Source organism: Lacerta agilis, chromosome 9 (assembly GCF_009819535.1).
Source record: "Lacerta agilis isolate rLacAgi1 chromosome 9, rLacAgi1.pri, whole genome shotgun sequence".
In the NCBI taxonomy this organism is placed as follows: Eukaryota; Metazoa; Chordata; class Lepidosauria; order Squamata; family Lacertidae; genus Lacerta; species Lacerta agilis.
The window spans coordinates 46520155-46588822 of record NC_046320.1 but is presented as its reverse complement, the minus strand read 5'-3'; the positions used below and the strand labels follow the sequence as shown (position 1 = coordinate 46588822).

Below are 68668 nucleotides of genomic sequence, written 5' to 3'. Positions count from 1 at the left end.
TTAAAAGAAGCATGGGGGCCATGCAATTCTTTGACCACAGAAGGTGAGAGACAGAGCTTGATTTATTCACACAGCTCTCAAAATTGGCATCACCGTGTTACCAAAGATTTCAGGAGCTATGAATGCCTTATGGAAATACCAGGAAAATTGTGGTATATTTCAGGATTTCATGGCCTCTGTGACAGCCTTGGGCTCATCACAAATTACAGTATATCTGGCAGGTCATATGCTTGACTTGGTGAAGAGGTACACTTTTTACCTTACTCTCTTGTATAGTGCAAGATCAATGTGTACTATCTCAGCAAAGCGCTCTTGACTCTTGTAAAGTTGACTACAGCGTCTTTAATGGAAGCTTCATTCCAGTGACCTGTCATTGTTTCTTCTTCCATGACTCTGCAGCATTACTAAATAAAAATAAAAATCACTTCTTAGGGTCTTTCATTAGTAAGAACTTGTTCATTGCACAGGGTGATGGTGTAGGAGGCTAATTACTGTTTTCCTTTACATTTAAAAATAAATCCAGACCAGCACCATTTCACAATTTTAAAAAACCAGAAGGAAAACAAAGATTGCGCAACTAAGGGGCACTTTATCAGTGATGATGTGGCCATGTTAGATTAGATTTATTTATTGTCATTGTCCATATATACACAGTATACACAACAACGAAAATCAAACACCCAAAGACCGGATTTACCATACACATTTGCACATATCTCCAACACTCTCATCCTTATTAAAACATAATCTATTAAAACATAACATAATCCAGAGTATAACATAACCTATTAAAAGCATAGCATAACCTAAAAGCCTGTCTCATTCCTACTACTCACTGCTTACTATTTCTTACTACTGACCCTGAGATCATTATTAAGTGCAATCAAAGCTCTTGGATAGAAACTATTCAGAAGGCGTGTGGTTCAAGTTTTCATTATCCTGTATCTTCTGCCCGAAGGCAACAGTTCAAAAAGGTTGTGAGCAGGATGGGTGGAATCTCTCAGGATGTTGTGTGACTTCTTCAAACAGCGAGACGTGAAGATCTCGTCCAGGGTTGGTAGTTGGAGCCCAATAACATTCTGGGCAATTTTAATTATTCTCTGTAAAGCTTTTTTATCCGTTACAGAGCTGCTCCCATACCACGATAGTATACTATAGGTTAAGACACTCTCAATGGTACTGTGATAATAGGACAGGAGTAGGTGCTGAGATAGATTCAATCCCCTGAGCATTCTCAGGAAATACAACCTCCCCTGCACCTTCCTCACAGCCATATTAATATTTACAGTCCATGAGAGGTCCTCGGAGATGTAAATGCCCAGGTATTTAAAACTGCCAACCCTCTCCACCTCCTCGCCATTTATGTGCACTGGTAAAAATACACTTTTCTTTCTCCTAAAGTCAATTATAAGTTCTTTGGTTTTTTTGGTGTTAAGCATAAGATTATTTTCTTTACACCATTGAATTAACCCCTGTACTTCTTTCCTATAAGCAGACTCATCATTCTCACTAATGAGCCCCACCACTGTTGTATCATCCGCAAATTTGATGATTGTGTTGGAATTATACAGTGGGGTGCAATGTTGAGCAAGGAGAAACTAGGGGCAGAAGCCACAAGGAAGAAACTTCTAATTAAAGTCACAGGGAGCCTCTCTGTTAAGTGAAACTATTTTTTAAAAAAAAGAATTTATTGGTTTTTACAAAGCAAAAAACAACACAACACATACACTAACACAGACCAAAACCCAACCCCACAATCAAAACATAATAAAACAAATATAAAACACACCAACAATTCTTCTTCTTGTTTATACAAAAAAAAAAAAAAACTTTTCTAGTTCGAATCTTTACTAGGTGACTTCCCCCGTTTTCCCTCCTTTGGTTCCAATTCTAATTTACTTTAGTAACTTCTCTTCTCAAAAATTAAATCATTCAAAAATGAATACTAATCACTTCTTAGCTTAAATCCAATCTATTCCAAATATAACTTCATATTAATTAATAATATAACTTCATAACATAACAAATTACTTCTTATTTCAAATCATACATCTTCTTTCACTTAAACTGCTGTTAATAAAAAAATTCAAATATCTCTTCTCTAGTTCAAAAACTTAAAATCTTAACACACCGGCTTCAGGGTACCATAATAAATCCTAATTCTATTTAATATATTTCACCCTATCCCTTTTCTAACCATTTTCCTGTGCCTTCTCTGGGTCTCCTCACAAACATTCCTCCATCTTACACCAAAACCCTTTTTCAAAGTGTCCTCTTTCCTTGTATGGCCACAGTTCCAGACAGAGTCTATGATAATCCTTGCAGGGAGCATCAGGGTACACAAATCATCACCTTGCAGCATCTCCGCTTCAAAATTCCATTCGTCTTCTAGTTGTAGATATATGAATCTTTTCCCCATCATTCCTGGACTCTCACCCCAGGAATTGGATATAAACCGTCTCCTAATCCTGGGTCCCTCACCCCAACAGGATTTTTCATATTCTCGGAGTTGCCAGAGCATTGTAGTATGTACTTCAATAATTCCCTTGAGTTCCCTGCCAAGGTTTTGCTCCATTTCAGCAATATTCTGAATAGTCTTTCTTGTGATGTATAAATTGTCATCCTGGGTCAGCAAAGTTAATTTCTGGTTCAGCAATTCTAAGTTCAAAAGAATAGTCCTTTGTTCGTGGGTTAATCCAGAGTCCAAGGCCAACTTGAAAGCGAAACCCAACATGGTAGAAGTGGGTATAAGGTATCAGATTTCAGTGTTTTCCCATCTTAGTCACAGTATTTTTCCATCTCAACCACAGATTTCCGCAGCCATTTTCCCTGGAGTCAGGGCGAAAAGATTACATTCTTTCCACTTTAAGAAGAAATATTTCCACCAACTTGAATCCCTCAAAAGGGATCTAATCAGTCTCACTTGTCAAAATTCGAAACATTATATCCAGCACTGCAACAGCAGCTGTCAGAAACAGTTACTTTCACTCCACACAAAGGGAGATAAACGGGCTTCCTTTTCGTAATAGCTCCCGGAGCGCCAAATGCCGATGATAAATCCAATTTAAACGTACTCACGGCCAACGGGCTTCTTCTTTTTTTCCCTTTGACAGGTAGAACGAACTCGCTCATCGCGAGCGGCGGCCGCCGCTTTGCCGAACCGGTTGGGGCGTACCTCCACAGCCCGGCTCCGTGGTCCCTTCACCCCCGCTCCCCCTTTACAGGGGGAACGAGGGAAGGGTTCGGAGCCATAACGGGCTCGCCGGAGAGCCCAAGCTGCGGGACGCTCTTCCCGCGGCTTATCGGAGCCCCGCTTTGCAGTAGCGGGGCTCCTACCCCCGGCCGGCCTGGGTCGCTTCGCTGCCGAAGCGACCCACGACCGTCCGCGATGGCGTCCTCGCCGGAAGTCCTCTCTGTTAAGTGAAACTAAATGTTATAGAAGGATTTTTGCCATGAGGCACCAGCCTCACTGTGGATGTGTGGTGCAGGTCCTAGGCTAAGCAGGCACCAAACATTTAGAGCATTTGACTTTCCCCGGGATAATCCTGGGAACTGTAGCTTTTAAAAGGTTGCTGGGGAATTATAGCTCTGCGAGGAGTAAGATACAGTTCCCAGGATTATTTTGGGAGAAGGCAGTGTCCTTTGAATGTATGGTGCGAACACAGCTCTAGATCCATTGGTGTGGGGAGCCTTTTGTCTCCCATTTTTATCCTTATATTATGGAGAAAGCTAGAGAGTTCCAGAAAAACATCTACTTCTGCTTCATTGACTACGCAAAAGCATTTGACTGTGTCGACCACAGCAAACTATGGCAAGTTCTTAAAGAAATGGGAGTGCCGGATCACCTCATTTGTCTCCTGAGAAATCTCTATGTGGGACAAGAAGCTACAGTTAGAACTGGATATGGAACAACTGATTGGTTCAAAATTGGGAAAGGAGTACGACAAGGCTGTATATTGTCTCCCTGCTTATTTAACTTATATGCAGAATTCATCATGCGAAAGGCTGGACTGGATGAATCCCAAGCCGGAATTAAGATTGCCGGAAAAAATATCAACAACCTCAGATATGCTGATGATACAACCTTGATGGCAGAAAGTGAGGAGGAATTAAAGAACCCTTTAATGAGGGTGAAAGAGGAGAGCGCAAAATATGGTCTGAAGCTCAACATAAAAAAAACTAAGATCATGGCCACTGGTTCCATCACCTCCTGGTAAATAGAAGGGGAAGAAATGGAGGCAGTGAGAGATTTCACTTTCTTGGGTTCCATGATCACTGCAGATGGTGACAGCAGTCACGAAATTAGAAGACGCCTGCTTCTTGGGAGAAAAGCAATGACAAACCTAGACAGCATCTTAAAAAGCAAAGACATCACCTTGCCGACAAAGGTCCGTATAGTTAAAGCTATGGTTTTCCCAGTAGTAATGTACGGAAGTGAGAGCTGGACCATCAAGAAGGCTGATCGCCGAAGAATTGATGCTTTTGAATTATGGTGCTGGAGGAGACTCATGAGAGTCCCATGGACTGCAAAAAGATCAAACCTATCCATTCTCAAAGAAATCGGCCCTGAGTGCTCACTAGAAGGACAGATCCTGAAGTTGAGGCTCCAGTACTTTGGCCACCTCATGAGAAGAGAAGACTCCCTAGAAAAGACCCTGATGTTGGGAAAGATGGAGGGCACAAGGAGAAGGGGACGACAGAGGATGAGATGGTTGGACAGTGTTCTCGAAGCGACTGGCATGAGTTTGGCCAAACTGCGAGAGGCAGTGAAGGATAGGCGTGCCTGGCATGCTCTGGTCCATGGGGTCACGAAGAGTCGGACACGACTGAACGACTGAACAACAACAACAATGCTTGTTTTCTTCCATTTCCCCTACTACTCTTGATTAAAAGGGGGGGGAGAAAAAATAATAATTCTATTCAACACTTCACATGCTCTAAAACATGCAGTCTTCCAGCTGCTACCAGTAGCCATTTGTTGCCATTCCAGTTGTAGTCCAAAACCTCTGAATGCCACCAGGTAATTATTAAAAGCTCATGTGAGTTCTACCATGCAGAAAACAGTACATGGGGGGGGGGTACCTTTAAAAAGCCACAGTGTACACTGTCAAAACTGATAATTGGCTCTGGGGGAATGGTAAGCTGCAGTGCAGAGGAACGGCCACACCACCTAGCGGCCAAAGAAAAACTACTATGATATTTATGTGCAGGGGGTGTGGTTTTCCACTGTGCCAACCAGAAAAAACCCCAATATTAGACAATGGCATAATGGGTAAACTGAGGAGTGAACAGAGATTTGCACCGTGTGCTGCGGCCAACACGAAACAGGTGAAGACACAGTCAGCCACCAAATTCGAGACAGGTCCAAATTAAATGTCCGTTGACATTCCTACCACAGATTCATCCATATTCACCATACACATGCAACTAGGCACATGAAAGGTTGGCCCATGCAGTCAGGAATCCTGGATGACCAGAGGTCCAAACTATGGAAAGTAAGCCAACAGACATGCAGGCCTCTTTCATGCTAAGGGGGAACATGTGAATGCCAAGCATAGGTGCCAACTCCCTGGGCCCCCAGGTGCCCGAGCACCCACGAAATTCCCCATGAAGGGGCTGGGCACCCACAGATGTCAGTGCCAGGGCCATGCACAGTGCATGGCACCCATGGCCCGAGGCACTCATGGTCACAGGGCCAAGTTGGCACTCCTGGTGCCTGTCAGCAGGCAGGATCTTGCTTCCCCTTCATACATTCAGGATACCAAATGCAGCAATTCAAGTCTCTCTGTCTAGCCCTTGAAACTTTTCCCAAGCCAATTTCCCATAGGCATCTGGGTGAGAAGAGGATGCTGGACTAGATGGGCCATTGGCTCCTACTCGTGTATAGGAAATCCTAACATTGGCCTGATCCAGCAGGCACTTACGTAGACCCTTCACTGGCCCTGCATGACATGCTGAACTCTAATAATGCCTGTTGCCACCTAGATGGAGGCTAGAGAAGGGTGTGTTTGTGTAGAAACTAGGGTAACTTTGACGCTAGCCATTTTCACCCCCGGCATATGGCCAGGAATGCAGCCCTGAGACTGATAAATATTCCCCAGTTCTTCTTCCTCTCTGTCTGACAAGCATAGACATTATTCAAATAATCAGTTTCAAGCAGAGATTTGGAAACCTGTTGAAATCTATTGAATAATTCTCTCCTTCATTACAGCTCAGCAGGAATCTTACATATTTTAGGAGTACCAATGCCCTTTGGTATTACTTGTATCATCATGCCATGCAATGTGTGATGTTAATATGCACACTCAGAAATAAGTTCAAATGCAAAACCAATGACCTGAGCTATGAATTGTTTAAATTCTGCTTATACATCTGACTTTGTATGAAGAGGTGATGCACCAGTGTTTTACAGAGAAATCCTATTCATATCTTCTCAGAAGTAAGCCCCATTGGATTACTCCCAAGTGAATATAGGATTGCAGCCTTAGGGTGTGATTCTGTTATATTTTCTATTCACGTCTGTTCTCCTAGGTACACAATTCACATATTGTAGCCATGACTCAGAATACTTATAGTTTTAGAGTCTATCAGTAGGATAGAAATGAATCTGCATCAGCCACCAGCCCTTGCAATTCATATAAAGAGCACATCATCAAACATAATGGCACAACTAAATGAAATTGTCAAATTAAAAAACAAATAAAATTGTCAAATTAAAAATTATAGTCTCAGAGAGCACCACAGTGGCCCTTATTTTAATGGCAGATGCTAAATATTTTGCTGACTTTGCTGCCACCAGCTTAAACACACTGAGATAATAAAAATTCTCATTAGCACTTCACACAAATCTCGTTGTTGTTGTTTAAGTAACAATACATGAACTGTACTTTCTACCACAAACCACAAGTACTGGTGTGATATGAGTGTGTGTGTGCGCATCTTTTCTTTTGGGGGATGTGCTGTGTTGTTTGCCTTTTGCTTTTCATAACATACAAATATCAGTCTTTGTGATTAAACAGTGAGCAGGCTATATAATAGGTTCAGAACAAATCCCTCTGCATTCAATCAGTCTTTGGTTTCATTATTCTGGTCTCAAGTATACCAAGAAATGTCTATTAAAAAAAAACAAACCTATTTAGGCCTCCCCACAACTGTCACGACTGAATATGTGGACCAATAATATGAAAGAGCTTGCGACATGGATGTTAGCTGCAGCTTGGATTTCAATAGCCCAACAAGGGAAAACATGAAAAATCTACATCTGTCTTTGTCGTATAAGAGGTTATGGACCTTGGCTGTTGTGGGGGAAAATAACATATAAATTATGTGTCTCCAGAAGGATGGATCACTTTTATGTCATCTGATGTTTCTTATGCTTTAGCCTTGGATGCCTGAAATTCACCATCCATGCCAGTTTGGGAAATATGGATGTCTGGATTTATATTGGTTTGTTACTATTTCTTCCTCTTATTATCTACTGTTTGTTTGTTTGTTTGTTTGTTTGTTTGTTTGCTTGCTTGCTTGCTTGCTTGCTTGCTTGCTTTGTATACGGTATGCTATGGCACCTTTGGGTTGTTACTAATGGTCATGAAGCTGCAATAGTATGATGCTATTGTAACATCATAATATTGCACACAGTGTACAACCTATTGTAACAGTGTGGCATAATGATTAGAGTGTTGGACCTGGGAGACCAGGGTTCATATCCCCATTCAGCCATGAAGCTCACTGGGTGACCTTGAGCCAGTCACCATCTCTTAGCCTAAACCTCCCGCACAGGGTTGTTGTGAGGATGAAATGGGAAGGAGGAGAACCATGTACACCACCTTGAGATCCTTGGAAGACCAAAAAGGTAAAAGGACCCCTGACCATTAGGTCCAGTCGTGTCTGACTCTGGGGTTGCGGCACTCATCTCGCGTTACTGGCCGAGGGAGCCGGCGTACAGCTTCCAGGTCATGTGGCCAGCATGACTAAGCTGCTTCTGGTGAAACAGAGCAGCACACGGAAATGCCGTTTACCTTCCCACCAGAGCGGTACCTATTTATCTACTTGCACTTTGACGTGCTTTCAAACTGCTAGGTGGGCAGGAGCAGGGACCGAGCAATGGAAGCTTACCCCGTCGCGGGGATTCGAACCACCAACCTTCTGATCAGCAAGCCCTAGGCTCTGTGGTTTAACCCACAGCGCCACCCGCATCCCTTGGAAGACAAAGTTGGTATGTAATTGAAATTTTTACATATTTGACTCAGGCATGATGTGTTTTTTTACTGTCACTTATTTCAATTACATGGAAGACAAAGGTGGTATGTAATTGAAATAAGTGACAGTTAAAAAAACAAAACAAATCACGCCTGAGTCAAATATGTAAAAAGGCAAGCCATAATTAAAAAAAATTCCTGAATCACTTGCTGATTACAACTGTGATATCTTGCTTTAACTCACCCTTTTCTCCAGAAATACAGCTGTCTGGAATCGGCTGCTTGTTATACCTGCACCACCAGCAATGTTGTGCACTTCAAAGCCCTGCTTCCTCTTTCTCCAGAGGCTTATCGCATTGCCCGGGAGCACTGGCTTCCCTGGAGAGTCTCTGTGTGCTATAATCACACGACTGGGATATCATTGGAGAACAGGCGCTGCTCTGACTGCAGGCAGTATCAGGCAAGTCCCTTGCGCACCCAGCTCACATGATTGCACACCTCCCGGTTAGCCGCACACCATAGCAGACATTTGCTTTATTAAAGAGATAACAATTAGGAACAGCTCTAGGCTTGCTTACACTGACTGAACCGAACTGGTTGGAGGGGCGGGGTCGGTGGTGGACACATTCACAAACATAAATCCCAGCCATTCAGTCATAGGAAAAGTGACGGTTACAGTCAATCTCCTTTAAACACTTCACAACCAACAAACCATCATCTTGTGTGGGGGGAAGTCTTATCTGATTGATGGCTTAACCACACACCTGTTTGCCCCACAGCTTTCCCCTGGGAAAACCCATAGTTTAGTACTAAATTGGAACAAACGGAAATCAGGTTTTCCTACGGATTGTTGTTTGTTCCAATTTAGTGCTTTCCCCAGGGAAAGTGGTAGGGCAAAGGCAAAACTGCTTGGACTCATGCCTACAAAGCACGGGACAAGCAGAAAACTGCTCAGACCCAAGCTTTCTAGCAATGGGAAAAGCAGAAGTGTGGACAAGCCCTGAGATGCAAATAAGAAAAAAAAAATCCTCTTTTCATTTGCTTTTCTGTTTGGACCACCCAAACTCTTGGGCTAGGGTATTATTTAGAAGGGGGTATTGTTGGGCAGGGGCTGATGCTGTTATTTATATTAAATTTTGCATCTTTATTTTAGATCTTATTGTGATTTACACAAAAAGTATTTGTTTTTAGTTTGTTTTTAGTTTGCTTTCCCCCTGGTTGTGGGACTTAGGAAAAAGTCCCGCAACCAGGGACCTGCAGCTGTCTGAGAACAAATTGAAGGGTTTCTGCCATGTGTATGTGCATAAACACCCAAAAGGAAACTTCTGGTACAGTAGCTACATGGGTCTGTTGCACAAACGAAAATTACCTGTATGGTTATTTGAGAAAAATGCCACAAGCACAGATTTTTGTGTCTCCTTTGAGTAGACCTGGATGGGTTTGGGAATTGTAATCTGAGGTAGCCATGATGAATAATCATTCTGGATTAGCTAATCAGGAATGCATTTGTTCTGGGTCCAGCCATCATCTCTGTCTCCACCTATCACCATCACAAGGACCCTGACAGATTACCTCAGAGGGAATGCAACCCTTGACCAAATAAAGCTTGGCCATCCCTATATGCACATGAATCTCACATATGCAAATCCTCCTCTCCATTCTTTTTTCCTTCCTCCTCACTCAAATTTAATATTCACTAATCATGTTAAGATTCTTTTTCATTCTTTTCAACCGTGATTGTCAACCAGTGGGGATTGTTGATTGGGCACAGTAATCGAAAGAGGGGTGAATTCATAAATATGAAGTCTTTTTTCTTCTTTTTTGTCTTTTCTAACTGAAGTCTTGAAAACATTAAATTCCATTAAAATGTTATTGATATTAAATGGACTGCAATAAGTACAGGTTGGTAAGAATGTTTCTGCTTTGTAGAATTATTTTAGATATCAAAGACAATTCTAGGAATCCTAGTCTAATATATGTAGAGGAAATTCTTCAGACTATCCTCAAACAAATAGTAGATTAGATAAGGCTTCAGACTAGTGGCATATTCATAAGATTTTGTTCTCATTTCATTACACAAAATAAAATTTCAGCTAAGAGGGTATTCATAAGGGATCATCATTAGCCACACAGTTTGAGAAAATTCATAATCTATTGATACAAAAACCAGCTTGCTCCTGGTGGATTTTTCCCAACAGTGGTTAAATAATAAAGGCTTTTGGATTTACCCTTCCATATAACTTCTGGATTCACTGAAACATTCAAAATCTTGTGGTTGTAAACAGAAATAATGTTTTGTTCCACAAGGCAGGTCAGGTTGGTGATTTCAAGCTTTTAAATTAAGGATAATTTTTGGTGCTGCCCTTTTAAAGACATACCGGTATGTAGTAGTGATTGACTGCATCCATTCAGAATCCAGAACAATCTTCTTCTTCTTCTTCTTCTTCTTCTTCTTCTTCTTCTTCTTCTTCCTTGAATTTATATACCACCCTATAGTGAAGTCCATAACTGTTTCTGGTGTCTTGCTATATATAGCAGTACACTCAACAAGACACATACCAGTAGATGGAAAAGATAATCTGAAAATTACCGTATATCATACGGTATGTATCATATGGTAATTTTCAGATTATCTTTTCCATCTACTGGTATGTGTCTTGTTGAGTGTACTGCTATATATAGCAAGTCACCACAAACAGTAATGAACTTCAGTGGGCGTGGGTGGGTGTTTATGCAGAGAGAGAGAGAGAGAGAGAGAGAGAGAGAGAGAGAGAGAGAGAGAGAGAGAGAGAAATGAAAGCATCAATCCACACTTCAGGCATCTGGGTATAGGGGGTGGTATATAGATTCAAGGAAGAAGAAGAAGAAGAAGAAGAAGAAGAAGAAGAAGAAGAAGAAGAAGAAGAAGAAGAAGAAGAAGAGGAAGAAGATTGTTCTGCATCCTGATAGGATGCTGTCAATCACTACTACACTGACAAGCAAAAGAGAAATGTTAAATTCTTACAGAAAAACATTTCAGCTTCAGTGCCTTCATCAGTTGCTCTGATAAAAATGATGCTGTTTCCAAGGTGACAGTTGTAGAGCTTGGAGGATGGAATTCCAAAGGTGCTCATTTGCTGAAGCTAAGTGATGCTGGTACCTCTTTCCATATGAACCCACCCAGACCCTGAGATCATCTTCTGAGGCCCATCTTTGTGTGTCTCCTTCACAATAAGTCCGGAGGGTGGCAGCATAAGAAGGGGCCTTTTCTGTAGTGGCTCCCCATCTATGGAAGGCTCTCCCCAGGGAGGTTCGCCCAGCGCCTTCATTATGTACCATTAGGAGCCAGGCAAAAAAGTTCCTCTTTAACCAGGCCTTTGGTTGATTGGCATCCTATGCCCTTTTAAGATGTGTTGCGGGGGGAGGGGGGTGTTGGGTTGTTTTTGTTTTTGTATTGGTTATGCATTTTGTGGTTTTATATTCTGATTTTATCCTGTGAACCAACCTAAGACCTGCAGGTATAGGGAGGTATACAAATTAAATATAATTAATTAATTAATTAATTAATTATAACTATCCTCCAGGTTGAGGTCATGCAGTGTTAATGTGTTTGGCATGCACATCCAGGCATTCTCTCTTTTGGTTAACACTTGTTGGGTCTGTTGGTATCTCTGTAGCAATTATTTATAAGTCTCCAGATTAAATATGTTTTACATGTCCTGGTGCACAAATATATGAATATAATACGTTTGTGTTTCTTCAGACATATCCAGGACTTGTAAGAGAGCTTTTTAAAAAAAGGTTTTTAAAACAACATTTATATCTCAATGCAGAGTCTTATGAAAGAGAAATGGTGGGAGAGTGAAACTTTTCATTCCTAAAAGTACCCTCAAGGAAGCTGAGCAGGAAGCAGTGTGTATTTGTTTCCCTTGCGACAAATGCCAACCGGGTGGCCCGCTAGTTGCGTGTCGAGGTCCCCAAACTACTCCTCAAATAAATTCACACCACAGACATAATTTTTGGTTTTGGTTTTTTGGCATAATTTTGGCCACAACTTTATTGACTTACAAGAGACGTGAGTGGTTGCTTAGGCATTGGTTCAGACTATCTGTCCCTAAGGACAGAACTGACATTTGTCAGTAAGGGGAAAACCTTCTGGGTAGAGAAAGTAGAGAAAGTGAGTGGGAATCACCTCTCCCCTCTTCCCACAGGCTCCCAGGGGCTCTTGCGTGGCCCTGGCCCCCGACCGGGGGTTACTGACAAAAGCATATCGAGCCCCTGGGTTCCTTTAACGGAAATCCCCACACCATGATGAACTTGGAGGGGCAAACAAGTCAGCAGTCCCCTCCACCAACCATCATCAATGTGAAGGGGCAAACCAAGTCAACAGTCCCCTTCGCCAACCCAGCAAGATAAGAACCAATGCCTAACCGCCAACCTTACAAGTTGTGACTATTTGCTACGCAGTAGGCGAAAACCAGGTGGCACCAGCCAATCAGCCAAATGGAAAAAATTCCTACCAGGCCCCTGCCTCAAAAGCAGACAACCCCATGACAGGCATAGCAAGGTCAACACAGAGGCCTAAAATTAGGGAGGGAAGGGAGGGTGATCTGAAGCTCACAGTCAAAGAGGTGGAACACTCTGAGAGCTAACCTTTTATAACAAGCTGCGCTGTCCACCACAAAATGGCAACATATAAATCTCCCCAACAACACCCCAGGTCCAATCATAACAGTGGCCATCCAAACTAACCCGCCCAGCAACTAGGGAGTAGTTTGCAGGCCCCCACCACAACACGTGCTCTCCATGAAGGAGAACCCACTCTACAGGCAAATGCTTGGCAAAACTAAGTCCGGAGTCACAAGTGCCCACTATATAACCAAAGCGCACACTGAGTTGTTTGTGAATAGCAACACCTAAGAACCAAGCTCAGATTACATTTACACACAGAACAGCATAGGGCAACTTGGTATTGTGAAAACAATTTCCCACTATAACACCATGTTGCATCACTCTGGGGCATTGTGAGAAACTTAAACAGTGGGCCTAATCCAGGCCACCGGGTGCTGCTATGGAGCTCTGCTGCCCAGCACAGCTTCCAGGTCAGTCCGCCACCGTTAACTAAAGCATGAAGGGCCTCAGCTAATGGCACTTTGCCCAAAGGCTCTTCAAAGCTGGAGTCAGTACTGAGGAAAAAGTAGCATCCAAAGCAGGCAGTCTTTTCTGATATTCTTCCAGTTTTCCAATCCCCCCTCTCTCTTTCTCTCTGCTCTAACTCAATATCCCTTTCTCTCCAAGTGCATTTTACATACAAATGTTTAGCTAACCTCTGTGTAACAATTACCAGGTAGAGCTTTCTTTCTGCATTGCCTCTAAAAGGCACACACAGACCCTGGTGAGTGTTTCATCCCTTATTGGGGTTTCTTTCTTTTCTTTTCCTTTTTTTGTCTTAGTACCTTTGCTTACTTCTCTTTTTGTAATTACCAAATCTTTCCCCAAAGAATAACAAGCAAGCAGAATGCCAAGGTAATAAAGGTGCACTTGCTGTTCTTTTATGACTGCCTGCCTTCTCATTACTAGTGAGAGAGCTATGACTTCTGGTGCAAAACATTGTGAATTTAAGGATTATTATTTTTAAGTTAGTAGATCATCTTTGCCAACTTCGTGTCCTCCAGATATTTTGGACGGCAACTCACATCAGTCTCAGCCATTGTGGACTGTTGGCAAAAGCTGTACGTGATAATGCGTAAACTTCCATGCATTATGCTGTTAAAGCTGGCCAACCGCCTCCTTCCGCCAGGGAAATTGTTTCCTAATAGCACACAATGGATTTCCTGGAACCTAATTGTGAGGAGATGGTCCCCCTGAGATCTGTAGATCTTCTGTGGGCATTTTAAGTGAAATAGCAAAATGCGGGTAAAGTGATAGAGAAGATGGGTGATTTCTGTGCCTGTAGAAATAGCAATTTGCAGTTTTCAATTTGGTCAAGTGGAGGGAGAGTGAAAGAGAGATGGCTGAAATATATATGCCTCCCAGGCAGGGCTGTCTTTAGCAGATGCAGCGCTGGGGTACAAATATCCACCCAGCTCCACCAAATTACCATGGATTGGTGGGGGGGGCGAAGCTGAGCACTGCCAGCCATTGGGAGGGGGCAACTCTCCCCCATGCTGCTGCAGGAGAGCGATCCCCACAGAGGCTTGGGAGGGAAGCTGCATGCCCGCCAGCCATATGGTTGGTGGGGCGTAGCTGGCAGGCGTGCCCCTGAGAGGCCGGCGCCCTGGCACGACGCACCACTAAGTCCTAAGGAAAAGACGGCTATGCTGCCTGCGATGGCCCAAGATACATTGCTGTCCGGGGTCACCCACTTGCTGCTGCCTCTCCATCATCCCCCAACATCCCCTAATCATGCAGCAGTGATTAATGCCACTCAGTGCTCCTCCACAGTTCTGACAATGCAGACTTCTCACCACCTCTCCCCTGAGCTGGATCCAGTTCTTGCCCTCCTCTGCTCCTCTGTTTCCAGTACATGACAGCAGAGATGCAGGGTGTCTCTCTCAGGGGACAAGTTGCATAGCAACTTGGCATACTTTCTTTATTAGGTATATTTTTATATCTGCCTTTCTAGTTACAACTTGAACAAGTTGCCAACTGCCTGTTTCCCCAAGGGATGGAGGCTGGTTTTTTTGGTTGGTTGGTTTTAATTGCAAATTCATTAAAGAAAAAAAACTTGAAACGAAAAGAAAAATCACGAGAATGTCAGCTCACACTAAGAACACATTTAAACGTCAATCCACCCATCTTAGTTGACACATAGATGCCATCCAAATATCCAAATTTGTATTCAAGAAAAGGTGGTGTTTATAGAAATTATGCTCAAGTGTAACAAGGATGATAAATTCATCAAGCCCAGTATTGTCTAATATGACTATTAGTGATTTTTCCTGCTAGGAATAGTAGGAAATGAAATAAGGAAGTGAGACCAAAACTTTTTTATGTACGCTACGACTAGGGCGAGACTCTTGCTGGCACAGGTCTGGAAACAAAAGACAATACCAACGGTGCAGCAATGGCAACAAAAAATTACGGAATATATGGAAATTGCAAGAATGACAATGAGAGTCAGACAACAGGGAGATGAAACATTTAGAAATGAATGGGGAAGGTTTATAGAATATCTAGACAAGGTGTGTAAATCGTAAAAGAATGACATTGATCTCATAGGGTGAAAGAACAGTTACGACAGAATGAATAAAATTAAGATGACAGATAATATTTTTGTTAAAATGTTAGAGAAAAATGAATTTAAAATGTGTTGAAATGAATTAATTGTGTGGAATATAAGAATGATGTAAGGAAGACATAATATGGAAGAAGGGAAGTCGGCTAGTTTGAATTTTTTTTGTGTTATGTTATATTTATGTTTGTGTTATGTTATGTTATATTCATGCTTGCGTTTTATTTAAAATCAATAAAAATTATCTGGGGGGGGGGAAATATGACTATTAGTGATTTCATAAGGTATTTTGTCTTCTTCTTCTTTCCATTATGATGTCAGGTGGCAACTTCAAAGGGGCTCACTGTAACTGCTGATCCATCAAGCTGATCGGTGTTGGCAATCTGCTTTCAAAGCAGCTCACTGCAACTACCAGTCAACAGCTGCATTAAGGAGTTCCCTATTGAGGAGTTCCTAGTGGGGAACTTCCTAGTGCAGCTGATCCTAGCTGGGCTCAGTGTCAGCACAGCATGCAAGCCTCACTTGCGAAGGAGCAATCAGGAACTTGCTTTAAGCTCCCCGTTGTTCCTTTGGAGCCACATCCTCACCTGCCCCATGCCTGATGACATCAGGTGTGGTGTAGATGGGCATGGTTTGAGGAATATGGACTTGTGGGCGAAACTGGGACAAATGTTGGGTCTAATTAGGCTCCTTCGCTGACTTACATCTGAGAAGGGCTGGCATGTATTGAAAGCACAAGATGGCAAGATCCAGAACAAGTGGTATTAGTGAAAATAATGGGATCAGGGAGGAACAAAACCACCCTATTTTGTTACTTAAATTGAAATGGAATTGAGTTATTATGGCCATAGCCTTGTGATCGCTTACTAGGAAGTAGCTTCTGTTGCACTCAGTGAGACTTACTTCCACGTAACCATGGATAGAATCAAGCTTTGTGGCTCAATGAAATCTCATTTCAAATAACATTTATTATACCACCCAGAGCATACGCTATGCATTCAGTATGTTTCAGATTATTGCATTCTTTTGAAATTGAAAAGGCAGGTGCAAAACACCATAAGCCAAGAAAAGGAAACCCAGTAAAGAAGTGTTTATATTACGGTATATAATAAGAACCTACATCATGTGTAATTTGGGGGGACTCATTATAGCTTAATTGCAATTGCAATATGCTACAAATCATATTTATTTTCGTCTGTAACACTTTTATGGGGAGAAGAATTTACTGCATTACTGTATCTCAGAAACCAGCAACAAACTTCAGCCATGAATTTTTTAAAAATGTGTATTTATGCCAGAAGCATAAAGTGTTTAGCAAAGCAGATATTCTCGCTGTATTCTCTTAGCACAAAAGAGACCAAAAAGGTAATCTCTTCTGGGTCTAACTAGACATGACTTTAACAATGTGATTCAAAAACACCCTTAGACTGGCCACATCTCATTGTTTACAAAAGTAGCTGTAAGGAGCCCTTACAGGAGAGTATGAAACAAGACAAGTGATGGGGTTGTGACTGTTAGGAGCAGGTGCTCCTGCCAATGCTGACTGTATTGCCCCCTCCTTAAAATTATCAACCATGTTCTTCCATCATGGAACCCAAGGTGGCATGTGTGCGGTCACCGTTCCTGGAACAGAACATAATGCAATCTGCTTTAACTTCAGCAAAGTGTGACACTTGTATGCTTGCTACAGAGTTTAAAGTGGGCAGAGAGGGGGTTGAATTATCATCCACCCTCATAATAAGGGAAACATGCTGAATAGTTCACAGACACAGCTGAATTTATACAATGAATAGCCTGCTTTGTGCTTTCCTCCTCCACAAAGGAGCTGCTCAAAGTGACTTGTGGATAAAAAGCAAAAAAAAAGAAAAAAAAGAAATAATAATCCAACTATTAAAAATGCAAAGGATTAAATTAAAAGCAGTAGCAGTGTTTCAGAATTATGCATTGCCCCACTTCCACTCTCTATTGCAAGAGAGAAAAGAGTGGCTCCCCTGGAGCAAGTTTCTGTATGCTCTGGGGTTGCACTAATGTTACATGTTTGAGAGGAAATTATTTAATGTTGAATATTACTTAACATTTAATATCTTGTTTCAAAATGCTCTTGATCTTGGCCTGTTAGCCATCAGTTTAGAGGCCAGCTATCAATCAACAGGCCTGGTTGAAAAGAGCTATTCGTGTGTGTGTGTGTGTGTGTGTGTGTGTGAGTTGTGGGTTTGGAAAACCCAAATTTTAACTTGGGTTCCCAAATTTCTTTGTATTGTATCACTTTGAAAGGGCATTGTTAACAAACCATGATGTGTGTCCTTAATTCACAGTATTTATTTATTTAAATGCTGCATTTGAATTTTGGGCAGCATCCTTCTTGATTTTTTTGTGCAGATGAGGAACTGAGAACTAGTAGCCAACTTCAGCATCATTTCCCTAACACCATTTGTGCCAACTGCTGCATGACTGATGAGTTCCTCTCCCTTAAGTTGTGCAGGTCTGATCTTAATGCTTCCATAATGACTGGGCCATTCGGGATTGATCATGCTGAAAGAACAGGAACAGGAAAGGACAGGAATATAAATTTAAGGTCTAGTGTGGAAGTAAATAAGATCTTAGCTAAAGCTTAATGTTCTCTCCTTTGCAAATGAAACTCCCTCTGGGGATAATGATGCATTTCTGTGATAGGGGTTAGAGACTACACATTCTGGAAACTGTAACTCTGTGAGGTGTAAACTACAGTGCCCATAGTTATTTGAAAGAAAGAAAGCGTTTTGAATGGGCTTTAAAGGTATTGTGCATACACAGTCTTATACCTTATACACAGCTGACTAATATAAACATTAAATACAGAGTAATATTACACCTAACTCCTAATGCTCAGCTCTAGTTAGAGAATTTGTGCCTGATAAGCACAACCTTGCTGCTTAACACATACAGTGGTACCTCGAGTTACAAACGCCTCAGGTTACAAACACTTCAGGTTACAAACTCCGCTAACCTGGAAGAGTTACCTCAAGTTGAGAACTTTGCCCCAGGATGAGAATGGAAATTGTGTGCCGGAGGCACAGTGGCAGCAAGAGGCCCCATTAGTGAAAGCACGCCTCTAGTTAAGAACAGTTTCAGGTTAAGAACGGACCTCCAGAATGAATTATGTTTGTAACTAGAGGTACCACTGTAGTTTGGTGTGGTGGTCTGAATGTTTTAAATAATACTGCAGTGATTCTTTTGACATAAGCACTCTGCAGTTCTTTTCTGGTACTTTCTTCTCTAAATTAACTGTTGCTCAACGAGGGCATAGAATCTTCCCCATACTTCCATGAGATAATTGCAAATAGGAGTGTGATCAGGACTTCTTTGACCACTGTACTAAAAGTCCACTTACCCCCTTTTAGGGATGTGGCAGCTTCTCAGGATGGCCAGTGCCTCTCCTGCTGCCGCCAGCAATGCAGGGCTGAGCATGGGGAGCTGATCCCAGGCAGAGCGCGAGCTTTGGCTCCTGCACCCATCTTGAAATCCTGCTCCGGGTCAGCCTACTGAGTTGGCCAATGGCAGGCTGGTGCGGAGGGTTGGGCTCCCTGCGGGCAGGCGTGAGGGCACAGTCAGGCTTCCCTCAAGTCCACTCCCGGGGGATTTAAAAGCAGCCTGTGCCAGCCCCCCACACCCAGCTCTTCTTTGTTGGATCAACCCACCCACCCACTCTGGTAGTTTTGCATTTACTTATTGAGTTGACCTTGCTATGGCTGGTGGTGGTCGCCATGTTAGCAGGGCCAGGTAGGAATTTGCCTTTCAGGCGAATTGGCTATGACCTGGAGGTTTCGCCTACCTTGTCACAAACTTTGGCAGTTTAGACATTGGGTCACTGTAGGCTTGATTGGACGGGGGTGTTGTACCTTCCTCTTCCCCTTTCCCTCCAGAAATAGGGTAACCCGTTAAAGGGATCCGTGACGGAGTTGCTTCTGTCCATTTGCCCAGATGAGGGATTCGGGGATCCCCCTATTTGATATAAGTCTTAGGAATCCCCGCTGCCGGGTTGACCCCTGATGTTATTTCCAGTAGGCAGCCTAGAAATTGAAATGCTTACCCAATGCCTATGCCAAACCACCTCATCTGTAGTCAATGAAGTTGTGGCTTGATCTGATCCCATTCAACTGTGTGGTCTCTTTTATTGGTAGCTCACTTGAGCGGAAGAGGGGGGGGGAGTGCGTGGCCTGGGCCTGCAAGTGTTTGGAAGTAGCAATACTACATAATGAGCCAGCATGCTACTCATGCAAGACACTTTTAAGCACGGAAGCCCAAAAGCAAGTTATTTAATCTCCTTTAAGTATCATGCATTTAGGAAAACAACAGTCTCTGCGTTTTAATGAACCCTGATAAGACCAATTTGCAAATAGATGAGTTGATTTAATTGCCTATTAGCTACCTTATAGCTGCCCTCCATGGGACCATAATGTACCATATTTAATTGAACAAACTAACATGTTTTGGGAGCATAATACACAAGGTTCCTCCAACTATCTCAGCTGTTGAACAATTGGCAGGAAAAACTTATTTGAAGGCAGTGAAGTCTGGTTCTTTTTAAAACCAGGCTTGAACAACAATACTGTACACTCATCCACACCTGATAATAAGTTGTGCTAGCTCCCCATTTTGACTGAAGTGATGTATATATCTAGGAAGACTAAATAATGCCAGCCTCTATTCTTTGCTCCTGGAAAGTGTTGGTGAAAGAGAAGTAAGCTCTGTTTGTGTGTGTAAGTGTAATTCCCAGATGCCAAGATACAGGTGTGGGGCAAGTAGTCCCATCTTTTAATACATTTATTTTTATAATTACAGTTCTATATATTTCTGTTGTATTTGTGCTTTATGTGCACAATGGTTTCCCAAGTGTCTTTAAAAAAACAACCCCAATACCTCTTTGTTGATACGGCAACCCAAACTCACATTTCACATTAATTATCCTTTCATGAATGGCAAAACTGGTCAGTGTTTTTCCCCTCATTCAGGGTCTGATAACCTTCTGGTGGGTTTTCTTTGCTCATTTCATTTCACTTATTTCAAATCACCTGCGGTGTGCTGCCAATGAGCTTTTCTAGCCAGGTTGCATTATGGCTTGCAAGAGAATACTTAAAGGATGTAGACTATTGAATTGTGATCTGTGTATCATCTTGAATATGTGAGTAATCTTTACTGGAGGTCTACAAGGGGTGAAAGCACTACACACTGAGATACAAAAGCTGCTGAGATACAAAAGATGAGTTCAGTCCCATGACATAGCAACCTGAAATGAGTTGAAGGACTGGGCACTCCCTTGAGAACAGTACAGTTATCTTCATCCGCTAGTTCTGAAACATTATGTGCTTAAGGAAAGACAAATTCAAGTGAATTGATTTTGTAACTTGATAATAGAGCACTGCCCACAGTACAGCAACACAGGTGAAACCTTCTCCACAGACCATGCTCTTCACTTACATTTTCACCCGAGTCCCTCTGTATCCAAAAGCTGGTAGCAAGCAAATAGCAGCACTAAAAATTCAACATGCCTTCATAGAACAGGACTGCTGCCTTTATCTTTTAAAGGTTTAATTGTAAGTAAGAGTTAGCAGTCTACTCTTAAGCCAGCCAAGCCTTCACCTAATCCTGTTGACTAGGACTGGCTAAAATAAGTTCTATGATACTATGAATTGCCTCTCTTAGGCTGCAACTGTTTACAGACTTACAATTTAGGAGTATGTTGAACTCATTGAGACTTACCTCTGAGGAGATGGCTACTTTCTTTTCCAACAGTTTTGAGAATCACCAAGTCATGGGACAATGAGAAGCTGCCTTATATTGAGTGAGACTTCCACAGCCCTATCAGAGACACCTGGGATTGAACCTGGGGCCTTCTGCATGTACATAGCACAGATTATCTAACACTGAGATATAATCCTCCCCTGAAGTCTTGTGTATTGAGGAGGCAAATGAGTAGAACGGGCTCCATGATTTTTTATGTACTTGAGCATGGAATCCTAAGTGCCTCCCTAACTTGAAAAAGTTGGGGCATGCAAGCATATGTGTATACATGTATACGTATACACAAACACACACACACACACACACACACACACACACACCCATATATGATGAACTGCAACTTCTTGTTGCCAGTCTCCATTAATACTAAATAACCTTGTAAATAATCTTTTAAAACTAGAACATGACAAGTCTGCTGCACTTAAGAAATCAACATTATTACTGTCATGCTGATAAAAGACACATCCAGGTTTTTAAAAATGCATTACAGTCTTCAAAGCTGACAGAAAGTGCCAACATAAAATATGTACAGTAATGGTCTGTGCTGTTCACATCAGTTTAGAATTCAGCCATCGAGAAAGTTCACAGGAGTGTCAGATCACTATCTCCACTTGCAGAGCAACATGGAGCAGAGGAAAAGATCCATGGTGGAACAAGCACCAGTATTTCCCCACTCTGTTTTTGTTTTTTTCTTGCTTTGACACAAATGGGTAGGAGAGAAAAATGCTAGCTGCTGGGCTGCTTTAGTTTTTTGGCCTTTTTGGGTGGGGAAACATTTTGGATCCTATTGATCCAATGTCTTTCCTGAGACACCTTGGAACACCCAGCTTTCAGACCAACAAAGCACAGCTTATAGTACCACAACAGTGATACATACTGTCAGGCGTGGAGAATCCTTTCCTCTCCCAGTAGCATCAAAGGCAAGAAGAACAAGCAAGTTTGTATTTATGGTTTTTATTCAATCATCTGGTTGCAAGCCAAAGAATCCATGTCTCCATGCAAAGGAGACGTTGCCTACTCTGGGTCCCTCCTCTTCCATCCCCAACAACATCCTGAGTACCTACAGGAAGTCCCAGGAGTCACACTCCTCTGCATTCTCTGTTCTTGAATGAGGAGGGATTGGTGTGACCTTGGAGAAGGAGGATCTCCCCGACTCTCCAGGGAGGTCTCTGCTGGCTACTCTCTCACTCTCCCCCCCCCTCCTCCTCCTCCACTATCTCGTAACAAGGCATTTCTTCCTTCAGCTGTAATTCAGCCCTGTCTCCTCCTCCTCTTGAAACTGCTGGAGACAAGGGGAGTGAAGCTTCCCACTCCCCCTCCTCTTCCGAAAGGAGCCAAGCAGACTGAGGGGAGACTTCCCAGCCCTCCTGTTCAGTCCAGTCCCTGACATATACCTACTTCCACAAAAACTATAATGAATGTATGGAGAAAGTGCTTATATAGATTTAATCCACCACAATCTTCATTAATTGAAGGTTGTTGAAAAGCAATTATAGAACCATTCAAACATGACAATCAATATGTATCTGGGAAAAGCTACTTCTTCTTAGCAACTGGTACAAACAAAGACATATCATCTCCAATGAACAGGCCTGAAAAGCAACAAATCAAGCGTGTTTATCATTATTTTAATTCTTTCAACTCAAATAAATAGTGGAATAATGACAGACAAAATATACCACATCTTATGAATCCTTTTGAGAAACTTCTATTAAAATATGAAAAAGTACAGCTGTCACAAAAATATATTCAATATTATATCAGTAGAAAAAAGAGAAAGCACATCCATAATGGGAATGGGATATGTACATAAGAAGACTTTGCTGGATCAATTCAATGGCCCATCTCTCAAAATTGAATCTTACAGAATGGGACTTGCATATGAAAATCCATCATGATTAGTAAGTACAAATCTTAAATAAATAAATAAAAATTCCAAGTTATATTTCAATGTTCCAACCATCCAGAGATCAATGATACTTTTGAGGCACTGCAATATTTTGTTATATTACTTACTCCCAACCCACCTTGACTTGTTTTCTGGTACAAATTCTCATTAGCTGTCCTACTTGGTTTATCAGACCATAACAATGTCATAATTGTTTTCTGTAATTGATTAAGCTTCATTATTTCTAATCCCAATGGCAGTGTGGAAAATAAGCATAATACTTTTGGAAATATCACCATGGAGAATGCTACTATTTTTCAAACCTTACACAGAAGGCTCACCTCAAACCTTCCTTCTTTGGCAAAACCTGGCTCTGAAAATCTGCTACATAATCCATAGGAAAGGATGGTATGGAATCCTATCTCTGAGGTTCTCAAGAGGCAGAAGAAGCATTACTCTCAGCCACAGATTCTGCAATTACTGTGACTCTATGCATGATTGCTCAGAAATTTAGCCACACTGTTTTAATGGAACTTACTCTCTAGTAAGTGTGCATTGTATTGAAGCCTAAAATGGGGGTGGGATTTTCTTTGGCATTTCATCGCTTGGGCAGGACAAAGTTTTGATCACTCTTGTCTTACTACTGAACACACACAACAGATGAAGTAGAAACACAGTTTGAGAAAGATTCAGAAAAGTGTAATTATTGCTAGGATTTAAATTTTGGTAGACAGAAGGATTTTCTTCTTGCATCTGCAGTGTTTCACAGAAACGGCACTAAAAATTGCTTTATTGACATTTCATTCATGTCAGCTATTAAGTTCTTTAAAAAAAAAAAAATGACGGAAACTTCCCACCAGCACTGCTTCTGAACATTCATTCATTGTTCTGTCATATCCTTCCTGGTGTCAAACTATGAATGAAGCTGTGTAGATGTGGCAGTTTAAAGTGAATTTGATACATTCTCTGTGTGCTCCCCCCCCCACGTTCACTGCCCTGCATTGTCTACCAAAAATGACAGCCCACACTTTCCCCCCATTTTAAAATTGATGTTCCATTTATTTTGAACTAGCTGACCAAGCGCATGTTGCTGTGGCTTATTGTGTAAAAGTTCTTGACGTGTCGTTTCACATTGATCTGGTGTTTCCTCGGTACGCATTTGAGTCATTCTTTGTCTTTGTTGTTCATTTCGTGATGAACGTTGTTCCTGAGTTTGTTTTGTAATTACACGTTGTGTTGCTTTTATTGCGCAAGTACAACGACCTATGCTTCAGATATTAAAGGAGATTGATGAAGCTGAGAAAGGAGAAGGAAAGAAAAAAAAGACATGAAAAAATGGCAAAGAGGGTGATATATTTTTCTTTCATAAAATCACATTTTTACCTATGAAAGGTGTGGTATCTGTACAATGTAAGTAATTCAAGATGGCGCCCAGCACTCTCTCTCAGGCTTCCTTGCCGCTGGCATCTTATCTCCTTGCAGACCATCTCCCTCCGACTCGGCCCTGGTCCCACTCGTCCCCTCAGCCCCGCACCTTAGACCTACTCCCCGCGCACCTCACCCCGCCCCGCCACTTCTTCCCTTCCTGGAAGGTGAGCTGCGGCCGCCTAGGCCCACTCATACAGGACGGAGGCCGGGGCCACGGGCTACTTGCGGCCTTCTCGGGGGCTGTACGTCGGTGGGCATCAAAGCCTGGTCCCGCGCGGGGTAAGGGGCTAGTTGGGGCCTGTCCCGTGGTGCTTACTTGGCAGGGCGGCGGCCTGTGTGCGGCCTTTATGCGCATAGCTGGACCAATCTCGGTGGTAGAGCCATAGTGGCGGGGTGGTCTTCTTGGGGCCTCCACGTCGGCATGTGTTGAAGCCTGGTCCCACATGGGGTAAGGGCGTAGCTGGGGCCTCTCTCGTGTGGAACCACTCAAGCTCCCCGGGCCGCGCTGCACCGCCATCAGCACATGAAAGGCGGCACTTCTGCCACCTGAGCCGCCTGCTCTTCACGCCAGGAGCCAGGCCAGGCCAACCAGGCGAAGGAGGAGAAGGAACTGGGCGAAGTGGAAGGGCACTGGGTCTTTGGCAGTCCTTCCTGCTGCAGTGGCCGCGCCTGCCACTGCCGCCTCCTCCGTTCAAGCTCCATGGTAAAATTGCGCTCGGGGTGGGCCCAGACTTGCTCAACTCGGCGCCGGGGAGCAGAGGGGTGGTGACATAGGAGGAGGGGTGGCAGAAGTGGGTGGGGTGTGGAGGTAAAATGAGATGTGTGGTCTTTGACATCCACTGGAGGGTGCTATATTTTTTGCACAAAATCACGTTTTTACCCTGTGAAAGGCGTGCCATCTGTACAATGTAAAAAACAGAAAGACAGTCATGGGATATAATAACCAAGGAATAAAGTATGAAATACCCAGCCGTGACAATCCCTGAAACGAGAGATGTAGTAAAGATATAACCCAAAATTAGTTAAGTTTGGGTTATATCTTTACTACATCTCCATCTCGTTTCAGAGATTGTCACGGCTGAGTATTTCATACTTTTTTCCTTGATCTGTACAATGTAAGCACGTACAAACACTCCCATATGGCCATGGAACGTTTTGTCCAAATTTCAAGAGAATCAGTCAAGCGGTTATGGAGAAGATTGATCGGTCACAAACATCCACTTTTAACATTTTTATATATATAGATGCAGCTATCTTGCCGAAGAGCATTTCTGCGAAAATTGAGCTGTTTGAAAAATAAAATTACTGAGAATGTGCCTTCAGCAACAATAGGGCAGGCTGCATCCTTTCATGTGGGCTGATGGAAATACGATGGAAGCAGGAGGTGTGGTAATAAATGGTACCCAGTAAATGCCAAAATACTTGTAAAAAACAACAAAAAAACTACTGACACCATGTGCTTCAGTACATCCGTAGTCTGGTAACAAGCAATTGAATTATCTATGAATCAGGAAAATTTGGATCTTATGGAGGCTGGGGGAATGCAGGCTGCTGGTTGGATGAGGAAGACTTTATGTTGATGCTGGGAAAGAGATCATGAGTCACAAGCAGCTACAAATCCAAATTGAACTCCAGTGTTGCTGAGCACTTAGTAAAATCCAATTTTGTATCTGCGCTCTGCTTTTCTTCAAACTTTTGAATTTCTCCTTTCCAGAAAAAGAGGAACTGATCCAAGTTCAAAGCAAGATGGCTGCCCCCCCTTTTTGCCTTGCCCCATAAGTGCTTCATTTCTCTCCAAACCACAAACTCCTCCCCCCTCCATGTCACAGAAGGAAAAGGAAACAGTTGGCTTAGGGGAAACACTAAAGGAGGGTTCCTGATAAGGGGAGGCAAGAGAGGGAGATGAAGCAGGGGCTTGAAGCTGGTTGTCAGATATAGAAATACTGACACACAATGCCAGCCAGGCAAAAGAAGGAATGAACCGAGAACTGCATTGCTTTTTTATGCTGAAAGCAGAACGTTCACAGTGTGTATATTTTCTTAATTAAGTATTCTTGTGAAAAGCTGTAAAATGTGTGCATTAAAATAATTTAACCCAGGTGGTTGTCAGGGGCTGGGCAGAGGAGGAGGAGAAGTGGTGGAGACCTCCTCCCCATCCTGAACCTTCCAGGGAGGAGGAACAGGAAGACAGTATCGATTTACAACAGTGGTTTGCGAGAGGTCACAGCTCAGAGGAAAATGAGGGGGAAAGTTGGAAAATAATGGGAGAGGAGGAGCAGGCAAAGTCGGAGCAGCAGCTGGCTGACACGTTGGCACTAGAAAGCATTCTAGACCCAACATCTCCCAGAACCCAGTGAGCCTTAAAAGTAGGAGAGCAAAGAGCTCAAAGACAGAGGGCACTTTACGGCACCCATAGAGGAGGTGGTGGTGATGATGATGATGATGATGATGATGATGATGATGATGAATGAGGACGTGGGAGAGACGGGGGATGGAGATTCACTTGGGTCAACACCATTATCCAAGAGGCTGGGTTCTATAGCCTCTCCCTGTAAAGACTGAAATAAAAAAAGGATTGTAAGAAACTTTCCCTTGTTTTTATACTTTCCTGGGCATACAGCCAGGAGCTGCTGACAGCACCTTGACAGTGGTTGCCTGAAGAATGGCTGCAACTGTGGCAAGGAGGAGAGTCCAAGCAAAGGAGCTAGTGGATTTCCACCACCACCACCTCCTCCACCTCCTCCTTTCCCTTTCTGCTGTATGGGATGCCCATGTGCATGTGCAAGAAAGAGAGGCAATACACATGCTAGAGGGCAGACATTATTATTAGTCATTCACTCAGAAATACAAGACCCTGGTGGAGGGTAGGGCAGGAGGCACTGAGAGGAGGGACAGGTAAAGGTAAAGGGACCCCTGACCATTTGGTCCAGTCACGGACGACGCTGGGGTTGTGGCGCTCATCTCGCTCTATGGGCTGAGGGAGCCGGCATACAGCTTCCGGGTTATATGGCCATCATCACTAAGCCGCTTCTGGCGAACCAGAGAAGTGCACGGAAACGCCATTTACCTTCCCACCAGAGAGGTAGCTATTTATCTACTTGCACTTTGACATGCTTTCGAACTGCTAGGTTGGCAGGAGCAGGGACCGAGCAACGGGAGCTAACCCCGTCACAGGGATTTGAACTGCTGACCTTCTGATTGGCAAGCCCTAGGCTCTGTGGTTTAACCCACAGCACCACCCGCGGGAGAGGAGGGACAACCTCCCCCCAAACACACACCCTGATACATCCCATCAATATAACGTCTTTAAAAAAGGGTGAGTGGACATTTGCGAGTCAATCACACCCACAAAATAACAGATCCGAGGGAGTTCTTTGCAAGGCAATGTCTTTGCGTGTGCACAGCCTGACTTTCAGTACATTGATTCGAATGTTCGCTGAGCTTTTTGCTTGTTTTCATAAAGGCATATCAGCCTTTCCGAAGAAGAGCTTTGTTGTGCCTGCAGTTGGTGCATCAAACTGGCATCTAAGTTTGCGTACAATCAGAAAACTCCCCCCTTTTTTGAATTTCAATGCAGCTGGCAGCACTTCTGCGAAGAAAGATGACTGCTTCATCCTGCCCCAGGATCCTGCCCTGGTATGCCCTTTCTTGGACAGAAATGAAAAGCACATCTGTTGAAAACAAGAGAACCTGCATTGATTATGCAGTTCATTTTGCAACTCCATGTGTTTATTATGCAATAAACTCAGAGGTTCTTTGATGCAGCTTCACTCATTCTAAAATAAAAGAAGAATTGAAAAAGCAAAAGGTTTGAGTAATAGAATCCCACCTGGGGTTCTAGGAAAATTTTGGCTTCAGGGCAGTGGGAGGGAGTTTTGGTTAGTTCAACTTTCAGACCAATGACAGGGGATTATGTACTTTACTATTAGGAAGGGGAAAATAAAATACTTTAATGAATAAGCAGTAATTGAAGCAGTTCACCACATACCTTGAGAAAAACTGAAACAATTGTTACTTTACAGCCTGATAAATAACTCACCATCACCATCTTGTGGACATAGCAAAGCAGGTGATTTATCTGCTAATATGAATCACTTTAATGCACAAACATTCTATACAGAATAAATTTTCTAACATATGAAGTGAACCCTATTCTATGTTTTGACTATGATTATGTTTCTTGCTTAACTCGCCTGAGAGATATGGGGTGCTTAAGCCTCTGGAATGGCGTCTCCTGTACAAAAAGTCACATTTATCACTCTCTGCCCTTTCTGCCTCTGTCCCCTCACCTGCCACTTGCATGTGGCCCCTGGAACACTGGACATGAAGGCGTGCAGCCATTGGGCTGAAAAATGACTCCCCTGGGCTTATGGTGTTCCCTTCCCTGGTATCAGTACAGATAAGGAGTGGGCTCTACATCTTTTCAATAACAAACAGGGAAAGAGACAAAGAGAGCTGCCTTCACCATTGCAGGAGCTAAGCAGGTTTTGATGCACCACCCCAGCTATTGCCATTGACTGTGGCTTGCCTGTGATGTCACAATTTTTTTTTTTTGCCAAATCATTTTTATTAAACTTTTCAATACAACAGCCAATCAAAATCACATTGAAACATTCCAAATTACATTCCAAATTATTTATACAATTATCAATAAAAAAGAAAAATTCCAATTCTGCCAAATTATTATTTAATTTTTTGGGTTTCCATGCTTCAAACGCAGGAGGTGTCATCAGCTATTTTCCATTGTTTTTATTCCCTTGCCTGTGATGTCACAAATGGCACATGGCAGATGAGTGGATCTATACAGGTGGGCCATGGGGAAAGCCAAGGCAAAAGTCTTTATCCTTCCCAAAGAGGACAACAGCTGTGGCATTCATCACTGGGTGGTCTCTTTCCACACAGAGGAGAATTAGGAGACAGAAGGAGGTGATCATCTTGTGGTGGGCTGTTGTGGAATGATGAGAAGGCAGGTTTGCTTGCTGAGTGGAATTGCAGTTTGAACGTGGCTGATATCCATGGTGAGCAACTGGCTGGTGTCTGCCGATGGACCTGATGGAAACTGGCAGATGTTGGTGGGTGGAAGCAGGGGGAGTTCACATTTGGATGCTGGCAAATGCTGCAAGGCTGGAGCAGGCTGGTATTTGTGAATGTAAGCTGGTTAAAATTCCCTTTTGGGAGCCCATTGACGGAAGCTGTGTGGATATTTGTGGACTGAAGCTGGGGCTTGTTTGTGCCTGAATGGAGAGTGGCTGATTATTGAACATGTCTGTGTGATATGCCAACTCTATTATCCCTGGTAGGCACCCCCTCATAAGCGATGGATGCCTTTCACCATCACGAGAGTTGCAGTGTCACTGCTGACACACCACCAAACTTAATATGATTACAGGCAACCGACTAGCCAGGCATGGCCAAACTTGGCCCTGCAGCTGTTTTGGGACTACAACTCCCATCATCCCAGTGGTCAGGGATGATGGGAATTGTAGTCCCAAAACAGCTGCAGGGCCAAGTTTGGCCATGCCTGGACTAGACTATGCTGGATATTAGATTACCATATGTGAGGTCCCTGCAAACTGGTGGTGGGCAAATATTGCCCCCATCTTCAAAAAGTGGGTGGGAAGGTGGGGGAATAGCACAGGTAATTAAACAGTCAGTCTTTGAGCTCTTAGGAAAGGATACTGTGATTACTAGAGGGCAGCCAAGAAGATCAGGGGTCTGGAAACCAAGTTTTATGAAGAATGATTGGTTATGTTTTGCCTGGGAAAGAGGAGTCTGAGAAGAGATGGGATAGCCATCTTCAAACATCTAAAAGAGTTGTCACATGGAAGATGGAGCAAGCTTGTTTTCTCCTGCTCTGGAATGTAGTACTCAGACCAATGGCTTCAAGTTACAAGAAACTAGATTTCTAGAACATTCTAGAAATGGAGAATCAACAAAATCAATTAAAAGAGGAGTAGGAAAAGGAGAGAACAGGGCAGATAAATAGCCAAAGCTGGGCAGCGGGGGGGGGGGGGATATGGGAGAAACACACTCTGAGAATATTGTCTATAAGAATAAAATAAAATTACTACAAGTTAGTAAGGAGATGGCACTTAACACCAATAAGATTAAATCAAATAAACAAGGAATATTCGGAGTTATGTTGGAGGGATGCCAGGAAACCGGGACTTATGTTCACATGTGGTTGGGGTGTAAATGTGTACAAACATTTTGGCAAAGGGTGTTTAAGAAGATAACAAAAGTCATGGGGTTAAAGTTGACTGAAAGTCCAGAGGTAGCATTGCTATCAATTTATGATGGAGTGGAAGGTTCACAGGCTATGAAGGACTTGCTCACAAATTTATTGACAGCTGCACAAATTATTATAGCTAGGAAGTGGAAGGGGCAAGGTGAATATAAAATGGAAGAGTAGGATGAAGAGGTGTGGGATATAGCTATGAATGATAAATTAACATGTGTCATTAAGGTAAGAAGGGGAATATGCAGGAGAAATGATTATGAGGAGATATGGAAGGTGTTTGTAGAATTTGTACTGTTAAAAAGGAAAGGGGTCAAACCATTGCAAGAGGTGTTGAAATTTTGGGAGGCTGGGTAGTTATAATGGAATGGTCTCGGGGGTGGGGTGCATATATTATATTATTATTATTATTTTGTTTAAAATAATAAATAATAAGAATACAGTAAAAAAAATTAAAAAGAAAAAGAACATTCTGACAGTAAGAGCAGTTTGACCGTGGAATGGACTCTGGCAGGTGGTGGGCTCTCCTTTCTTGGAGGTTTCTAAGCAAAGGTTGGATGGCCATCTGTCATGGATGTTTTAGTTGAGATTCCTCCATGGCTGGGGGTTGGATTAGATGAGCTTTGGGGTCACTTCCAACTCTAAGATTCTATGATTCTATGTTATTCACCACTCAGAAAAGAGGAACACTGTCAGGCCTAAAAATATATTGGTGATAATTAACTATGGCAGGGTGCTAAATCGCTCAACCTTCCTGTGCCTCCTTGAAGCAATGCAAGACTTTGTTCCCTTTCCTCCAGGTTTTGGAAAAAATATGCTCAAACACACAGTCATGTGTGTGTTATGTAACACCCACAATTCAAATAAATTTATAAATTACACACACACACACAAGCTTTCTAGGTCAGCTGTTATAATCTTGTTGCAAAGCAAGGATTCTTGGATATGTGAAACTTTTCAGAATTTATCCAACCTTAACTTGACTTTCATTTTTCCAGTTGAAAGCATTCTGTCTTTGTCTTCATTTTCAGAGTCAGTGAAAATGAATTGTGTTATTTTGAAAACAAAGGGCTTCCGTGACAAACACCACCTCGGTATATAACAGTCTTGTAAACAAGACAGAAGTCAGCCCAGGGACTGAAACTGCTGAAGAATGTTGAAATTTGGCAGAGAATAGCTCTCATCAGCCAGGGATTTTGAACATTCAAATGAGAGCTGATTTTGAGAGGATAAAATTACAGTCTTTTTAAAATAGTCTACACTTAGGACATAAGAGCACACCATTTACAACTCTGAGAGCCTTTTAGGTTTCATGAATGGGTGAACTTGCAATTCAGTTCTAAATGTTTGTACTAAAACATCTGCCAGCCAAAGCAGCAAAACGTCGTGTTTTGCGGCATTGCCATGGCGTGTATATCGGGCAATATGCACCAAGTGTGGAGAAACACCCAGTCTTATCCTTGGAGCTCACCCTGGAAAACAACAGTAGAGACAAATGCAGTGGGACAAGCCAAGATCCCGTCCCCAACGGTGTGATTCTGCATTGCATCTGACAATGCAGATTCTGCATTGTTCTATGGGTTAACTAGATTACTTCCATGCTCCCATCCAGCTCTACGATTCTGTAATTCCACTATATTTACCAAGATCATTGGAGTTTGCTCCCAGCTAAATAGGTATAAGATTTATGTCTATGCTTTTTACTTTATTTATTTGTACTTGATTCAGGCATCAGTTTCCCTCATAAGATTAGAATCACATGAAGGATAGTGGCAATATACATGCTAGCCAGCACTGCCTCCTTTGTTGCATCACTGGGCCCATTTCCATTGTGTTAGATGGCCGACGTTTGTAGAGGAATTGTGCCAGAAACCTAAGCAGCACAGCAGACTTCCTGACTCCAAGGTGTTGAGAGCAATAGGGATGGAAACTATGACAGTGACATGACAGAGGGCAGGGGTGGAGCTAGTGCAGTAATCCCACACTCCTGCATGTAATTCTGAGAATTCATGTGAATAGGGCTACCGTCTTCCTGACTCAGCAAGATCCGCCTGTAGTAGATTCCCTTTTGTAAACCAAATGCAGAAACTCATCCATATTGTGATGAGCCTCTGGAGGTGACTCATCCAATGCAATTTCCACCCTAATTGCATCATGTGTGTAGGGATGCATTCCTGGCTATTTTGAGGTTTAGACAGGAATATTCAGCACCTTCAGAAAGCAGATATTGATCCTGACTCTGTACCCTATTCCCAGTGCTTTTTTTTCTTAAAAAATGTTTAGGGGTACTCTCATCCCTTCTGAGGCTCAGGAAACACAGTGACAGGAAATGAGACCACCATAGGGGGTAGCAACGGAACTGACAATTCACCATGCTAGTCAATGGAACTGACGATTCACCGTGTTAGAGAAGAAACTTAAAAATAAATAAATAAATAGTTTCTTCTCCCATTAGATTCACAAAATGTTTAGGGGTATGCATACCCCTGCATACCCCCAGGGGAAAAAAAGCACTGCCTATTCTTATTCCTTCATGATATTCCTTCATGGGTGCATTGGACAGCCGATTTGAGGAAGAAGTCTTCAGGAAGGGGTGGATTTGCAACTATTGAAGTTCATCTTTTGCAATATATATCACAAGTTGAGAGCCTGAGTGAGCAGGCTTTTGAGCACCAGGTGTAGGAACAGAAGCAATTCTTATTGACACCGGGAATTAATTTATGGATCAGCTGTGCAAACACTAGGATTCATTAGCAGAGATTAGTACCATTAGCACATATGTCACCAGTCTGCCATCCAGCTTCCATTACTTTCCTCTTCCCTTACTAAAGTAATACCTTAATAAATATAAGCCACTTCCTTTTAGGTGATGTGCTCATTGTGTGCTGTGTGATCCTTCTGTACAGTTCAGGAAAAGCGACTCATGCCATTAGGAGATCTACTGCTTATGAGTTGAACAGAAGGAAAAATTATTTCAATCGTGACATACCGGTAACTCTGGCACTGTTTTTACTACAGGTGCTTGTATATATCCATATCTTAGTCGACATCACTAATGAAAGGTTTCAGCAATAGCTAAATGCTTTAAAACAAAACAACACTATTTTTCAGCTATAATGGAACTGTAGTGCACAAATTGCTAGGCAAAGTTTTATTGATACATGTCAGCGGAATTTGGGAGCAAACAGTTGCACAGAGTACCTGGGTAGTGTTACAGTTCAAGTGCTGAAACTGGGAAACCAAGATTGAATTCCCCACTCCGCCGTGAAGCTCACTGGATTATCTTGGGCCAATCAGTGCTTCTTAGCCTAACCTAAAATAGGAACCACAAAACCTACTCTGAGCTTCTTGGGAAGGAAAAGTGGGGTATAAATGTAATAATAAATAAAATATAGCATATATTCAGAACAGAGTTCACTAATTATGCACATTACTATGGATCATATTGTTTATTCATGTTAGTGCACAGAATCCTGTTGGGTTGGGGTTTAAAAAAAAATTAACACAGATACTGTAATGAGTTCTGCAAATAATAGTTGTGTTAATCAGAGCAGTAATAAAGCTGGCAGAAGCTAGATGGCACCAGAACCATAAGTAAACCACACCTGAATTCAGCCTGTACTGTTTGGACCATTAGCATAGTAAGGATGTTCTGTGTCCAAAACTAGCTTGTTAGGAAAGGCCTCCCCCCCCCCTTCTTTTTTTAAGCTACTGCCACCACCAGAATCTTAGGATATTTTTGGCGCAAGGCACAAATGAGGAAGAACTGCTTTTGGTCCTCCCCCTTTTTTCCCTTTTTCTTTTTGTCCGAGTTGAGATTCTAGATTTGATTTGCTCATCTGGGTGCAGAGCAGTTTTCCCACAAGCAATCTTAAAAAGTAGATGCAACCAAGCAATCTTGAAAAGTAGATGCAAATGGATAAGAGGTTTGTCGGAACAATTCGTCAGAAGGAAAGAGGGAATAAAAAAGGAGGTAAGAATATGAAAATCTAAGGTTATTTTTAGCTGTTTTTATGGTATGTTTGTAAGGATGTAAAAAGGAGTTTCAAGTTTATTATTGTTTCAATATGAGAGGACCCCATTTTGTATTGCCTTTTTGTTGTTGTTGTTGAAGTATGGTTTAGCAGGAGTTGCTGGGGTTTTTAGCTGTTGTTGATATTGCTGTTTTGTATCTTTATTTTTAGAACTTGCATGGAAATTACTATATTGTGTAATAGCTACCACTGATTCAATGCCATTAGCTTCCTTCTTGAAGAGTCTCTGTAAACCAGTGTGCAAGAAATGGTGAATAAACAACTTCTATAAAGAAAAAGATTGAGTTGAAGCATGTTGATAGCCTTAATACACAACAGCACAAGAAACGGGTCATTGGCTATTCTGATATACAGTATACAAACTGGGGAAGAATGCACTTTTTTCTAAAATTGAATCTGATTTGTAAAAGACATCCCCAACTCTTTGTAAAACCGAAACCTATTCAAAGCTATTTTAAAATACTGCAACAAATTCTTTTTAACTTATTGCAGTAATACCTATAAAAGCACATTTACTCCATGTCTGAAATTCATTGTTTACACTGCACTGTATACAGTACACTGAAGTACTAGAATGATTTAAGAAAAGATCAGGAAAGCAGCCCTGAATAATGGCAACTCAAAGTCAGGCCAGCACACATACCTGGCTCTGCAGCAAATCCATACCAGCAGGTCATGTGGAATGGGCTGGTGCTTGTCAGGGACAACTCATCTCCAGGGGGACATGGGTGGCACTGTGGTCTAAACCACTGAGCCTCTTGGGCTTGCCAATCGGAAGGTCAGCAGTTCGAATCCCCGCAATGGGGTGAGCTCCCGTTGCTCTGTCCCAGCTCCTGCCATCCTAGCAGTTCGAAAGCACACCAGTGCAAGTAGATAAATAGGTACTGCTGCAGCAGGAAGGTAAATGGCATTTCCATGTGCTTGGTTTCCGTCACAGAGTCCCTTTGAGCCAGAAGCGGTTTAGTCATGCTGGCCACATGAGCTGCAAAGCTGTCTGTGGACAAACACCGGCTCCCTCAGCCTGAAAGTGAGATGAGCACCGCAACCCCAGTCACCTTTGACTGAAAGTAACCATCCAGGGGTCCTTTACTTTTTCTTTACTCATCTCTATCCTTCTGATACCTTGTGTGCTCAACATGACAAGGGCCATTGAACCCATTAGCTTTACCTTTAAAAAAGAAGAAAGGCAAAAGTTGCCAAATGAATGGCCAGTTTAATATCTTTGTTTTTGTTTTTACTGTAATTTTATGTTGTGAACTGCCCTGAGATCTATGGGTATAGGGTGATAAACAGATTTAATAAATGGTAATATGTGAGATATTCTGTCAGCCGGGTAAAGTAATGTTATTGGTCAATTTACAGAGTACAATCACAATCCACAGCCTGATTGGGTCCCGCCGGAAAGTTTGAATATTATTGGTTCCCGCTAAAATGTATCTTTCCCCTCTGTCCCAATGTGTCTATAAATAGAGCTTTCCCTACCCCCTATTCCCCAGTCTTGTCTTATCCCTTATAATAAAGAGCTGTTCACTAAGAAGTGTTGCTGGACTTATTGCTACCAGAACCCACGACACAACATACTGGCGACGAAGGTGGGATTGAATTAGGCCGTCTGAGGGTTGTCGACCCTAGCGACCTGATTCTGGCGACAAGACTCCCTGTGACTGACAGTACAGATCAGTCCACTAAGATGGTAGCGTCACGGTTCATGGAACCATTTCATCCCGGAGCAACTGAGGCGTGGGATGCTTACCTCGAGCGTTTTGAATTCAGCGTGGCTGCAAAAGGGGTCACTGACGAGGAAAAGAAGAAGGCGTTGTTCCTGAGTTGCTGCGGGGCAGAGACCTTTGAGTTGGCTCGGGCAATTCTGGCCCCCACAACACTGCGGGAGGCGTCGTTCGCGAGTATTACGGAACACCTCTCGAAGCACCTTAATCCTACAGCGTCGAAGATGACATGGCGCATCGAATTCCATAAGAGACAACAACGACCTGGAGAGACGGTAGCAGTTTTTCTCACCGAATTAAGGAAGCTGGCGAGATACTGCAAGTTCGCCAACTTGGAAGAGGCCCTGCTGGATCGGTTTGTGTGCGGTCTTCGCAGCAGCAAGGGCCGCAGGCGGATTGCAGCAAAACAAGACATGGATCTCACGACAGCGCTCCGAGAGGCCATTGCGACAGAAAGCGCTGAGAGAGAGAGGAGCAAAACCCGGGCCAGCGAGCCGAAAAGAGAGCTGGAGAGTCAACCCACACCGTGGACGACCAGGATGTCAGCCCCAACCAAAGCCCGGTGCGGAGAATAGAGATGGTGCGACAGGAGAGCACAGCAAATAAAGTTCATCGGGGGGTATGCCCTGGCTGCGGCAGATCACATGAGAAAAGAAAGTGCCGGTTCCGAGAAGCAACGTGTCATGCTTGTGGAAAAACGGGGCACATAGCAAGGGTCTGCAAGTCGAGTGGCACGTCGGGGTCCGCGAAACCAAGAGGTCAGAGGACATCCACAGCGACGCACCAACTCGACGATTGCAACTACCTCACGCAAATCGAGGGCAAAACTGTGCCATTTCCAGCCCAAGAAACCAGCTGTGCGGGTCCTAATCGAAGGGAAGCCGTGTAACATGGAGGTGGATTCCGGATCCGGATTCTCCATAGTCTCGGAGGACACGGCCAGATCGTTATTCCCTAGAGGTAAGCTTCCGAGATTGGAGCCCTTCCCAGCTACTCTACAATCCTAGCTTTCCCTACCCCCTATTCCCCAGTTTTGTCTTATCCCTTATAATAAAGAGCTGTTCACTAAGAAGTGTTGCTGGACTTATTGCTACCAGAACCCACGACACAACAACAAGGCCCTGTTCAAATGGGTCCACTCAGTCTCTGTCTGTCTGTCACACACAAACACACAAGCTAATGAGAACCAGGGGGGGGGGATTTGAGTGATGCAGTATAGCAGTGGAAGGCAGAAGGGATGATGAGAGTTCAGTAACCCCTGGATTGTGACACCATCCATAGCACCCCTGGGAAAGGTTTTGGGTTGCCAATTGCACTGAGTGCCAAGGTACATAACCTCTCGTTCTGAGAGTGTGTTTTATGCTCTGACTGTTCTGCAGTGAAATCCCTTTCTCCTTAGGCCCCACAAGATTCTGGCTGTGGGCCTGGGTCATGAGAGAGTCTTCCCATGAGTCATCTCAATGTGCAAGCTGTTCTTTAAAAACTTAAGATTTTTATGCTTTTTAGAAGAACTTTGGCCTCTCAGAAGCATGTTTCTGTCATGATGGAAGCAGCCCAAATGCCAGCCATTACGGAATCCACACTCGGCTAATTGCCATAACTAGGGTTGGAGCAGGGGAAATAACCTATGTATGCCATTGTGTGTAGACTGCAAATTCACTGAAGGACCAAAAGAAAAGGATGTGGTATATGGCAGAGAATTAAGTATCCTGAAAATCTCTTTTTTAAAAAAAGGAACCATGAGAGGTGTGAAGATAAGCTAAAATGTCTGAGGGTATTGTCTGGTGAAATTATAGGCATCAGAAGGGTTGGTGATGAAGATTTCTAGTGGTTGGAGGTGGAACTTTTTTTAAAAAAAAAGTTTGATTATTACTTTTTTGGGTTAACTTTGTGTTAAATATGTATTCTGCAGTTGACCTCCTTTGCAATGTTTTATTTTGAAATCTTTTAAGATAATATTTTAGTTTTCTGTTAATTATGTTGCTTTGACTGTACTTTCTTCATGTTGTTTAACTGGTGTTCTATTGATGTTTTAATATGCTGTAAACTGCTTTGAGATTTTTCTTAAAAATATAAAGCAGTATAGAAATGAAACAAATAATAATAATAATAATAATAATAATAATAATAATAATAATAATAATAATTTCAGCAATCCACATAGCTCTTCTCTCATACCCATAGAATAGGAGAACTGGAACAAATTCTAGAAAAATGAGATATTCTGGGGAAGAATTGCTTAATAAATAAAACCACAAGTATTCAGAAAGCTCATAGTTTGTGGGTACATTTTATTTGTCCTCCATATATCATTTAGTAAGGTTTTTCTTCCTTTTAATAGCACCAAATCATTACAATACATGAAGATCATGCATAGGTCACAATTTCAAAGCAGTTACTGGAAGCTTTCTGCAAATTAGTGCAAATGCAAAAAATATAGTTCAGGTTAAAAAGTAATTTGGTTTTAGTTCTTGGAATGTCTTTTACTTCTTCTTCTTCTTCTTTTTTGCAAAATAATAACAAAAGGCACCAGATTCCTGGCTTCCAACATGGTTTTCAAAACAAGGGAGACACATTTACACAAGAGGCACTTTGCATTAAATTATTTTACACAAAAGAGGCTGAATCCAGACTATGTTAGTTGCATTAAGTCCCCATTGAGTTAAACGGGACTTAAGTCACGACTAGCTTGTCACATTGATCTCAACGTGCAACTAGCATAGCCTGATCCCAGCCCCATGACTTTCAACTGGCCGGCTTAATCTTTTTAAGAGCAGCCTGTATGTTAACATTGTATAAAACTAATATAAAATACTATCAATGAAAAACAGGCAGTTCCCTAGAAAGGAGTGGCAATACTATGAATGTGATCCGATAGGGATTTCAACAGTAAGTGTTACTATATCATCATACTAATGATATGCACATCGTGTTTGACAGCAAGGATATCTATGAGAAACGCAAAAAAAAGGCTGCAGCTCTAAATGCCAATGGAAAGCTTAGCCATACAAAGCGGGAAGGAGGCACAAGGCAGGAGTTAAGATTCTGGCTTTCATATCGCCGTCAGTTAGTCATCTTCACCACCACAGAGCAGCAAAAGGCCTTTTCTATAATCACCAGATGTATCTTTCTACAAATCAAAAGACAGGGATCAAATGGCAATGAGTCAGTAATGATTCAGGGAAAAATTCTTGACAAATGACAGCTTTTGTACCGCAGGAAATCCATTTGTATGACTATCCACTACGGAATGGTAAGCAAAAGTTCTCCAGAAAGCTATTTATTTTGTGCAACATATATTAAAAAAAAATATGCAAAAGGAAAACGGGGGAACATCTATTTGCTTTCCTATGGCAGACCAAAAAGTCATAACTCTAAACATTACAAGGAGGATTTAAACAACTTTGATATCCTTTAGCGAATGCAGGCAAAAGGGAAGGCCCTATGTACACATAAATTAAACCAGAACACTTGTATTTAAGCCAATTAAGGGTGCAATCATATGGTTGCGAGGAGGGAATGCCAGCGGGCATACAGATGTCCCTGTTCGTGGGTGAAGAGGAAGACTTGACTCCATATACCCCTTCCCTGCCGCTGCAGAAACCTCCACCACCCTTGCCTTACTGATTTTTGCCTTGCATTACAGATGCTGGCATACTGACACCAGTAGAAGCAAGGGAGGATGCAGCAGATACATTGCAGCAAAGGAGCCATAGGTTTCGTAGTCCCCTGACACTCTCCCCACACCCATAATGTGGGGTGGGGACATAAATACACCAACATCAGGACTGGTGTATCTTCCCTTCCATCAGCAACAATGGGGGGAAATCCTTTAAAAGGGAGAGAAAGCCTGGAAATAAAAGGGAAACACTACTCTGTCTTCACTTCCATCCAGCCACCAGAAATCCAGCAAGGAATTGGAAAAACTAGTTTGCCTGCCTTTAGTTCTCCCTCCTGACATGGGACTGGGAGGTTGCTCAGGAATGGGAGCCCACATAAGCAAGCTGCCTACATGCCTCATGATGGTAGGTTTCACATGTGTTGGAAAGTGGACTTTTTTCTATTTGCAAAATTGTCACAGTTGTACAGCTAAAATACAAACACGCAGCATTCCATTTTAAAAAGAAAAGAGCAGCATCAGTCAGTATTTCCCATTCAAAAAGAGAATGAAATATACTAGTTTTACAAAGCAAGTCCTACCTGAATTGCATGGTACAAAGATTTTGCAAAATTTCTTCTGAACGCCTGTCTGATGTCCAGCAGATCAATTTCACTCCTTGAAACTACGATCCTGATCAGGGTATCATCATCAGTGCCAGCCCCCTGGTAAAATCAAAAAGGAACCAGTTTTAAACAACCCATTAAGAAATTAATCTACTTTCAGGTACCATTCATTTCAGTTGGAGAGAACCATGCACATGCTTAATTTTTCCCACAGAAGTCAGTGACAATAAAGGGCTTAAACTTTTGGCACTAAGCAAATAGCTGCATCTGAGAATGTTACACAGAATTCATATACAATAGAGATATTTGAAGAATGTATATAATACCTTGAGGATTAATAGTCCTCCTTTTTGCCATTGAAGTTAGGAGATTTTATCACAATTGCATGAAATAGAATCCTGAATTACTGCACTATAGTAATGTGGTGAGCTCTCTATAGAGCACCCAGTGCTCAGCATAAAAAAGTCAACATTTTACCACCCTCATTTCGTTTCAAACTGGAAACTTGTCCTTCTTTAAAGAGAAAGACAGAAAGAAAGGTAAAATAAGTACTCACTTTCACTGCATAAAACAGTGATTCAGCAAGATATGCAGGAACACTTCGGACACTTTTCACTGAAAGGGTAAAAAACAATCCAGTTCAGTTTGAAAACAGTGAAAAATAACTTTGTCTGAATGGCATGGTGCTTCTCACAGAAAAGGCACCTTCCAGTATTTCCATAACAGGGCGTAACAGTGAGCTATGCCGCAATTCTGTGTACATCTAGCTGGGAATAAAGCCCTCTGGGCACAATGGGATTCACTTCTGAGTAGATGTGCAGATTTGCCCTGCTATCTCCTTGTGCCGTTGTGGGGTCTAGAATTCAGAGCCCCGTGTTAAATACAAAATAAAAAGCAAGCAAGCATCATGTCTGAATCAGATTACCAATACACCATTTTGTTTCTTTGATCAGCACATTGTGCTGCTTTCCTCCCAACAGCTTGCTTGCAGTTCTCATAAATAGTGCATTGCAACTAGGACTGCTCATTACCAACTGCCAGCAGGAGCTTCTCTAGTGGACCAGAAGTTTCACGGTCGATTGTCTCTTCAATTTGGAAGCCAGAGATAGTCATATATTTGTCAAAGACTGAAAGACACAAAAGGAATACATAGCAATTATGTGTATTTTACATATTGCTTCCTTTCTGCTTTTCTAAACAAACATAACAAAGCCTACACCCATCCAAACACAATCAACATTTGGGCAGAAGAGTTGAAGGAAGCAGGATAGTAATGAATTCAAGTGTTCAGGAAAGTAACATGGACCATTCTACTTAAGACTGAAAGTGAGGAGTGCATTATCCTCACAATCTGCTAGCATGTCAAGGAGAAATGTTCTAAACCAGGTCAAGTTCACCCTGGATCAGAGCCAGGGCACCCCACACAGAAAACCAAGACCCGGTTTTTATTCAAGCTTCATTCCCACCACTTGCACCCCCAGTAGGATGATTACAATCCTTTAAAAAGAGAGCCCAAAATGTTACAGTTCTCCTCACCCTTTCTTAAGTGAGCCACACTGCGAGTTCCCAGGATGGTGATGAACTTTTCTTCATCGGTTCCCCATTTCAGCTCACCAGCTCTAAAGAGCTCCTGTTAAAATCAGAAGAAGAAAATGAATTTAAGGTTTTCTCTCCCAAAAGCAAATGTGAATACTTTACCATATTGTGAATAAAACCACCGGGGGGGGGAGGTTTAGCCACAAAGCCCTTAAATGTCTGAGGGGCAGCTTAGGCTTGGGACTTAGGACCAAAGAACCTACCGGTAACTGCACTCTATTTAGGCACAGAAGTTTTGAACTATCCCTTATAGAACTACATTTGCCACATTCATTCTTTTGGAATGATACCTTATCTCAGTGATAGATCCAGGTTTGAGGAGTCCCTTGGACAAGATGCCTCAATGCCCCCTTTCACCCTTTCCTCACTCTTAGTTTCATTACTTTTATATTTGTCACCCTGGGCTCCTTCAGGAGGAACGATGGGATCTAAATTGAAATAAGAACAATAACAACAATAATAGTGTGCTTCATAATGAAATTGCCTCCTCTTTTAATAAATGGCTTTGGGCTTTTTTAAGGTATACAATCAATCTATTTTTAAGTACAATCATTCCAAGGACTTCTATTTGTGAAAGGGGGTAAATTATGGTCAGTCATATGTTATCCATTTGACACCCTTTCTTGAAATATGAATGATTCATACATTAAAATGTCAGTGGCTTCCCATGTGATCTAGCAAGAGACCATAAATGATGCTTAAAGGGAATAACTGTTTTGCATACTGCAAAGTAGAAGTGCTTGCACTTGCTTAATGCTTCGCCATCACATTATTCAAGTGATACTGGGTTTGTGTCATGGCAAAAGCAGACTTGTGTCAATCTTACTACTCAAACAACCAACAGTCCCAAAAGGCAATGTCAATATATTATTTTGGAGAACTTCATTAAATGCTCCATTTACTATGGCTTTTCCACAATCCTTTTGCATGCTCTATAGAACAGGGGTCAGCAACCTTTTTCAGCCGTGGGCCAGTCCACCGTCCCTCAGACCATGTGATGGGCCAGACTATATTTTTTGGGGGAGGGTGCCCCACAAATAACCCAGAGGTGCATTTTAAATAAAAGGACACATTCTACTCATGTAAAAACATGCTGATTCCCGGACTGTCTGTGGGCTGGATTGAGAAGGCGATTGGGCCACATCCGGCCCACAGAACATAGGAAGCAGCCATATATAACTGGTAAGGCCACTGGTTCATCTGGCTCAGCACTGTCAACACTGACTGGCAGCAGCTCTCAAGAGTTTCGGGCAAGTGTGTTTCTGGAGATGCAAGGAAATGAACTTTTGCCATGCAAACCAGGTGCTTAACCAGCTATGGCCCTCCACTTGTCTACCAGGTTGTCTATCCTAGCCATAGGCCTAGACCATGGAAGGTCACCATGCCCCATTTTGTAGCTGGCAAACCATAGTGCAACACTAGGGTGGAGGTGTGTGCTCACTCTCTCATTTAAGAGGAGTACTTCTTGCAAAGACACACTGTAGCACTAGTGTGGTTTCCAAGGTAGAAATGCAGTAGTGGGATATCACTGGCCGAGTACAAGCAGTACTTGTAAAAAAGCAACACCACACTGCATTTTTAAAAATACTCTCAAGGGAGGTTGAAATACTGCTGAATTTTAATTTTAATTTTTTAAGAAAGGTACTAGAATGAAGGATACTTTGGGAACCATGAAAACCTACTCTAGGAGGAACCCCCTCTTGGCAAGGAAAATCATTTAAAATGGCGAGCGATAACATTTGATTAAGTTGTTCTGTGATGAAGCATCTAAGATTACTATAATTAACTACCCAGCCAGTCTGCTCTAAAATACAGTGTGACCTAAGTGATGACTTTGTTGCTACCACTCCTTTTTCCTGTTTGTAAACCAACACAGAGCTTGCACACACACACAAGCAGAACCATGGAAAATGTTGTTCATCTGCTTCCCAAAAAGAATCCCATCAAAGTAATTTTACATGAATGGTTTTAGCACTCACTCCACCCGCTTATGAGTCACCCCTAAGATCTGAATTAACACATATACTATGACACACAAGTGGGACTTGCAGCATGTTGCAAAATGGAACACCCTCGTTCAGGATTCTCTTCCCTCTTGCTTTTCTATTTCGAATCATGGGACAGTCAGCCTTCTACAGCCATTGAACATCCTCAGTTCTTGTTGGGGTGTTGGTGGGTCCCATCTCCTTCCCACTTAATTTTTTTTAATGTTAAGAGTAGTGCTGTTGGGTTGGTAGACACGCTGGAGCAGATTTTGGGGTGTGTGCAGGGCGAGGAGAAGAGACAAAAGTCCAGTTGCACCTGTGGACCCTACTGGTGCAGCACTGGATACAACCCTATGACTCTGTTGCACATCAGAATGAAGCATGGCCAATCTCTTGACACAGTAGAGCTGTGCAGCAGCATAGATTAGTGCCAGGCTGAGCATGTTCCTACTGAATGGCGCAAGGTCAGATGGGATGCTACAAAATGCTCCCTCTAACATGCCAGTCAAGACTGAGCCAAACAATTTCCAGAGAGAACCACCAGCCTAGATTTGAAGAGTTTGGGGGCCTCATCAAAAGAGGAAGGTGAACCTACACCCCCTTCTTTCTTATTGTTTGGGAATGGGGAGACCTATTAAAGTTCTTGAGCCTCTATTGGGCTGCTGGCGGTTTTCCCAGAATAGAAAGAAAATGATGGCCGCCACACCCAAAAAAGTGAGGTTCAATCTTCCTTTGTTGCAGCTATTTCTTTCCCTAAAGGCACCTCAGAATGGATCATTCTGGGGGAGGGGGGACAAAATGGTGGCTGCAAGCTTAATAGAGGCTCAATAAGTTGTATCAACACACCCCAGGAATTCTTACTTGCAAAAATATTCAAAATGTCTCTGCCTTTTACAGGCTGAGAACAGGGCTCTGAAATGCAGGGGCCCTTTGGGACCAGTTCCAAACAGTGCTTCCTTTATTTGCCAAGTTTGTACAATGCAGTAACTGCAGAATGTAAGATGAAAACAAGGGAAATAAAAATAATGGGAAGGCCTTTATTCTCAATGCACGCACTACTGAATGGGCTGCAGATCTACATTTCCATGCTGGAATTGCACCCTCAAAGTGAACTTCTTTTAGGGTGCTTTTTCAAAAACACTTGGGGAAAAGGACAAATAGAGAGTCTTACCTGAGCATCTTTCTCAACCAGCCCCTCATTCACTTGGCTGCCGGGGTCTCTATTGGCCTAAATGGGATAAAAGGGGAAAGAATAGAATGGGTTCGTGAATATAATGAAAGAGCTGAAAATACTTGGGTATAAAAATTCTGCACTGTCGAAAAAGGTTTTGATATGGCAAAGAGAAACACAAGAAGCTGCCTTATACTGAGTCAGACCAATGGTTCAATCTAGCTCAGTATTGTCTACATTGACTGGTAGCAGCTCTCCAGAGTTTCAGACAGGAAGTTTCTCCAAGTTCTATCTGGAGAAGGCGGGAATTGAACCTGGGACCTTATGCGTGCAAGATAGATGCTCTACCGTTGAGCTATGGTCCTTCCCAAATAGTTTTTTGCAGCCACTTCAGCCTTCATTGGTAGGCACTGTGCATGGGCTACACATGCCCTATGTGATTCACTGTCTCCAGTATGCAGATAGACAGGGCCATGCTGTGCATGGGTGCCATGTTGCATTTGAGCTGTGGATACTGAACAAACAGTTTCCTGAGGGGAAATCTGTTGGAAAGTATCCTTACTGTCAATGTTATTGAGAGGATGGCACATTTGGATGAGAAATGCCCATCTTGCAATAGTAACCTTTTCTAAAAGGTAAAGGTAAAGGAGCTCTAACAGTTAAGCCCAGTCGCGAACAACTCTGGGGTTGCGGCATTCACTTCGCTCTATAGGCCGAGGGAGCCGACATTTGTCCGCAGACTGTTTTTTCTGGGTCATGTGGCCAGCATGACTAAGCCGCTTCTGGTGAAACCAGAGCAGCGCACAGAAACGCCGTTTCTTCCCACTGGAGTGGTACCTATTTATCTACTTGCACTTTGACATGCTTTCTAACTGCTAAATTGGCAGGAGTTGGGACCGAGCAATGGAAGCTCACCCCATCAGGGGATTCGAACCGCCAACCTTACGATCTGCAAGCCCACCTGCATCCCAACCTTTTCTACAGTACTACTAAAATTGGCGTAGGGGTTCCAAGGAGCAGATACAAAGGAGGAAAGGGAGGGGGGAAGTCACTTTTAAAAAAATGGAAAGAGGAAAGGGTGAAGATGGTCTACGAAATTGGGACAGGACCCCAGAACTTACAACATTCATGCTCTATGATTCATGTTTTCCTTCCACCCACTTTGCTCGTATCAGTTGGGCAAATTGCGTGCTTCTATGGCAAACAGGCTTTTAGGTGAAAATGTCTGAACTATACCCTTAAAGAAGCAAGGACCCATGTATAAACAGGCTTGGGGAGATGAATCCTACCCCCACAAAACGTATACTGGAGCAATAATGCAGAGACTCCATTTTAAATAAAGCAGCCCTTGTCTTGAATTTTCTGCTTAAGCCATCTACTGTAGGTGCTTACCTGAAGAAGAACTACCAACATCCTCTGATAAAAACCAGAAGTGTCTGAAGTTACATGATCTTCTAAGTCAGCTTCATATTCTGCAAAAAAGGGGAACACATCCATCAATGTAAAAAATGTGAGCTACTTTATGCCATACATATGTATAATGTTGTGTGTGTGTGTGTGTGTGTGTGTATGTATGTATGTATGTGTGTGTATGTATGTATGTATGTATGTGTGTGTATGTATGTATGTGTATGTGTGTATATATATATATATATATATATATATATATATATACTAGAATTGCAAGTCCCGCAAGTACGTTTTTTATGAATGAAAATATACATTACATGCATTATGTTGCTTGCAAAAATATGTGTATCTGCACTAAATTGCATCAGGGCCTTCTTTTTTAAAAGAAGTTGCACTGATGTGAAATGTCGTGAACTGAAGACTGGAAAAACGAGAAACTTAAACAGACATTGACACATGGGTCACTTGCACGCATTCAGCTATTCATGCACAGCTGCCCCTGCCCCACAACCACACTGAACAAGTGGATGTGGCAGGGGCAAGTCCATTGAGGCAGGCATTGGTCTCCTTCGTCTTTGTGCAAGAGATCTATGTGAAGGTAAGGTGTGAACAGGGCTTCTGATATTCTTCAGTTTCCCACCCCTGAGATCAGACATTTATACTACAAGTCACACAGCTACCCAAAGCTACCCATCTGCAGATTCCTTCTCTATAGTAGAGTTACCAGAAAGCCTATCTGAAAAGAGAAACTGCAGCACAAAAATAACAGTGTGAATTGGTTGCCTTACTCTATTATGCTTTGTATCTTTTTCTCCTCCTAAAAAAAACCTATTCCATCCAATTGCCTGTATTGCCTGTATTAAAAACAATGCGAAAGGGCGGTGTTAATAGCACTTTGAACCAGGAAATAAATCAATGGTTCAGAATGAGCCTTTTCAAATCACTAAGTGGTACCGAATTCCCTCTTTCACATGTTGTTAGAATCCTGTTCGTTGACTGAATTAAATTCTATAGAAAATGTCAAAGGAAGAAATTCAATTATGTAGTGCAAAGTACAAGAACATGCACCCGAAACAAGGCATATGAAGCTTTTACAAGCCTTATCTCTCCAAGTAATGAAGTTGCATTCTGTATATTTTCCACTTCCCTTATTCTATTATTTCATGCACAGACAAAAGCACCTGCAAGTACAATAGTGTTTCAAAACACAGAAAAAGCACTGCTTTTACCTTCCTGATAAACTTGTTTTATATTCCGGATTTCGGCTGGTGTTCTGGATGCAAGAATTTCAGTAAGGACTTTTTCATCGGTTCCTGCCCCCTGTAATTAATGGATTTGGTTGATGAAATGATGTAAGTTATTTTTGTTCAATATGCACCTCTATCTTAATCTCATGGGGGTGCTCATTTTCTACAGAATTTTCTTTTTAAAAAACAAAACAAAAACCACACCTCAAACATTTAATTACTTAAAATGCATTTGAAAGAAATTCAGAATGCTCAAGACTACAAAGTTCTGCTTCCTGAATGCCACGTCAACAAGGGTACATGAAGACCCAGAAATAGAATTTGCACTGACTCACACAGGAAATGTGGCAGAGTTAAAAGCTGAAGTAAGGATTCCTACAACACGGTCCTTTTAATAAAACTAAAAGAAAATCCCAATGGGCCTGCCCAGCGGATGGTTTCAGTCTCACCCAAGAACAGAATGACCACCATCTCTTATCAGTAGTACTGCCAGATGACAAATGTCCAGCTGTGGAACGGAGACAATGAGGTCATGGTATTTCTCTGCATGTTTGCAGGAAAGTGTGTTCTTGAATCTGCCTCCTATTTCCTCCAATATAACCGTTCTCCACCAGCAAAGTTTATAACAGAAGCAAAGAAGAGGAGCTAAGAGCCATTAGTGATTACTTTCATAACAGCTGTTGTTGCCTAATAAATACAAAGAGCAAATAAGCATGCCTGCTAATGGGAGCAAGATTGCTTTTTTAAAGTTTCATTATAAATGAATGTAATTATTCAGCATTCAAAAAAGAAATGACCCACTTTGGGGGTTAAACCAAGAGAGGAGAACATCCAGCTCACAGATCAGATGTGGCTTGCAGCCAGATTTCCTCCAGCACTCCGGTCCCCTCCTGATCACCAGTTGTTACAAACTTTTATTATTATTTTTTTAAAAATGAAAGTCTAGGAAGAAAACAGAAGGCGAAACTTCAGCTTAGTTCATAACTCCATTCCAATTCTTAACAAGAATGAAATATATGCCTCTTGTTTCCTGGGAAAATTGGTGGGTGGAGAGGAGCTGGTGGGATCTCCTTCCCCGAGACCACATTATTTCACTGCAATTCCTGTCTGCACCGGGGGGTGGGGGTGGGGGGCAGCAAGCTGGAGTCTGAATCAGGAGAAGGGGGCAGTGGTCAATGGGAATCTGTGCCAGTCAGAAGGCAAGAGGCAGAGGCAGGAAAAGCTTCAGAGCTGGAGGGTGGAGCATAGGATGGGTAGGAAGAAGAGGCATAAGAGGCAGGTCAGGCAAGTGAAAGGCCAGGTGTTTCCCTACCCTGTCATGCACCACTTGTGGGGATGATTAAAGAGGCAGGAGAGGATATATTATTTAATAATATCCTTCCAAACTTGCGCTAGAAAGTTCCATATTCTAACAGAGTTCCGAACACCCCCTTTTTTAGATTACGTGGTGATCAGCTTGTTGCTGACTCATCTGAGTCTTACTATTAAAGATTCCTTCCTGGTAAAATCCCTTGCCTTTTCCTCTTAAAAGAATAAACACAAGAATCTGATTAACATTATTATAAAAATAGTTTACTCACAGATTCACTCTAGTTCACAGACATATCCCTGAAGGCAGGCTTAGGTTACTTAACAACTAGAACTATTCCATATAGAAGCTAGTCCCAAGTGACTGCGGCTAAGTAGTCACTTCTCCAAACACATAGCAACATCCAAAATGGAGAACACACACACTGATCAGAACATGGATGCTGTGTGCTCCTCCATGCTAGTACAACAGACCACACCCTCTTCAAGTCTCATGTCTACTGAAGGAATGTTGTACTTGACTGCCGTTTTACATCCCACACCACTGTCCCCCAGAACCAGGAGAAAATAGAAAAGGGAGGAACGGAGGAAGCTTCCACGCAGATGCAGTCTCTGGCTACATGCATGAAACCCATCAGGGGAAGGTACATAAACCGGTGGAACAGAGGTGGTCCCCTGTTGCTGCAACCGCTCCATAGAATGCAGACCTGGGAATAGCTGCCTAGCCGTTAGATTGGTATTGCGTAGATATCCGGAGCTGTAGAAGTGACTGTGTGTGTTATCTTTGACAATAAATACTTAACTATTAGCCGTGTGCATTCCTTTGGCTAGGAAGTGACCTTGACAGTGCCCAGGACTCTAAATAGTTCTAGAGTTGCATTGCTAATGCATTTACTTAATTGCCACTTTGTACAGATGTATCTTTCTTCTAATATCTATGGTCACATTACAACTCTACAAGATTGTACTTTGAAAGCCAATATTTTAAACCACCTGATCACTACAAGCCCAGATTTGCTCTACAAACATCTGGCTTAATTTATGGATGATAAACCATTTTGATTCACTTCTCTCCCCTCTTTTCAGAGCTTACTACTCATCATGTATTTGCAACACTTGTGAACAAAGTAATTCTTTATTGTGAACACATAGGAATGCTTCAATCAAGGGCCAATTCATGCCATCTGTTCGATGAGTTGAGATGTCAGTTACACTAATTTGTGTAGAAGTTGCCATGTAGCAAAGAGGTCATGTATTTGCTTTCCACCACTGTCAGTATAAAATCTGCATTTTATTTTTATTTACTTCCTATATTTTGCGACTGCCAACAATGTAAAGTGGCCTATAATAAAAATGTAAACCACAAAATATACAAACCACAGACAGTGGAGGAAAGTGTAACAAGGCCTCTTCTGCAACATGCAGACAGGTTCATGAGTGAAATGACCCTTTGGAAATCTAGGTAAACCACTGCTTTTCAGCCAGCCAGGCTCCAAACATGTGCTTGTCACCATTTATAGGTGCCCTGCAGAGGTGTGGACTCCAGTGTGGGTTCTAGTACCCAAAATGTCATTCCAGGCAGGAGGGAGAAACAGAAGAGTTGTAGGATGGGTGGTCATGGAGAATTATCAATGACTGCTTTCATCAGGCATCCAAAAAAAAAAAAAATCCCACAAAGGTCTACTCATTCTACATAATATAACCAAGCTGGCTTGAGTAACAAGTCTTTTAATCATTAACCATTCCATCCCTGTTCTTCCTTCTGTCAGCTTAATGATTATTAGTTTCATCTCTTAAAATTAACATGAGATCATAGGCCTTTCATTTACTCAGCCACCCCAGTAAGTTAACTTTCCCGTTGCCTTCCCGCCTCAAATTCCTAGCTGGGAAAGCAAAATCAATATTTGGCTAGAATACTCTGCTCAGAGTGGATAAGCAACTGGAAACAGTTTACATAGTTGAATAACTGTACTAGTAAGTAACTGTATCTTGGCGGGCTTGTCCCTGCTAAATATTCTTGGATCTAACCAGACATTTCCACATAATATCTAGAGATGATTTTGTGCTTGAATTTGAAAGGTGCTTACGAAAGGTGCTGAGAGAAATTGCCAATTGTGAGCAGTTTTACGGAACAGTTCTCTGTCTTACATGGAAAGGGCAACAAAAATGACAAGGGGCCTGCCTTATGAGGAAAACCTACAACTAGGGGATTTTTAGAGTAGAAAGAGGGACAGCAAAGGAGGAGACATGATAAGAGGCGTACAGAATTATGCATGGTGTGAAGAAAGTGAGGAAGTTTTATCCCCTCTCACTGTTCGAGAACCTGACGCCATCCAATGAAATTGATGAGAAGGTAATTCAGGGCAGACAACATGTAATTGTGGAATTTGGCATTGTGAGATATAGCAGTGGCCAATTGCTATTAAATCACAAAGAATCGCCAGGCTCAGAGAAAGGATGCCTCTTAACACCTCTTGGTGGAAGCAACATGGGAGCAAGTTGTTGTCTTCGTGTCCCATTAATGGGCTTTGCATAGGAACCTGGTTGGCTACTTTGTGAAACAAAATGCAGTGTTCATCAGGCAGAGCTCTTGTGAACTTTCCTTGCTGGTGCCCCCATCCCTAAGAATAGCATTGTAAATAATGTATTTAACCACAAACTAGAACCGTTAATGGCCATTAAAAACTTCCACTGGAAGCAGAACAGTCTTCAATGGGGTTCACTCATAAATTTAACATAGAAGGCCACCATGAAAGGAAAGACACCTTGCGATTGTGAAATTCGAGCATTCAGCATGCATGGCTTTTTTGCACACACTCTTATGGACCAGACATTGTTTGCTCTTCTTCCACAAGACAAAAAGGACCATTGAAAACTCAAGTGGTTGAGATGTTTCTGGAATTACTCAGGTGGATCAGAAAATAAACGAGATCATTAAAATGAAAACAATCACCATAAATAATCAAGCAGAACGATCATCATCATAATGATAGGAAGACATAATGATAGGAGATACATTCCTAAAGAAAAAGAAAAAGTCATCAATATTTTCATTTTGTGCCACTCATTTTACCTTAATGGCATGCTTCAGTGCATGGGCGTCAAAAAGCCGTGCAGGTCTCATCAGAGCAACCATCAGTCTCTCAAATTTGCCTGTAAGCTCCGATTTTAAGTCATCAACCAGGTCCTAATTGACAGAATGAAGAATGCCTAATTAATAAGAAATGCCTAACTAATGAGAAATGCAGTTTAAAATTAACCTGTCAGTCATAAAAAGTGGAACATATCAAGTACAAAAGAAACATAGTCACCCCACCCCCCCTACCTCCCCGTCCCACCCACTTCTTCCCCCCCTTCCCCGCTTTCTTTTCTAATGTCTCACCAACACAGACGTATAAAAATGTTATATGGAAAATTCAAGAGAGACATTGTACTACCTTTGAAAATCTTTAATAAAAAGTATTTTTAAAAAATAAAATAAAAAGTGGAACATCACTAGGACGAATGAAAAGTTCATGAATGGTGTATACTGTATCTTTCTGTGTATAAGACGCCCCCGTGTATAAGACATCCCCTATTTTGAGGGACTCAAATTAAGAAAATTGGGGGGAGATTGCCCCCATGTATAGACTATCCCCCCTTTTTAACTATTTTTTAGTTTAAAAAAACCTAGTATTATACACAGAAAGTACGGTATTTATTTGGGATCGGATGCATGGAGTAATATAAAATTTGCAACCAGTAGACCTGAAGTATTATTCATCACTAAATCCATATTATACAGACAAGTGCACACAAATCAACTCCCAACCCAAAGTAGCCTCCTTACCCTGCCAAACAACGTTTTTAAATTCCACTGCAATTTCCTGGCGTTGAGCGTTGCTTCTGCTCGTTAGAATCTTCACAATTGACTCTTCATCCGTTCCTTAAATTATGCAAATTAAAAACAGAGTGATTGATTGCAATGATGAACATAAATATTTTGTACATGAAGGTCAAGCATTGAAAATAGACTACAGTGCACATGAATATTCACTTTCTAGAATTCTGTGGTGCCGGAAGAAAGTTACTGTATAAACATATCTCTCTACTTCACCATACAATCTCCAATCCAAACATATTTTAACATGCATTATTGGTATGGCATGGCTATACCAGATATCTGCCCGTGAAAGTGCCTGTTCTATGAGGGAGATTTCTATGAACTCCAATTACCTTTTTCAAGCACAGCTTGCAACTAATTAGTTCTCCAACCTCCTGCTTCATCACCATTAAAAGAAAAGGGGAAACTGTCTCTCCCAAGGTAACCCCAGCCAATCAAGAACCCACTATGGTTAGGCAACCAATTAGATTTAGTGATACAACAACATTGCATCCAAATGAGAGCAGGAAGTATCACCTAATTCTGATCAGGCTTCCCAATGATGCCAAAAGCCAATCAAATTTGTCTACGCTATGACACCAGGAAGCCAATCAATGCTTCCAGCTCACTTTAATAAATCAGTGATGCCCTATTTTAGAAAAACATAATTAACATTCCTGAGAAATGTAACTATTTTAGAAACAGGGTTTCCTTCCACTGTTCAGAAAAATTATATACAGTATGGATAAATAGTTACTTTACTGGAACACATTGTTAATGATTGCTTTTCTAAGTACGGTATGTCATATCCTCCTTATGCAACATCAGTGAATGACTGCCATGGCAAGGGAAAAGCAGGAATCCGAACATGTGATTAACTCTGATAATGGTCCACCAAGTCTGTAAAACAATTAATGCCTTACCCAAGCCTTCATTGCCTTTCGAAGGACCTCAGCATCAGCTCTGGCATCAAAGCCAGGAAAATCCATCACGGTCCCTTTTGTATACTAGAAAGAACACACCATTACATTAAGGCATTGAGGTTTGGCAATATTATGGTAACTCCAAAAGCAGGAGGAAATCCTACTTGTCTAACACTAACATTAACACAATATCTAAAATACATGAACCATAAGAATCCAACAAGTATTTAAATACAAAACTTTCCAACACAAAAATAAAATAAAATCCTCCAGTCAGATAATTAAGGGGGACACAAAGCTAGGTAAAAAATCTGCACTTCCCAAACATCTAACCAAGCCAAAGAAGGCATCCAAATATAGAGAGGCAAATAAAACGTTGTGTGCGTTTTTATAACAAACAAAGTTTCATGAAAGCTCATCATTTTCTTGAAGAGAATTCATATGCCCCTAATTTAAGGGGCAGCCAACATGGTGCCCTCCACAGATGTGTTGGACTCAAACTCCCAGCAGCCCAGCCACAATGGCCAACAGTCTAGGATTATAGGCGTTCTAGTCTATCAACATCTGGAGGACACCAAAATGGCGTGCTAGGTGTTCCAGTCTTCATAAAACCAGACTCTTATACACCCTTCTCCTTTAGGGACCTGGGCAACTTGAAATGGTGGACTTACGGATGGTTGAGAGTGATGGGTAGCTAATCAATAGGAGATACACAGCTTTTAAATTTATTTACAAGGTGAAAATCCAGTTCATCACCTCCTGACGAAATCTGCAGGTTTCTGTGCATGGATTTGCCTGAGAAGAGAAGACTCAGTGTCACATGATGTTGGGACACCAGAATACATGTCAACTCCATTCCAAATAATGTGAATGGGTTCCTTACTGATCTCTTGTGTCAGAACTGACAATAAAGATAAATGGACAACTTTAGAAGTTACAAGGATAACCCAGACCACCACCTCATGAAATTCCTTTAAAATGCAGAGTAAACAGGAAGGGGCAAACAAAGATTTGTGGTACACCAATGTGCTTGCTTGCAAATGGTCACCACATAAATAAGAACTCCCTCATGCCTTCACAACCTCAGAAAGTCACCTGAATCTATTCTAGATGTCACCCTGTGGTAATAAAACAGTTGTGTGAAGGACCATTTCATTTTCTGTCTATTCCTTCCTCCTAATAACCCTCAGTTTTATAGTCTACACTACTGGCATTGTAACGATATGTGCAAGTTTCACAATATGGCAGTAAGTATCTTCTTATCCTTACTTGTTGGGTTATATTAAGCTAGCATTGTTCTCTTACTCCAGCAAGGAAACTCAACTCTTTATTCATCAGTTTCAATTAATCTGCTCTATTGTTAGAAAACTGGCAAAAGGGATCTAGCTCAGAGGGCAACCATAAGTCAAAGGCAAAGACAGAGGACAAAACAGAATTGGCATGTGAACAGCAGCTGTAATTTATCTGGCAGCAGTGTGTGTGTTATTCTAAGCCAAAGCTGAATCATTATATCCCAATGGGATAGCTGCCATGCTACACTACATTAAAAAAAAAGATCTAGGCGAAGTAAATGCAACAGGCAACATAACAACATGTCAAAATAAGACATTTATTCAATTTATTCTGAACTAGAAAACTCAAAAGACCCCAAAAGGCTAGTACACACTAATTTTTCTGCCCCTAAATTCAGAATGATTATCTCCACACCCGCTGGCATACCCCTGCCCAAACTTATAATCAATACAAATAATACTATTGTTCAGACTTCTACGTTTCTGCTCATGTGGCAGGGGTGCCAGTGTCCTCTAGCAAATGACTAGCCAGGGGTCAGCAAACTTACCGTGCCTCGGGCCAGCGTCTCTAGCACCGATCGTGCGGTGGACCAGAGGGTGGGGGGCACGCACCCATACGCATGTGCACATGCTATTTCCGGCGCACTTCCAGGATGAGGTCACCGGAAGTAGCTTGTGTGCATGTGCACGGGCCTCCTCTGACCCGGATGTGCACCGGAAATAACACTTGCGCATGTGCACAAGCTATTTCCGGTGCTCCTCTGACCCAGAAGAGGCAGGTAAGAGCGGGCGGCGGCAACAGGTGACGGGGGTCGTCGCGGGCAGGATAAATGAGTCCCTCGGACCGTATCCGCCCGTGGCCCTTAGTTTGGAGAAGTCTTGACTAGGCCCACCACCACCATTTGAAGTGGAAGATTTAAGACAGGATTGTTCCAGCAGTTGTGTGGTGACTCTGCTCCCTCCCAGCTCCAAGGCTGGAAGGCCAAGGTTGTTTGACTGCTTGGGGGGGAGCTGTCCAGCAGCACCCCTGCCTTCCAACTGTTTTAACAGCCCCTTTCCCTGCAGGAAAGACAACCAAGCCCTTCTTGGACACCTGGAAGCAAGACACCAAAGCATCTTCCTTACAAAGGGCCAAGCTTACAAGCTCCTTGCCTGCCTGTCTGAAACAACTGGCTAATAAGGCGTTTCCTTAGCAAAGAGAAATTTGGACCGCCATTTTTGTATCAAGGCCAATAACTGCAGGCCCCTGTTGTTATTATTACAAACTGCTTACAAATGATTCTTAGCTTTAAAATATGAATCAATAAATAAATTTGGGTTTAAAGGAACATTTGGTTAAGAAGACTGCTGCTGCATGTACAGGTATACTGTCTATTGAAATCAGTTTAGAATAACCTTTTGATTAAACTATGAACTGGGTGGAGGAAGGTTTTAAAAAAATGATCTGAAAGTGTCTCAAGACTGGGAGATCAGCAAGGATTATTTTTCTTGGCATTAAATACATATGAGGGGGAACCATACTGCAGCCAAATTAAAGAGGCACTTGCTTTTTTTCAGTATGGCTGAACTAATCCCCAGTTCAGCTAAGTTTTCTGGGCCTGTCTGTTGTTTGTGTTAGGATTACAACACTTACACTACTGAGTATTCAGTGTGAGAGGCTGCTTGCAATGCCGTTTGCAGTTAGGAAGAAAGAGTTACACAGAGTTGGCACAATGTTCATTTCTAGATCTTATCATAACATGTGGGCAAATCCAGCAGAATGCTTATGATGGAGAGAAATAACACAGAAGGGTTGGGGAGGAGCATGCATATACTGAAGATTCAATCCTGTATGCAGAGTTTTGCAACGAGCTCCGTTCACACAAGCAATCCTAGTTAAACAGCTCAGATGATTGGAAGCCCTCATCTTGCAAGTATATGCATGTTTAACCACTGTAAAGCTCGCATTCCAAGTAAAGACAGTGACATTCATTGTGAAGGTAACTTACTAGGATTTTGCTGCGGCAGAACCCAGGTGGAAAACTACCAGCCTGCCCATTATTTCATTATCCAGGACAGCTGCCAGTATTGAACTATGTAAACAACGCTATCAGGGTGGTAGTGGGGAGACTACAGTCTGCAAACATACGTGTGCTCTGAAAACAGGAGAGTTAGCAGGAGGTGAATGGGAGAGAAGACAAGCTAAGCAGTGATGCAAGGGAAAGATCAGCCAAGGTATGTTTGAACAGCTTCCCAAGGCCTGTGGGCTGCTTTAGTTGTTTAAAAGAATAGGAGTTATGGAAACCTGCCAGTTTGAGTGGAAGTTCAACGGAGGAAAGACTGTTTAACTCTTCCCTCTCCTGACATTTCTCCACTAAAAATATCCTTTATAAATGAGGAAACTTTGTAATTCTCTCCCACTCTGTGGGGAGAAAAATCAACAGAGGGATTTTGAGTAGACAACAACAGATGGGAAAGGGTTGAGCAGTCTCTCCTTCCACCACTCCTTCATACCAGATTGCAACTACTTCTCATTTTTTAAAAACATTGCAAGGCCGTCTGTTGCCTAACCATCCACTTTTGGTCCTTAGCTACATCATTGATTCCTAACCCTTACTTCTAAGAACATCACCCTTGCCTATTCATTTGTTTGCTACACCACTATTAAAATCCAATTCATGTCCTCCTTTGATAACTGATCCAAGAGAGCAAATATATTCTTCTTGGGTACCTCAAACCAGCAGGTTGTTGCGGAATCGCACCATCTGTTTTCAGATAGCGGAAAAGAGACAACATGACCCACACTGGATTCGAAGGACTTTCTTCTTCGCTGTTCCTTTTTGCAATTCTATGCTTGCACATCATAGCAAAGCTCCATGCTTTTGTGAAACTGACTTGGAGAGGGGTCTCTTCCTGGCTCTCTTCCATTAGAACACTGGTGGGTGGGTGAGCGGCCAATTTATTTTTGCCAATTTGTGCCATTGCACCTGCACCCTCAACCCATTTATTATTGCTAATTTTATTGGCAGAAGCTAGCACTGAGTATTTAAAAGTCTGTACAGTGGTACCTTGGGTTACGTACGCTTTGGGTTGCGTACTTTTCAGGTTACGAACTCCGCTAACCCGGAAGCACAACCTGACGTGCGTGCAATTTGCGCATGTGCAGAGCGTTTTTCGGTTTTTTTCGGGTTTTCGGGTTTTTTCGGTCTGCGCATGCGCAGAATGAATTGTTTGGGTTACGTCCTTTTCGGGTTACGTACTGTCCCATACCATTCTTCTTCTCCGCCCCACTTCCCACTGGCAACAAAATGCTTCAAAAACCTTAAAAATGCTGCTGGACCAGAAATAGCAGCAGGATGGGAAATGACCAAGCACATCCTGGACAGCAACAAACCTATAATACTTCAAGTCTGCCCTGCTCTGAAAATCTTTTTATGTATATATAAGTAAAGGTAAAGGACCCCTGGATGGTTAAGTCCAGTCAAAGGCGACTATGGGGTTGTGGCACTCATCTCGCTTTTAGGCCGAGGGAGTTGGTGTTTGTCCACAGACAGCTTTTCCGGGTCATGTGGCCAGCATGACTGAACTGCTTCTAGTGCAATGGAACACCATGATGGAAACCAGAGCACACGGAAATGCCGTTTACCTTCCCATCGCAGTGGTACCTATATATATACTAGCACTGGTGTGCTTTTGAACTGCTAGGATGGCAGGAGCTGGGGCAGAGAAACAGGAGCTCACCCCGTCACAGGGATTCAAACAGCCGACCTTCACACCGGCAAGCCCAAGAGACTCAGTGGTTTATGGTTTAGACTACAGCGTGCCCCGCACTAACAGGAAAACACTTCTGAGTGTGCTCACAATATGAATGAGCCTGCTTTGTCTCTCCAGGGATGTGTGCTCTAGGGGCCATTTCCTACAGGATACATACATTTAAGTGTAACATACATGCAGATCATGTCTGTTATGAAAGACAGATGAATGAATCCATCATTTTTCTTTTTATAAAGGAGTATGAGCACCAACCAGAAAAGAACCATACCCTTGCCTATGTTTTTTTAAAAGAAATTAATGGATGTGCTCCACCCTTTACAGCTGATGCAATGTGCATATATTTTACAATATACCTTCCCTGAATATAAATAGATTCATAACAAACCATGGACATTTGGCAAGGTCTATTCAGGTTTTAAGCCATGTGAGTGACCCATTTTTTCAAATGTCCGTTCTTGAGTACGAAGACACTCTGTACATGAGTAGAGGCAGTGTTGCCCTTAGTACAAAATTATTTTTAAAAACCCAGAAAAAGTAGCAATGTTGGTTTAAGAACTGCCCAATTAAACATACCTAAAAACAGTACACACATCTTTTATATTGCATATTCTCCAAATGTACACATTGCAATCAACTCAATTAATGTCCTGGGCTTCCTTTCCTAGTATCTTGGGACAGCATCCAAGCATTTAACAGTTGTGCACCGCTACTATAGAAACAGCTGTGTTACAAAAGCTAAACTACTCCAATTACAAAGGAAGCAGGTAATCATTACAGCAAGGTGGTTATTCTAGACATTAGGTGACAGTACTGTGATATAACATTACAACTGTTAGTCATCCCAGACTACAGCGGAGCAAGACAATGCAAATACTAAGTGCCAGTAACTTCTGTAATACTATTTAGCATGCCTTCCATAAGACTGAAAAATTATCTTACTTCACTTGTAGTTAGCTCCTGCTTGTTCATTCCTCTTAAGTCAGATTTGATTTTTTTCATTTAAAAAAATCCATGCTGCTTTGAATGTTATCACAGTGCCAGACTAGATATGATGTGGAAGGTATTTGAACAGACATATTCCCCAGGCTTCAAGAATCAGAGTAACTGCAGGCAAAACTAGCTGTTCTGAGCCCCTTATATTTACTTCATTTACATCATGCATCATCCCATTAAATAATCAAACTGTTTCTCTGTCTCATCTATCTTCTCAAAGATCAAACTGTGAGCTTCATGGAATTCAGAAAATGGAATGTTTGTATGAGCTGAGCCAGGTATTTCACATTATTTTGACTCTTACTCCCCTTCAGAAGTTATCACACACACATTCTAATGAATGCATGGAGAGGCCCATAAATGCTGTTCCTGGCTCCGATATCTCCAACTCATACCTTTCTGTGTTAAGTAAAAGATCTGAAGAGAGAACCTACGTATATCTGGCAGAAAATGCTTAGGCTTCCCATGAAATTCAGGAAGCACAGACAATTGGGGTTCCCTGATCATGTGAAAAAGCCTATGCACCCAACACATGAAGGTCTGGGAACAGAGCATGGATGCTCAATGTGTATGCAGCCCAGCTTCCTCCTGGACTGTAACGCCATGTCAATGTATTTTTCTCAATTGTTTTGTTCAGACTGAAGACACACATAGTGTTGATTCTCATGTTTATGAATGGCAACCAATTTCGGTTAAACCAGTGTTTCCCAACCACAGAGGGAAGTGAGAAATGAAGAGGGTAAATAATTTTATTTTATTTTTTTAATCCTGATAAGCTGGCTATCCCGCTTGGCCAATCACAAGCGGGTAAGGGGGTGGCCCATCAGGGCCTAATGCTCCTTTTGCCATGTGCGTTTTCTTGGAGCAGTCCTGGTTTTTTTCAGTGGGAGAGGGTGATAGCTGAGGCTCCCGTTTTGATCACTAGAGCCCGCGATCCACAACCCCCACGTCAGGTAAGTGCGCTGGTGGGGGTGGCAATGAGTTGCTGGGCGAGCCAGAACTGCTTGTGCTGCTGCTAGTGCTGGGCCCGGTGGAGCCTGGGCCTGACTCTGCAAGGCCAGGGTTCAATCCACCCAGTGCCTAGCGGATCAGGACGGATGTGTGCAGAGGGGTGCAGGCCTACCAGCATCATCCCAAGTTTCTAAGCAGAGATTGGATAGCCATCTGTCATGGATGCCTTAGCTGAGTTTCCTGCATTGCAAGGAGTCGGACGAGATGACACTTTGGGGTCCCTTCCAGCTCCATTTATTTTTTTTTCAACAATATTTCATTATGTTCCCATCATTTTTTGCAATTGTATTTTGTATAGATTATAAAAATTATAAATAAAATATGTTCTATTTACAAACAACACATTTACCGGTAATAGCTACTTTTCTGCCGGAGGGATGGGGAAGCATAGACATAGCCGAATTTTTGTTAGGGGGGGCAGAACCTCAGATTTGTATTGATTTTACTTATTGGTGGGGCAGCTGGCCCCTGCCCCCCTTGGCTACACCCTGAAGGGGACCAGGAAGGAAACAAGGTCGGAAGGGGACCACACAGGAAAAAGGTTGGGAAACACTGGATTAAACACTTTGAGCAAAAGCACCATATCACATAAAGCCTCCTGGACAACATCTTCCAATTGAGGCATTTTGCACAATCCCCTCAAAGTTACTGAGTGATAGCAAAGCAGCTGGACCCACTAATGCCAGTGGGAGCTGTGTGACAACACACACATGGGGGCCTGTTCCAACCAGGACTGAGGCCGGGCAAAAGCTTAAAGGCCTCTCCCACTGTGCCATGCTCCCAATCTATGTACCTACAACCAAGCTGCATTACAACTGCCACATATGGAATGGCCCATTGTTCCCAGAGATTCCTCTTTTGAGTTTTCCGAGCTTTCTTGGAGTCAAACAACCCTGACAGGGGAGTTCCTTAACTGGAATCCAAACTCTTATGTTACAGATAGCAGCTCCAGTGCGAGGAAGTTCGATTTGCACAGGACCTGTGGAGCCTCTGCACCACGCCGATTTCTCAACTTGGAATCATTCCCCAAAGCTGATATTGTGAACAGAAAAAAGTTGCACATTTAAACTATTAACCTCACAAGTTTCTTCCTCTCTGGTCAATAGCAGCTCAGGGATGGGGCAATTTGGGCTGGCACTATGACACTGGGGCAAAGGATAAAAGGTGTTCACCCAGCCCAATATCATGGTCCAAATTATCTTCACCCACCCCACCCCCCGCTGTTTTTTTGTAAACTTATAAAATATCTGTAGTCACATGTGTTTGGTCCTTCAGCTGCCATTCCTGGACACTTCAAAAGTAAAGGCTTGCGATGATACTAAAAAGTCTTCGTACATATTCATTTTAAAAAATATTTTAAGGTTTATAAAGAAAAAAGTCATTCAGAGAGAGAGAGAAAAATGAATGCAATGCAAAAGAAGTCTGGCCACAAGGAGTAAGTAATAGAAAACAGAAGAGGTGGAAAGTGGAATTTGGAATCTTTCTCTCTGCCTGGCTTCTTGCTTCTTAACCACTAGAAATGGGCAACACCCACCCACTCACAGCACAAATCTACAGTGCAGGAAACTTGGCTAAAACAATGTAAAATGGGGAAAGTCTGATGTGGATTTCACATGATTAGGCTGAGCTCATGTTGCTACGGATTCTGCCTCTCTTTAAAACTCTTGGATAGACTGACTCAGATGGAATTCAGCACTGAGCAGTATGAAAGTTAAGGGCAGAAGTGAAAGTCCCTTTTATCTGTAGGGCAGACTTCCCCACCCACCAGAAAACACTCCTCTTCAGTAAGGCAGGGACTAAGAAAAACGATGGGGAAAGACTGTCAAGGTCACACAATCACAGAATCTTCGAGTTGGAAGGGTCTCATATGGTCATCTAGTCCAACCCCCTGCAACACAAAGCATCTATGACAGATGGCCATCAATCTGTTTAAAAACCTCCAAGGAAGGCGAGTCCACCACCTCTTGTGGGAGTCTGTTCCACTGCTGAAAGCTCTTACTGTCAGAAAGTTTTTCTGAATGTTTAGTCGGAATCTCCTTTCTTGCAACTTGAAGCCATTGGTTCGAGTCCTAGCCTCCAGAGTAGGAGAAAACAAGCATGCGCCCTCCTTCATGTGACTGACAGCCCTTAGATATTTGAAGATGGCTATCATATCATCTCCTCTCAGTCTCCTCTTTTCCAGGCTAAACATACCCAGCTCCTTCAAGTGCTCCTCATCAGGCTAGTTTCCAGACACTTGATCATCTTGGCTGCCCTCCTCTGCACATGTTCCAGCTTGTCAACATCCTTCTTAAATTGTGGTGCCCAGAATTGGATACATTATTCCAAGTGTGGTCTGACTAAGGCCGATAGAACTGGTACTATTACTCCCCCATGATCTGGGCACTATACAGCCTAGAATAGCATTAGCTTTTTATTTATTTTTTGCTGCTGCTGCATCACACTGTGGACTCACGTTAAGCTGTGGGTCCACCAAGACCCCTAGATCCTTTCACATGTACTGCCAGTAAGCCAGGTGCCAACTTCCAAGTACTTAACAGAGGAAGGAAACTTTGTTATGTCTCTGCCAAGCATCTTTTTAAAGCCAACAGCCACCATGACCGTTCCTTTGCAGAGCTTACTTTGGGAGTTTTAATGAGACCTTCCCTCGATCTAACCTACCGCCTGGTTGTAATAAAGAGGGGAGGGCGGTTAGAGACCCTGCACATCGCCCTGAGCTCTTCAGAGACAGACTGGGAGAAGATACCCATACAGATAAATGAAAGCCCTTCAAGATGGCGCCAAGGCTGCTTCCCCCACCCACCCCCTTCGTTAATTTAATAAAACACATTTTAATAAGGAGAAAGAAAAGGAATCCGGGTATGACTCACCTTTGCCATTGTTTCGGGAATCGATCTGGCGAAGACGAGACGCTGCAAGAAAAGACGAGCAGAAAGTATCAAGTTGTGCTCTCTGGAGTTGCCAGTGAACTCTGGCAAAAGCGCAGGAAACGCGGGGGCGCAAAAAGGCAGAGCAGCGGAGGATTCCCTGCCACTCCAGCACCCAGAAACTTCCGATTCGTAATCGTCACGTCGGGAGCCAACGCCCAAGCCGGCAAACGTGTCCCCACGTCCCCCCTTTCCCCTCAGCAGGCGCACGGAACTATCACAGACAGAGAATGCCTTCTCTCCTGCAACGATGTTTACGCGTTCCTTATATATCGCAGGATTTTATTTTATTTTGTTATTAGCGCACTGCAAGCAAGAGCCTTCACTACACTTCTCTATAAAGTGCCATTACCCCTCTCCAGTCCACAACTCCTGGCCCACACGCACCGCGGAACTCACCGAAACTCGGCCGACGGAGAGCAGCGAAGCGCACGGCAGCGATTACACCAAAGAGTGGAGGCGCTCAGGGAAGCGCTGCGGTTCTCGCTGCTTGCCACGCCCTGCGCTCCGATTATCACTCGAGGGCCAAGCGTCGTGGCTCTTCCTGCCTGTAGCCCCACCCATCCCCTCTCCGTTACCAGCGCGCTCTTCCAGGGAGAGGCTGGCTTTCCATCCGAGTCCCCGACAGACGCTCCCTCCCGCCCCGTCTCAAGTCAAGGCCAATAGACTGAGGGAGAATTTTGAGGCGTTTCAACAGATGATGATGGATGACAAACAATATGGGTGATTCAAATAAAATACAGCGAAGGTTTAGTATGCAGAAAACTTTCTTTGCCACTGCCTAGGCTGCTAACTTGAAACGAAGGATGGGATCGCTGAGAAATTGAGGATATTATTTATTTATTGTTATGAATCTCATTGTACGAGCGAGGCAAGGTGATTTATAATATTATAAAACAGCTAAAAGTGTATTTCAAGTTTTGCATTTCGGAAATGGCCTTTTAAAACTTTATAGTGCACTTTACACGCTGTATAAAAATAACTGGAGATAGGTCTGAAAACAATGCAAAACAAACAACCTAAGGCAGAGACTCTCATACCAAGGCTCCTGTCATACTGTTATCATAGAATTGTACAGTATGATGGTTACACCAAGGATCATCTAGTCCAACTCCCTGCAATGCAGGAATCACAAATAATATATCTACAAGGTATGGCTGTCCTGTGCAGACTTACTTGCGAGTAAGCGCCATTGAATTCAGTGAGACTTGCTTCCACATGAGTATGCCTATGGAGCACAGGACAGAAAGTGTTTCTTGAAGTAAATCGACAATGCTTTCCAATATAAGCAATTCCCATTGAATTCAAGGATACCTCTACTGCCAGGTAAGTGTGAATAGGAAAAGTGCAACGTGTGGCTTGGTCCTGGGCTTTAGTTTGGGTATGCACTCTATAGCAGTGTTTTTCAACCTTTTGTGGGCAAAGGCACACTTGTTTCATGAAAAAAATCACGAGGCACACCACCATTAGAAAATGTTAAAAAAATTAACTCTGTGCCTATATTGACTATATATAAAGTAATTTTTCAATTTTTCCCACGGCACACCAGGCAACATCTCGCGGCACACTAGTGTGCCGCGGAACAGTGGTTGAAAAACACTGCTCTATAGGACTTCATCCTTACTTCCAAGGAAACTTATCTGTGCTATGCATTGAAAGCAGAATTATTCCACTTTAAACAGCCCTCAGATGTTTAGCCAACACTGTATCTATCAAAACCAACAGGCAACAGTACAGCATAAGCTGTGTTCAGGCCATTATTATTATTATTATTATTATTATTTAATTAAATTTGTATGCTACCCTTCATCCAAAGATCCCAGGGAAAATCACAACAGAAAAATACAAAATGAGAATACAAAATACATAACAACAACAAAAACAATGACCTCCTTCCTACAAACACATTTAAAAACCCACAGAAATCAGCTTTGATCTTGCACTCTTAACAGCTGGATAGGAAAGGGAGCAACGGACACTCACGTGTCGGTTCAGTTATTGTATGCTGCTTTGTGCATCTCCATGGAAATGTGAAAACAAATACAGTATGAATAAAACTGGTACCGTTTCAGAAGAATAAATAAGATGTGAACTGAAATCGCATGGATCAGATTGTAGGACTAGGGATCAGCTGTGTGTTAAAACTTCCAAAATGGCTGTTTCCAGTAACATTCCAGAGAGATCAGTCTGGCTGTTTCAAAGCCAAAATCAGCCTGGATATATGCCCAGGTCAGTGCATTAAAAAGGCCACAGAAAAAATATTATCTATGGGAAGTCTCTGTATACTTTATTCCAAGGTAGCCAAGTTAAACACTTTCTACATCCCCATGACTGAACCGCGTGTTGAGTATCTGCATGTGGATCTGTAATTTCAATCTGTTTTAGCATTTTAACTTTTGTATGTTTTAAAGCATGGTTGTGAATTGTCCTTGGATTTTCTTGTTTTATCTTTTTGTAAACCGTTTTGAGATATATATATTTTTAACAAGCAGTATACACATTTTATGGTATTAATAAATAAAAATGGGTGCATACACAAAACGGGGTACTACCAAAACCTACTGGAGTGTAGCAAAATGAAACGGAGTCATACTCAACAGAGTATTTATGAGTCAGAGTCATATGGTGGAATCCCCAGAAAGGAGGAGGAAAGTTAAAGAGACAGCAGATAATGTATGAGAAGTACTTGGCTGCTATAATAAGCCTTTGTATTGGAACCAAAACTAGTTGCCTAAAGGTAAGAACTTTGTTCCTAACTAGAATGTGACTTCTGTACTAAATTGCCATGCATAATATGTGGAGACTTGCAAAACGTGTTCCTGCATTGAATAGCTGATTACCTACTTCGAGAATTCTGTGTACAAAATGAGTTTTACCTTGAAAGCAAATAGCTGTGCTCTGCATTACTGGCATTCACTCAAGTAGATGTATTATTTCACCCAAGGACATTTTGCAAGAAAGTGTCACCATCCTAGAAGTTCAAATATAAATTGGATGTCCATCTTATGGAAACAAACCCATTAGGAAAATTGTACACAGTATTCAGCACATTTGTATCGGATTTCTTAAATGCAACAGAAATTCACAACTCAGTGTGTTAGTGTTACAGAATGCAGTGGTACCTTGGTTCTTGAACTTAATCCATTCTGGGAGTTTGTTGGACTCCCAAAACCGTTCAAAAACCAAGACACGGCTTCCGATTGTCTGCAGGAGCTTCCTGCACTCAATCGGAAGCCACAGAAGCCATGCTTCCGAAAAACGTTTGCAAACCAGAACACTTACTTCCAGGTTTGCGGCATTCAGGAGCTGATTTGTTCAGGAGCCAAGCTGTTCAGGAACCAAAGTACCACTGTATCATGAAGAGGAATTCCTGGGCTAGTCTATGCAAAACAACCTGGCTGAACTAGGGCCACTAAGAAACAATTCAGGGTCATTGAGGGCCATTGACAATGCAAGAGAACTGTTCTTATAATAATAACCTCCTTGCCCTGAAGCATGAACAGGGTTGCCAGGGCAACTGGACGTGATGCCATAGGAAGAGTTTGGGGCCTTTGGCATGAGGCTTGGCAAAGCTGAAACAAAGACTGAGATCCATCTTTGGCTGAAAGGAGGTTGGGAGAGATACCTTGGACTCCAGAGTTACATTGCCAAGGGGAACAAGCCCCTCTTGTGATGACCATGCTGTAAGATCTGGACTTCATCCAAACTCAGGTGTAAATATGTGAACAAAATGTATTTCTTAAAGCTATGACGACCTCCACCAAGTCTTGATTCTCAAATGAACCCCCTGGAATCTTGCTAACACTCGGCAGTGGTGTGCAACTTTTGTTACAATAGGAAATGGTATAAAAACTCTGGAGATGGGCCATAGCTCAGTGGTAGCACACATGACCTCTGCATGCAAAAGGTCCCGTGCCCAATCCCAGGCAGAGCTGCAAAATAGAGTCCTGCCTGAAACCCTGCGGTCAATGTAGGCAGCCCTGAGCTAGATGGAGCAGCAGTTTGATTAGCATAAAGCAGCTTCCTATGCACTCTCACTGGTATTTGATCCAGAATGCTAGAGTTTCTGTTACAGTGTTAGCATTAGTACAAACCAGCACAGAGTAGAATGGATGTTCCTTGTACCAAGGGGACTCCTGTGTTTCTTGCTTTAACATGTTCAGAATGATATATGAGTATGCTTCAGGTTGGTGATGGCTCCAAAGTGCAGTACAGTACAGGCAAAGCATCTCTTTTGAGGGTAGGGGTGGAAAATAAATTCAGTTCAGTTCATTTTTAAAGGTGAACCTACCTAAGTCACACTTCCCAAACAATACACAAACTAAAACATTGCCATTCTTCAAAATTCGCACTTCTCTGAATGTCACAGTGCCTTTCTCTGGAATACATATACTAGGATGAAGTGTGCATTGAAATGCATCTATTATTGAAAATAACAAACAAATTTGCGTTATATCAG

At 42.4% G+C, this 68668-nt stretch overlaps 1 protein-coding gene across 1 annotated transcript; it reads right to left on the bottom strand.

Annotated features, from left to right (window-relative positions):
- Nucleotides 1-38781: 38781 nt before the first annotated feature.
- ANXA5 (annexin A5) lies at nt 38782-64707 on the bottom strand. The gene is given in 14 exon segments (XM_033160141.1): nt 38782-39637; nt 40708-40830; nt 41288-41346; nt 41763-41858; nt 42268-42361; nt 45484-45540; nt 46876-46955; nt 48123-48213; nt 52522-52635; nt 53278-53295; nt 53297-53373; nt 54206-54317; nt 64153-64194; nt 64609-64707. Coding segments are annotated over 13 exon segments (993 nt in total). The 5' UTR covers nt 64162-64194; nt 64609-64707; the 3' UTR covers nt 38782-39574.
- Between the last annotated feature and the right edge of the window lie 3961 nt (nt 64708-68668).